Genomic DNA, 70,844 nt, shown 5'->3' on the forward strand with positions numbered 1-70,844 from the left:
AAAGAGCTCTGAGTGCCCCCACCCAGGGCTGGTGGGCGTGGCTGCCCCACCGCCATATGCAATCACCAACTCTGCGAGCTTCTGCCTGCCTCCTCCGTGCTCAGGCCCCACCTAAAGCCTGGCCCCAGACTCACCTGCCTGCAAGATAAACAAGCCAGCAACCAGCATCTACTTAGAGGCAGGAGGCGAGGGTGGAGTGTGGGGGTGTGATGGGGACCGGGGGGCACGGTCCCTGCTGTCAGAATGTTGAGCTGACACAGACGAAGGGAGGGGGCAAGAATGGAAGCTTCTTCCTTGGCAGGGATTGGGGGCAGCTGCTCCAGGTATCCCGGGGTGCAGAGGGGAGTGGTCCAGGGAGGCTCTGCTTCACGCACGACGTCCCCACGGAGCCTCTGAGTACACCCTTCCCAGCCTCCTCCTGGACCACTCGCCCCCCCAGCCCTGCCTGCCCAGCCCCTGCATCACCCTTGAGGCCTCACCCAAGACCAGTAGTTCTCCTGGGGAGCTTTTCAAAGTTCTCACTCCAGGTACCCATTCCCCTAGGTGGCTCTGATTCCCTCCCCCACCACCAGTACCCATAGTATTAAGAACTGAGCCACCCGTTCTTCCAAGAAGCCATCCAGGCAGTTGTTGATTCATTTGGCAAAGCCTGTACCAGGAGCCACTGTGGGCCGGCCCCAGGCTAGGCACTGAGGTACATAATTGCAACCATGAGAGCCTTCCCTCGCCTCCCCTGCCAACACACACCGTGTCTCCCACAGTCCCCTGGGTTCCCCCTCACCTGGGCCCATCCCCTAGTGTGAGAGTCATTTCTTTCCTAGCCTGTGTGCCCTGCCAGATCATCAAAGCCACGCCCCAGCCCAGGGCCTGGTGTGGAGAAATTCTGGGTGACTGGTGGGTGAAGGAGAAAATGTGGGGAGAAGGAATGGATGATGGATGGACAGAAGGCTGGACAGGTGGATAGATTCAGCCATGCATTTAGAGAGTGCCTATTGAGGGCCTACTGTGTACCAGGCACTGTTCTAGGCACTGGGGACACAGCAGCAAACAAAACACAAAAATCTCTGCCCTCTTAGAGCTGCAGGAGACAGATAATAAATTAAATAAGGAAATAAATATGAAATATATCCAGTGGTAAGAACTATGGAGCAAAACAAAGCAAGGGAGGCAGAGAGAAGGATGGAGGAGAGAGGGTTGGTTTAGATTTTCTTGGAGAAGGTGACACTTGACACAGACTGGATGTGACAAGGGAGGTAGACTTTGCGATGTCTGGAGGGAGAGCATTCCAGGTAGCAGGAACAGCACGTGCAAAGGCCCTGTGGTAGGTGGCTGCTTGGTGTGTTTAAGGAAAAAAGAGGATCCGGGCATGGCTGAATGAAGGGGTCGAGGTAAAGAGGAGCCCAGGGAGTTGAAGGAAGGATGGATGTACAGATGGACAGATGGGAACAAGGGTGGTGGATCTGGATCTGATGAAGTGTGGTAGAGCTCCAGCCCCCTGAGGGAGGGTTTGCCTCTTGGCCACAGCTCAGACTCATTTCTGGAGGCTAGCCCAGATCCCACTGCGGTTCCTTGTCCCCAGATCACCTCCCCAGTTCACCTGGGGAAATTTCCAACTGCTGATACGGCCTCTGCTCTGCCCATGGGCATGGGTGCCTGCTCCGCTCAGCAGGAAGCTGTGCCCCTACCCCCATGGCTGAGCACAGATGCGGGCACCAGGAGAGAAGTGGGGTGTCAGAGAGAAACAGGCCTTTAGGAAGAGGGCCAGACCCCTGAAACCCTGGAGTTTCCCCAGTGTCCTGAGAGCTGTGCCCATGGCCCCAGAGATGACACCCACCCCAGTAAGGACACCAAGGGAGTCCCACTGACTTCCTGTATACCCACTGGTGACTCCCCCACTCCTGACACCCACACTCCATCCCCCCACCCTATGCCACTCTGCCCCCAGGGCCCTGGCTAGTTATGTAATCACCAGGCTCTGTCAGGTGAGCAGGAGGGGCTGGGGCTGCAGCCCTGGGCTGGGCCCTCATTCGCTGGGTGCACTTGGGGAGGTTGCTTAACCTCTGTGCCTCAGGTCATCTATGAAATGAAACCACATGCCTTCGCCCTTCTTGTCTTCCAGAGGCCAAGAGAGGAAAAGGGATAGATGGGTCAGGAAAGTGCCCTGGGAAAGACACCTGTCAGAGCAGGTGTCTGAGGAGCATTTGTGGGGCTGGGGGCTTGGTCTCTAGGAGCCCCCATCCAGGACCTGTGGATTATCCCATCAACTCCTCGCTACACCCTATGAGGCAGGAGCCACTTTTTAATGTGAGTTTTACAGATAAAGGCGGGGTTGGGGTGGGGGGAGTGTTAAGTAACACATCTGAGGTCATAGCCAGGCAGTCTGATCCAGGACTGGGGCCCTTTATCTGACCCTGGGCGAGCCCAGCCTCCCTCTGCTCCCCCCACCCCCACTCACAGGGGAGCCTCAGGACATGCAGACCCTTTCCTTTAAGGGGGAAGTGTGGAGGGGTGTGAAGGGCCCCAGCTGTGACCTCCCATGCTCTAGCAGGACCTCAGGCTCAGTCTCCAAGCTCCCTCTGAGAGCTAGTGCTGCCCACAACGGAGAGAGTGAGCTCCCCGTCCCCAGGGGAAACCAAGGAGGTGCTCAGCTGGAGTGTTGCAGAGAAGACACCTGCCACAACTGTGAGGAGGACTCAGTGGTCTCTAAAATCATTTTGTAATCACAGGTTAATTCATGTGGGCCATTTTTTACTAATTCATGTGTTCATTCACTAAATTGATATTTGCAGAATAACTACTGGGTGCCAGGACCTTCTTCACATTTTTAAAAACAAACTGCCGGGCTTCCCTGGTGGTGCAGTGGTTGAGAGTCCGCCTGCTGATGCAGGGGACACGGGTTCCTGCCCCGGTCCAGAAGGATCCCACATGCCGCCGAGCGGCTGGGTCCGTGAGCCATGGCCGCTGAGCCAGCGCCTCCGGAGCCTGTGCTCCGCAACGGGAGAGGCCACAACAGGGAGAGGCCCGTGTACCGCAAACAAACAAACAAACAAAAACAAACTGCCAACAGGGCAGGCAGCAGCGCTGTGATTGGGCATCGGGCTCTAGAGCAGACTGCCTGGGTGAGGCATCCCAGTTCCACTTGCCTCCCTTAGCCTTGGTTTGCTTATCTGCAAAATGGGGGTGATAGCAGTATCAATCCATGAGGATTAAATGAGAAAATGCTGAGTGCTTCCAACAGTGGCTGGGACATGGTAAGTAAGGGCTAAGTCAATGTTTGCCATATCCAAATGCAGAGGGGAATTGAAGTTACTGACCTTATAAAGCCCCTTCTGGTCTTCACTGTGGCCTCTGTATTGAACGGAGTTGGCCTCTTCCTCCTTTTTGGCCACATCTGGAAGAAGGTGACCTCCCCGGCCAGATGTGGGTGTACAAGCCCACAGCCCTCACTGTGCTGGGATGGGCAGAGAGATAGCCAAGGGCATTACCTTGCTTCCCGTGAGGAGTTCATTCTCCACCATCTGCATCCTTGGTCACACACCTTCCAGGTTCTGTCTGTACCTGCTCATCCGTCTGCACACAGTCTGAGGATCAGGAGACCTGCTTCCAGTCCTGGGTCTGCCACTCACTGGCTCTGTGGCGCTGAACAGGTCAGGGCCCTTCTCTGAGCCTCAGTGTTCCCGTCTGTGTCATGGGAACAATAAGTGGACCCATGATGCAGTGTTTTCAAATGACTCACATGAGGAGACTTGGGGCAGGGAACCACTTTGCCAACCAAAAGACTCATTTCACCATCCCAGCAACTCTGACAAGTGTCTGTCCCCATTTTACAGATGAGACGAAGGGCAGAGAGAAAAATTTGCTCATAGCCCACGTGTTTCTGTGGCATCAGGCCACATCTTCGGCATTCCATGACCCTGCAGAAGCTGTCCTTGTGTAGTCTCAGGGGTCCTCTCTGGGTTGACCCTGTGTCAAGGTGACTGAGTTCTAGGGCAACTGAGTCACCTTTTCCTGGGGTCCCGCCACATCTCCTCGGAGTCAGCACTCCCTGTGTAGCAACCAAACACAGGAAATGGGTACAAACCCGACGTCAAGACTGCAGGGGCAGGAGCTGTGGGCCTAGAACAGCTCATGTCGGGCCTGTGTCTGGGAGAGGCTTGGAGGGCATCTCATCACAGCCCCAGCGCGGCCCTGACCTGCCCATGGGTCTCTTATAGGAATCGGGTGTCCCTCGTCTCTCCTGATCTCCCACCCCATCTCTGCCCAGACAAATCCCACCCACCCGCCCCTATAACCCAGTTCAAATGCCCCCTCTTCCAAGAAACCCTCTTGGACTTATCCCATCCTTCCCTACGGGAAGTCAGCCTCTGAACCTCTGTTGGGAAGGGGGACGTTTTACCTCTGCTCCTCTTGAGTTCTTGTGGCTGGACTAATCATAAAATGGACACAAGACATTAATAGGAGAAACAGAAACAAAATTTAATTTGTGTGCAGGGAGGTCTCAGAAATGGGACCAAGGGACTTCCCTGGCGGACCAGAGATTAAGACTCCATGCTTCCACTGCAGGGGGCGTGGGTTTGACCCCTGGTCGGGATACTAAGATCCCGCGTGCCACACGGCGTGGCCAAAAAAAAAAATAAAAATGGGACCCAAGAAATGGCCAAAGCTGGCAGCTTTTATACTTTTTAGACAGAGAAGCAATAAATTTGTGAGGAATTGACAGGATGAAGAAACTTAGGTTTGGGCACTTAATTCGTGAAGAATCTAAACAGAGTTTGGGCTTGGGGCAGTAAATTAGTAAAGAAGTAACAAGGTTTGTTTGTGCAGGCTTCTTGGCCCCAAATTCTCCCTCTCTGGCGATAAGGCTGTCCTTACTCCTCCAGATGCAGGAAGGGCACTTTTCACATGAGAGAATTGTTTCCTGCTTTTCAGGGGAACAGAGGAGAGTCAGAGCTTCCTTCTTGCATCGGCTGCTTCTCAAGCAACTTCAATTCAAAATAATCAATGTGCCATTGTGACGTATTGGGGGCAGCCTTCCCTGAGCCCCAACATCTCAAAAGTCCTGCAACACTTTATCTACAAGAATACTACCATCCAACTCTCCTGAGCACCTCCGTGCCAGGCCCCTTCCTTAAACTCTGCATGGACTGATTCATTTCATCCCCATAACGATCCTATGGAGGGGTGCTATTATTACAGACGAGGAGGCTGAGGCCCAAAGAGATTTAGTGACCTACCCCAGAACACATCGCCAGTAAGTGCCGAGCCAGCATTTGAACCCATATCTGTGTTGGACCATGATTTGTCTCTTTCAGGCAGCTTCTCAGTAAATGTATTTCATTCATTCATTCAACAAACATTTTCCAAGTGCCCACTAAGTGCCAGGCCTCACCCTGGGCTCTGTGGACATGAGACAGACACCACCCCTGCCCTCATGGAGTTTATAGCGTGATGGGGTGAGGAATTTTTAAAAAATCAATGATTAATGAATCAAGTAATTCAAGAAGTATGAAGAAAAATAATTACATAAAATGTAAGGGCACTGAAGAAAGCAAACCAAAAAACATAGGGGCAGAGATGGCATGCAACAGGGAACCTGCTTTAGCCAGGTAATCAGGGAAGGCTTCTTGGAGAAGGTGACATTTGTTACAAAGTCCTGATGGATGAGGAAGAGCCAGCCTTGGAAAGAGTGGGTCTGGGGCACAGTGTACCAGGCAGAAGGAACAGCATGTACAAAGGCTCAGAGTGGGAAATGAGCTCAGAGCGTTGGGGAAACAGGCAGCTGGTAAGCGTGGCTGGAGCACTGGGGCAAGAGAGATGAGGCCAAAGAGGAGGGCTGTGAAGACAGGGCGGGAGGTGCAATCTTGATCCCAGAGCAGTAGGAAGTCATGGGTGGACTTAAGCAGGGGGTGAGGGAATCGACTTACATTTCAAGGAGAGTAGCTGTAGGATTAGGCTCTGCCCTGCCCAGGTCAAGGCTATTGGTCAAGGCTGGGTCAAGGGTCCTAACAGAGGTAAGCAGGCACCAAGCAGGAACCCTGCAGAAGTCCCCCAGGGCAGAAAGTGGGGCAGCCTCCCGACCCATCCAGGAGGAAGACACTGACTCTGGTCCACCCACAGTAGCTGGTTCCCACAGAGCTGGAAGGCAGGCATCTGTCCATCCATCAGCAGTCTGTCTGTCCATTTACCCATCAGCCCTCTGCAGCCTTGGGTCCAGAGCTGGCCTCCTCTGCCCCTCACCAATAGCGAGCCCTGTGACCCCTGCAGTGGGAGCGTGGAAATCCATAACTGATATTTTCATTTACATCAACATTTAAGACAAAACTGAAATGACAAAGACATGTTGGAACTTCACTTGTTCATCAACGACATGAGCGATTTTTTGCTGGATCTGTTAATAGTCCTCGAATCCTGGAATTCTTGCTGACTCATAAAGGCTTTTGAATACACTGCTGAATGGGATAACAGTTTTCTGTTGTTTTGTGCTCTTCACGAGACAACAACCACAGCTGTGACACACTGGATTGAATGTGCCTTACTAACATTTTGCCCACTTCCTTGAGTCTATCTAGACAATCAACAAAATGATATATCAAGGCCTGATTTGTAGCATCTGCAGATTTCCGTGGTATAAATACTCCCACCATGGCCAGTTTCAAGATGCAAGCATTGAACGTGGAACCGGAGAAAAGATGTGCTGTGGCTCACTATTCTATAGCATTTCTACTGTACCAGTGTGATGGATGCCAAAAACCACAAGAACATAGATTGCTCACTTGCTGAGGCTGCCACGACTAAGTACCACAGACCGAGCAGCTTAAACAACAGAAATGTATTGTCTCACAGTTCTGGAAGCTGGAAGTCCAAGATCAAGGTGTCGACAGGGCTGGTTCCTTCTGATGGCTGTGAGAAGGGATCTGTTCTATGCCTTTCTCCTAGCTTCCAGTGGTTTACTGTCTATCTTTGGTGTTCCTTGGTTTGTGGAAGCATCACCCTGATCTCTGCCTTTATATGACATTCTCCCTGTGTGTGTCTGTGTCCAAATGTCTCCCTTTTATAAGAACACCAGTCATATTGGATTAGGGCCCACCCTAATGACCTCATATTAACTTGTTTCCCTCTGTAAAGACCCCCATCTCCAAATAAGATCACATTTTCAAGTACTGAAGGTTAGGATCCCAACCTATGAATTGGGGGAAGGACACAATTCCACAAACCCATAACAATAGATAATGGCAAAATGTGGCATAATAATTAGAAAGTAGTATATTTTGAATATTTATTACTATTTTGATTATAATTTTAAGTTTATACAATAAAATTCTTAACAACAGCTGTGTTTCACAACCAATAACCAGCTCTTGTGAGCCAGTACGAATAGACTCCAATACACCAGTGGCCCTCACCTCCCTTCAGCCCTGTCCCAACTCCCCAGCCGACCTCCCTGCAGGCTCAGATGAGGGACAGGTCAGGAAAGCTGGGTTTAAGTCCTGAACATATCCTCTGAGGAACCCTGAGAGCCTGGTCTCTTCTTACCAGGAAGGGGTCCTGAGGGAAGGGTGCTCCAGTGACAAGCTGTGGTCTCAGGGCCACCCAACACAACCACCCAAGAGCTGGAAACAGTCCAAGGGCCCACACCGGGAAATGGCTCCGAAAGCACAGCCCAGCTCTGCCCCTCCTAGGGCGACCAACGATTTCTATTTGCCCTGGCCTGTCCCTGCTTTAGCACTGAACGTTCTGGGCCCCAGGAAATGCCTCGGTCCCTGACAAACCAGGCATTTGGCCATCCCCACCTCATGGTCATATGGTCAGGGCCAGAAAAAAACAAAAGCTTATAAATACTAAATTCAGTGAAAATAAGCAGAAAACAAAGGTGGCATCTCTACCCATCCCAAGGACCTGTTTCTCTGCTCTGAGGCAGGGCTGGTACCCAGGGGCTAGTCAGAAATACTCTGAAGAGCCAGTGGTATCAAATTTGTGTCTCTGGATCCAGCTTCCAGATAGCAGAGATGTGGGGAAAGGAGAGGCAACCCTGAGGGGTGGGTAAGCCCAGGACGCTGGAGCCAGTTCAGTCCCAGCTCTACCACACACTTGCTGTGTGACCTTGGGAAGGTAACCTAACAGCCTTGTGCCTCAGTGTCTCCATCTATAAGCTGTTCCTACCACCTTGGTTTGTGCAGCTTCAGTGAGAGCAACCACAGATAGCACAGCACCCGGCATGCGGCAAGCATTTAGGCAGCGCTATCAGAAAGCAAAGCCAGTTGGAAGGATTGTGGGTATTTTTTTCCATTTTAGAATTATTTCCATTATGGCTGTTCTAAGGTTGTTTGCGCAATGCAATCAAAACAAAACGAAAACCATAGGTATCTATGTACATAGATGTATACGAATAGAGCCTGAAACCAAATGTTACACTGTGGAGGGGTGTGTGATGGGGGCTGCTCCCAGGATGCTGCGGCTGGCCCCAAAACGTGCCATTCCTGGAGGTATATCTTTAGAACAGCTGATAGGAGATGCAGCTGTTGCCTCTCTGAGGTTATGCTAACCCGTGTCAGAACTAAAATCCTCAGCAAGCTGAGGAAATGGGAGGAGGTGAGCACGCACAGCTCCTGTATCAGAGAAAGTGTCTGCTGTTTCTGGGGAAGCCCAGCACAGGCACGACTCAGGCCCACCTGCACAGCTGACACAGGTTCCGTTCCCCTCAACACTGACGGCGCCTTGCAGCGAGAGGCCTCAGCAACTTAGGGCTGCCGTGGCCCTGGAGGGAGGAAAGTCCGCCCCTGTACACGGAGGGGGCAGCCATGCCCTCCCAATCTGCTTTCTGCCTCGTCTCTGAGCTCCTGTCCTAACATTAGATTTGCCTTGTGCAGGGTGGGGCGGGGGGAGGGGTGCCTCACTGCCAGCAGCCAATGACCCTGCACCTGCTCGAATCTGCCTCGGACTCTATGAGGCAGGCTCTGTTATGATCTCATCTCAAAGTCAAAACAAAATGAAAAGCACAAGCCTCAGAGAAGAGCACAACGTTAACTTGCCCTGGAAAGTAGCAGAGCCGACATTTGAACCCAGGCCCGACAGGCTCCAGTGCCCACTGGCTTAACCACTGACCCATCCTCTCCCCCGGGCACGTGGACATCTGCCTGAACCTCAGGTGACCAGCATGGCAGAAGACACGCTGAAGCTGAGTTTGCAGGCTGGAGCTGGGGTCCCGACTCTGTCCAGGCTCACTGCGTGACTGGTCAAGTCTTCCTTTCTCTGTGCCTCAGTTTCATTGTCCGCGGAAGCTGATGGCTGTACCAGAGCAGGAGCTACAAACTGCAGTGCCCACCAGGTCCGGGCAGGCCAAGCTAGTGAGGGCAGGAGGGAGGTGGGAGTACGTGGGTGACAAGAGGGAGTGGGGGAGCCCGGGGTGATCTGGAGACTACGGGCCAACTTGGGGACAACTGCCCAGCTCCAGCCAAATGTCACTTGAGGGGGTTTGGGCCCAGTGTGGCCTGATCCTTCAGTCTTTGGAGAGAAACCGGAAGCTGATTTTTATATTTGAATCTAAATTGTTAAAAGTTGAGAATGAGTTCAAATGGATTTCAAGCCTTTGAGAGTCAAAGCCTACATAGGGCCAGACACCGCCCATGGGCCTCTCACTGACAACCTCCAGACCCCATGTCAGAGCCTTTGGGTATTCCCCAATATCCATATGCCCCTTTAGTGGAATAGAACCTCATATTTTTAACTGGGCTCATAGCTCCCCAGAATAAAGACATCATTTCCTGGTTTCCCTGGCAGTTAAATGTGGCCGCATGACCAAGTGCCCCCATCGGCCCGACAGGGAGATCACAAAGGCTAACATTGATATGGGCCACGTGCTGTTGTCCACACTTTACTGCATTAACTCCTTCATGCTCACAGCAGCCCCACAGTAGATACTATTTTATCCACTTTTTCCAGATGGGGAAACTGAAGCACAGACACCCAAGTTCACAAAACCAGAAAGAAACAAAGCCAGGATTCTCCTCAGACAAGCAGCTTTGCTATCTCAGTGGGTCCTTTCACCCCAGAAGACAGGTTTGGGCTTGGCAGCAGCAGGGATGGGGTTCAAGACAAGAGCACATGTCCTTGGGCCCCCAGCACAGAGTCTGGCCTGGCTGGGGAGGCCCCTCGCCAATGAGGGGGGCAGGAGAGTACAGTGGACAAGAGCCCAGACTCTGGAGCCCCCAAGAAAAGAGGTCACTCCTGGGTAAGCCTCCTGTGCCTCAGTGTCCTCATCTCTAAAATGGGTACATCAGGAGCTCGTGCCTGGCAGGAATAGAGGTGCGTGCAAAGCACTGAGCCCAGGGTCCAGCAGAGTCCGAGGGCAGGGAGGGTCCAGGACTGTTCTAGCCCAGCCGAGCCACCAGGGAACCAGGGAGAGCTGGGGGCTTGAGGGGCCTGCAGGGGGTGTCTCAACCCACTGGTGCCAGCGCAGGCACCAGGCAGGGATCAGAAAATGTATGTTCCAAGCTCTCCCCTTCAGCAGCCCTGTCCTGACCCCCAAATCTGCAGGGTTCCTCATGGGTCTCAAGGAACTCCTGATGGGACGTGAGGGCCAGACTGGTGGAGGGCAAGCCTGGGAGGCTGGGGACCAGCCAGGACCCCACCCCACCCCGTTTGAGAGGTCCCTCTGTGCCAGCCCTGCCCTGCCCCCACTTGCCATCTGTCCTGGTTCTCCCAGCTGCTGGGTTTGCTCACGTGATGCCCCATCTGCTGTGAGTCAGAGGAGGGGTTCACTGGGACGCCTGGAGGATGGGATTAGGGGTGCTGAGTGCTGCAGTTCAGGAGGAGGAGGAGGCTCTGGGATTTGGGTCTGTGGGGCCACATTTCTCCTACCCCCCTACCTGCACCCCCAACATCCCCACTGCCCCCTCCATGCCCTGCCTCAGAGCCCTGCCATGGAGAGAAGCCCATCTGCATCCCTGAAAGGGGCGCCGTTCCCACCACCTGCACGCAGCTCTTGCCGAGGATGAAGTGAGTTGGGGCCCGGCTCAGCTAGAGCACGGTCCGTGTGGCCCCCTTCATGGCTGTCCCTGCCCTCCCTCTCCCGTCTTTGTCATGCCAGGCCCCGCTGGGAAGACCACCCCCACTACACACAGACCCGGCCACAGACCCGGCCCCTCTGCCCCAGCCCTGCATTTCCTTATTGGAAATATAGCTAAATTCAACCTGCTTCTCTCCAGGCTGAAGAGGAGTCCTTCAAGACTGGACTCCTATGTCCTCAACCCACAGTAGCTGTGTGACCTCTGGCGAATCACTGCCCTCTCTGGGCTCTTCTCCATCTAGACCCAAGGCCTCCTGCCATAGTTTCTGAGTTAATTGGTTTTGGATGATGCCCAGCTTTGGTCATTTTTTTCAAGCCTCTCCTACCAGGTGACTTCAGTGTTAGGGAAGAGGAAGAGTTGTATTTTCTTCCGGAGGGTCTTGGGTATCAGGCTCCCATTTCTCCCCCAGCCTCAGTCACTGGCTCAGCCTTTCCCCTGGAGGTATAGGGTACTTGGGGGCAAATGATCCAGAAGGCAGAGGCCCAGAGAGTCAACGTGTGTGCCCGTCAGCGGTGGAAAATGAAACCTTTGCTGGCCAGACACCCAGAGGCTGCACCTGCTGTTTCACAAACACGCCTCCGAGCAGCAGGAGGCCTGAGGTCAGCCCCCGTCGGGCATGCAGCCAGGGCCGCCACGCCGCAGCCATGCTGAGCCTCTGCCAGAGTGAGAGGCCGGGAATGTACCACAGTCACCCATGGGGTGGGCCACAGGATGTCACAGAAACAGCCCAGCCCTGGAGACATGCAGACCAGGCTCCTGTCCCCCCTCCATCACTGACTCACAGTGACCTTGGGCAAGTCCCTTTCGACTTTGAGCCTCAGTGGGCCTAGTCTTAGCAACAATACAGTAACTAAAGTGCCCAGCCCAGGGTCCAGCCTAGAGTTACAGCGGCAAACTGCACCACAACAGGAAGAGGAAAAATAAACAAAAAAGATACGCTGAATTTTCTCTTTTCCAGTGCTTGTCGAAGTCCATAAATTATGCCCAAGGTTAATAAATCAAGAAATAGCAGTATAAGCATGTTATTTATTGCCCTGGAGGTAACCACCACATAAATTAAAGTAAGTGGTAGACTCTGAGGCGGGGGTTTGCAGGAAACTGGGCCTTTTGATAAGTCCTATTTACCAGTTCGTGTTTTTAAATATCTATCTCTTTTTTTTTTTTTTTTTTTGCGGTACGCGGGCCTCTCACTGTTGTGGCCTCTCCCGTTGCGGAGCACAGGCTCCGGACGTGCAGGCTCAGCGGCCATGGCTCACGGGCCCAGCCGCTCCGCGGCATGTGGGATCTTCCCGGACCAGGGCACGAACCCGTGTCCCCTGCATCGGCAGGCGGACTCTCAACCACTGCGCCACCAGGGAAGCCCAAATATCTATCTCTTAAAAGTATTTATTAAAAAGTGACTCAGCCCTTGCAGTGTTGTTTTGGGAGGTCACCACTCTTTTTTTTTTTGGCTGCGTTGGGTCTTCGTTGCTGTGCGCAGGGGCTACTCTTCGTTGCGGTGCGCGGGCTTATTGCGGTGGCTTCTCTTGTTGCAGAGCATGGGCTCTAGGAGCGCAGACTTCAGTAGTTGTGGCTCGTGGGCTCTAGAGCGCGGGCTCAGTAGTTTTGGCACACGCGTTTAGTTGCTCCGCAGCATGTGGGATCTTTCTGGGCCAGGGCTCGAACCCCTCTCCCCTGCACTGGCAGGCGGATTCTTAACCACTGTGCCACCAGGGAAGCCCCGGGAGGTCACCACTCTTAACAGAAGTATTTGGGGCCTACAACGCCAAAATAAGTCAAAATAAGCCTTATTTTGACTCCACTCAAGTTGTGGAGTCAGGCTGCTAGGGTTCAAATCCCTGCTCTGCAACTGACAAGCTATGCCACCTTGGGCAAGTTATTAAACCACTCTGTGCCTCAGTTTCCTCATCTACTGAATAGGAATAATAATAATTCCAGGCTGCTAGCATATATAATTGTGAGACATTATCATTATATATTTATAACTCGTATAAGCAATTGTTTTACAAAAATAGGGTTATTATGCTATACATAGTGTTTTATAACTTGCTTTCTTTTCTCTTGCTAAGATATAATGGATATCATTCCAGGCCAGTACATAGAGTTCTAGTTCATTCTTTCTAATTGACGCAAGAATTCCATTGCACACAATGTAAAATTTATTTTTCCATATAACCCCCTACTGAAGGAAACTTAGGCAGTTTCCAATTTTTAGTATAATATGCTTCACAGCAATGAATATATATTTTGGGCACACGTGGGGCTATTTCTGAAGAATAGATTCCTACGAGGGGAATTGCTGGGTCAGAGTTTGTGCAGTTAAAACTTTTATAGATACTGCTAAATTGCCCTCCCTAAAAGTAGTACCAGGTTAGATTCCCACCAATACTGTGTGAAAATGCCCATTTTCCCATACTCATACCACTGTTTTTTATGCCAATCTGGAGAGGGCTGATGCCATTATTTTAATGTGCCTATCCATAATTGTGAAGGAGTCTGAACATCTTTTCATAACTTTACTTCCCATTTTTATTTCTTCTTGTGTGAAACAACTGTATCTATCCTTTACCCATTTTTAATTGGGCTTTTTGTCACTGATTTATTTTCTTACGGATCTATAGGACCTCTTTTCATATTAAAAGTCTTAATTCTTTAATACACATGAGGCAATATTTTCCAGTAGTCTACTGTATGCTTTTTAGCTAAATTCTCTTTGGTCATAGAAAGTTTTACATTATTATATAGTCAAACATAATGTTCCTTTATGAATTTTGGTCCTCATGTCTTAGTGTTTACTGGTTGGACCTTATTAAAAATATTCTTCTATATTTTACTTTAATATTTTTATAGTTTTTGTATAACATTTAATCCATCCATCTTTAATCCATTCGGAATGTTTACATGTGTGTATAACGTGTGAGGTAAGGATCTAATTTTATTTCCTTCTAAATGGAGAGCCAGTTGTCTCAACATTTACTGATTGATCCATCCTCTCCCGGCTGACTTGCGATGTCCCTTTGCCAAATGTAACTCTCTGACATTTTAAGCACCCTTGTTGTGACCGGCATGTGGCAGAACTCTGTAACTGCTGACTTTGGGAGCAAATGAAACGACAGCTAAATGAGACCAGCATACACTATCATGCAGCAAAGCACGAATCTCAGAGTTTAAAACTGGCAGTGAATATGAAGTGGCTCCCAGTATAAATGAATATCTGTGGCTTTGGTTTTTGTTTTCAAATTGGTTTTATCTCCCTGCAATAAAATTTCCACATTTTAAGTGTACAAATCAATGACTTGACAAATGTGCACGCTTGTGTAGCAAACACCCCAATCAAGATATAGAGCATTTTCATCTTTCGAGAAACTTCCTTCATGCCCTTTGGAGTCAACCTCCCCTCCACTCCCACCCCAGGCAACCATGATACTAAACTGTGTGCGTGTAGTACATTGATAACATTTTCAGAGAAATAAGTAAAGCGGCTGCAGCATGAGCCTGTTGGCTGAGGAGGAAGGCCAACTTCCCCTCCAGGAAAGGACTACTCTCTTGAGGCTGACAAACACCTCCTTGGACCTGTTTGATTAAGAAGGGGGTGTAGGAGGGTAACCCAGGCTAGGTATCCCCAACTCAGGCAGGCAAGTTTGTCTTCACAGTTTTTTCCAAGTCTAGAAATCAAGTCTGCCAAATATTTACTTAATATTTTCTTTTAGATCTATGGATCTTTTAAAATTTAATTCAAAATGATTGCTTTTAAAAGAAAACACAATATCCTGTGTTAGATGACCAGGGTCACACGCCATAATTAATGAAAAGCTACTCATTAGACTAAAGTTAAAAATTAATTGCCCTGTGTCATCTAAACTCCCATTCATATTGCCTCTTATGGAAAGAGCTACAGACACAGAAGAGGTAAGTGAGTTGCAGAGGAAGAATCCAGAACTTGAGGATGGAGGCGGGTGGCTTGAGGGGCAGAGAGTGGCTGGAGGGGACAAGCCAGCCTCAGTGTGTCTCAGGACCTAAGGGCTTCCTTTTGCACTAAAGCAGTGGAATTGCTTTAGGAACAGAACTCAGTCCACATCCCCCGTCCCTGCAAGCCTGTGACAGTTTCTTAGCTCACAGGTTCTGAGACCTTCCATCCATAAAAGGAAACATGTATTTGAGGGGTCAAAGAGAAAATACCTTTGGAGTCAGAGAGACTGGGATCTATTTGTAGTTAGTTATGTGTCCTTGGGGAAGAGAATAACCTTTCTGAGCTTCAATTTCCCCATCTGTAAAATGGCCATAATAGTAGTACCTCACTGGAAGGACTGAATCTGCAGGGGTTTGCAAAGCACGCCGCTGGGCAGAGCTGGCTCTCTGTAAATGAGAAGCAGTTGTTTTATTTCCCCTAGGATCTGGGAGGATGCAAACCACCGATAGCATCAGCCGTTGCCTGAGTGATGAAGTGGTTAATGAAATCAGTCCCTCCTGAAAGAAGCGGCTCTGGCAGTCCCCAGTTTTGTTAATGAATTGCTCATTAAAGTTCTACCTGTTCTGGGCTTCCCTGGTGGCGCAGTGGTTAAGAATCCGCCTGCCAATACAGTGGACACCAGTTCGAGCCCTGGTCCGGGAAGATCCCACATGCCACGGAGCAACTAAGCCTGTGTGCCACAACTACTGAGCCTGCGCTCTAGAGCCCGCGAGCCGCAACTAGTGAAGCCTGCGCACCTGGAGCCCGTGCTCCGCAATGACGTGTAGCCCCGGCTCGCAGCAACCGGAGAAAGCCTGCACACAGCAATGAAGACCCAGCGCAGCCAAAAATAAATAAATAAATTTATTTTTTTTAAAAAGTTCTTCTTGCTTTGCTGATGGGCACAATTAACCACCTGCAGGTTGGTGGCCCTAACTAAATGACAACTAATTTGGGGGTTGGCCTGGAGGCAGGATATGGGTGTGTGGTCAAGGAGTGGGGCTGCGACACCTGCTCTGGAACCACCACAGCCAAGGCCTCTTCCGAGGTCTGGCTCCCTCTGGGCATGGAGGTCTGGGGCCGGGGCCTGGGAGCTGCCTCTAGCCCCTGAGGCCTGGCAGGAGGGGGCCTTGGTGAGTGGGAATTCCTTGTTGCACTGACAGCTGTGTCAGGCCCTGGGTGACAGTGTCAGGTAGTCCTCCCGGCCCTGCCACGTTGGTTCTGCTGCTCTCCCCACGCACAGGTGAGGGGCCCTGCGGCTCAGAGAGGTCAGACGATAGGTGGTCAGGGCAGTAGTGCCCCTGCTCAGGCTCAGTGCTGCCTTTCCCCTGTGCTGGGGCAGGTGGAGACCCTAGTGTCCACACTAGGAGGGACAGTCACACCTTTGCCTGATGCGCAGGTCATGGGGGGCCCTTGAGACTTATCTACGCTGTCTCTGGTCCCATTTCATTGACAGGGGACTGAGGCCCAGAGTGGGCGGTGACTGGCTTGAAACATACAGTCAGAAGCTGGAGCCTAGGTGTCCTGCCTCAGCTCAGGGAAGAGAAGTCTGAGTAGGGCTCAGCATGCCTGCCTGGGGCCCCCCAGCCAGAGGGCTGCTGCGAATTCTCACCCCACGCTGTTATCCACCCCTCCCCCTGTGAGAAGCCACTTACCCAAGACTGTGGCTGGGTTACACCTTCCTAAGCGCTGCTACTGGTGGTAGAGGCAGCTGGTTTGAGGCTGCGAGTTATCAAGCTTCTGGGTTCCCGGCAGGCAGCTTCAACTCATCATCCAGCGCACACCCTCCCAACTCTTTTGGGTCCTCGAGTCACCTTGGCAACTGCAACCCCCAAATCTCCCAGTACAAACCTTGGAGCTTGGTCCGAACACCCTCACCAATGGGGAAACCAAGGCACAGAGAGGGAACAGACCAGGCCACAATCACACAGTGGTGGCAGAGCTGGGGCTAGAACCCTGGAGCGCCCCTTTGCAGATTAGGGAGCCGGTGGCCTTCTGGGCGGCTTTGGTGGAGTCCATGCCCTCTCTGGGTCTCAGTTTCTCATATCTAAAATGAAGGGTTTCATGAGATTAAAAGAGTAAATGCAATAGTAATATTCTCTCTGTTATTTCAGTTGACCTAGAGAGGTATGTGAGACACTTTTTATCATCCCATTTTTAAAAAGATTTTATAGTGCCTATTATGTTACAGGCACTCTCTCAAGGGCATGACAGTTATTAACTAGTTTATTCTCCTATCAACGCTATAAGCTAGTTACTATTATGACTGTCCCATATTGCAGATCTGTCAACTCAGGCTGGGAGAGATCAGGTGTAGCTTCCTGGGGTTGCATAACTTGTATGTGAGGAAGCTGGGATTTCTGCCTAGTCGTTGCTGCAGTCAGCCCACAGCACTGTGCCCATTTTACCAGCCATCCACGGAGGAGGAGGCAAGAGGTCCTTACAGCAGCAGTTTGGGGACAGGTGGACACAGGTGAGGTCACTGGGAGATGTGCTATGAGCTGGAGAGTCGGGCTCCACTTTCCTGCCTCCCCAAGGAAGGGAAGACATCTGATCTTTCCTTGAGTTCTGCCGGTCGTATCTAACTCACTTCTGCTCACACCATCTCAGAGGACACAGCATCCTGGCAATGGTACACCAAAGTGGTGACAAGTTGTAGGCTGGATATATGTAGAGACTGGCATTATAAAGAGAAGACTTTCTGGTGGCACAGTGGTCAAGAATCCGCCTGCCAGTGCATGGGACATGGGTTTGAGCCCTGGTCTGGGAAGATCCCACAGGCCGTGGAGCAACTAAGCCCGTGCGCCACAACTACTGAGCCTGTGCTCTAGAGCCCGTGAGCCACAACTTCTGAGCCCGTGCACCACAAATACTGAGCCCACGTGCCGTGACTACTGAAGCCCGCGCACTCCAGGGCCTGCATGCTGCAACTACTGAAGCCCACGCACCTAGAGCCATGCTCTGCAAAAAAAGAAGTCCCCTCAATGAGAAGCCCACACACCGCAACAAAGAGTATCCTCCACTCGCCAAAACTAGAGAAAGCCTGCATGCAGCAATGAAGACCCAATGCAGCCAAAAATTTTTTTTTAAAAATTTTTTTTAAATAAAGAGAAGACTTTCCTTTATGCAAATGTCCCCTCAGACCCAGTGCATCTAAAACTGATATTAAGATTTTTGTTTTCAGTGATGGCAGATTTCCTTTACCCTCTGAACATGGTTTAAAATGCTGAGTAAAATATTTTTTTAAATTGCAGAGCTAAAAAGATCATGGGGAAGCAGCAGGCTAAAACTGAGGAGAAAATATAACCCCAGAGAGGTAAGCAAAGTAACAGAACCACCAAAGCCACTTCCGTATGAAGGGTATTGACAGATGCTACCCACTTGGGCTTACATCTGGGGGCTTTCAGGGTAAGCAGGACAGAAGTCAAGGCCAAAGGCCAGTCAAGGGAGGTGAGTCTTAAAGCAGACGCTTCCCATGTAGGTTGGGAACCCCTCCTCGGGAAAAGGGTAAACCAGAACTAAATCATGCCCCTCCCATTGGCCCCAGAAAGCAATTTGGAATTGAGAAGAGCAGAAGCAAAGGGGCAGGGGAAGAAGCCCATTCTGAGAACTATAGCCATAGACTGACATGCACGCACCTTGCCACTCCAGGTACAATAGCTAGGGGCAGACAGGGAACCTCAAGCTGTGAACTTGGTCGGAAATTTTTCCACCTTAAGTGTCCCAACTGCCTATCAGAAACAAATAAAAGAAGGGGGAGGGGATTGGGGGAGGGATGGAATGGGAGGTTGGGGTTAGCAGATGTAAGCTGTTATATATAGAATGGATAAACAACAAGGTCCTACTGTAGAGTACAGAGAACTATATTCAATATCCTATGATAAACCATAATGGAAAAGAATTTAAAAAAAAGAAGGTATACATATGTATAACTGAATCACTTTGCTATACAGCAGAAATTAACTCAACATTGTAAATCAACTATACTTCAATTTAAAAAATTTTATTAATATAAAAAAAAGAAACAGATTGCAGTGTTGAGCGTAGCACTCATGCACATGGCCTGCCGAGCTGAGGTGTTGGGCACAGCCGTTTCACACCAGGAACTCTGGTCTGAAGAGCTGGATGCACTTCGAATGAAACTAGACAAGCACAAAGGGAAAGAAAAAAGTACTTTATGTACATTCTGTCAATGAATCCTCTCAACATCTCTGCAAGAACCAAGATGGCAGAGTAGAAGGACGTGCTGTCACTCCCTCTTGTGAGAACACCAGAATCACAACTAGCTGCTGGACAATCATCGACAGGAAGACACTGGAACTCACCAAAAAGATATCCCACATCCAAAGAGAAAGGAGAAGCCACAATGAGACAGTAAGAGGGGCACAATCACAGTAAAATCAAATCCCATAACTGCTGGGTGAGTGACTCACAGACCAGAGAACACTTATACCACAGAAGTCCACCCACTGGAGTGAAGGTTCTGAGCCCACGTCAGGCTTGCGAACCTGGGGGGTCCAGCAACGGGAGGAGGAATTCCTAGAGAATCAGACTTTGAAGGCTAGCGGGATTTGATTGCAGGAATTGGACAGGACTGGGGGAAACAGAGGCTCCACTCTTGGAGGGCACACACAAAGTAGTGTGTGCAACGGGACCCAGGGGAAGGAACAGTGAACCCAGGGGAGAATGAACCAGACCTACCTGCTAGTGTTGGAGGGTCTCCTGCAGAGGCGGGGGGGTGGCTGTGGCTCACCACGGGGACAAGAACACTGGCAGCAGAAGTTCTGGGAAGTACTCCTTGGCGTGAGCCCTCCCAGAGTCTGTCATTAGCCCCACCAAAGAGCCCAGGTAGGCTCCAGTGTTGGGTTGCCTCAGGCCAAACAACCAACAGGGAGGGAACCCAGCCCCACCCATCAACAGTCAAGAGGATTAAAGTTTTACTGAGCTCTGCCCACCAGAGCAACAGTCAGCTCTACCCACCACCAGTCCCTCCCATCAGGAAGCTTGCACAAGCCTCTTAGATAGCCTCATCCACCGGAGGGTAGACAGTAGAAACAAGAAGAACTACAATCCTGCAGCGTGTGGAACAAAAACCACATTCACAAAAAGATAGACAAGATGAAAAGGCAGAGGGCTATGTACCAGATGAAGGAAAAAGATAAAACTCCAGAAAAACAACTAAATGAAGTGGAGATAGGCAACCTTCCAGAAAAAGAATTCAGGATAATGATAGTGAAGATGATTCAGGACCTCGGAAAAAGAATGGAGGCAAAGATCAAGAAGATGCAAGAAATGTTTAACAAACACCTAGAAGAATTAAAGAACAAACAAACAGAGATGAACAATACAATAACTGAAATGAAAACCACACTAGAAGGAATCAATAACATAATAATTGAGGCAGAAGAACGGATAAGTGACCTGGAAGACAGAATGGTAGAACTCACTGCTGCAGAACAGAATAAAGAAAAAAGAATGAAAAGAAATGAAGACAGTCTAAGAGACCTCTGGGACAACATTAAACGCAACAACATTGACATTATAAGGGTCCCAGAAGGAGAAGAGAGAGAGAAAGGGCCCGAGAAAATATTTGAAGAGATTATAGTTGAAAACTTCCCTAACATGGAAAAGGAAATAGCCACCCAAGTCCAGGAAGTGCAGCGAGTCCCATACAGGATAAACCCAAGGAGAAACATGCTGAGACACACAGTAATCAAATTGGCAAAAATTAAAGACAAAGAAAAATTATTGAAAGCAGCAAGGGAAAAACGACAAATAACATACAAGGGAACTCCCATAAGGTTAACAGCTGATTTCTCAGAAGAAACTCTACAAGCCAGAAGGGAGTGGCATGATAAAGTGATGAAAGGGAAGAACATACAACCAAGATTACTCTACCCGGCAAGGATCTCATTCAGATTCGATGGAGAAATCAAAAGCTTTACAGATGAGAAAAAGCTAAGAGAATTCAGCACCACCAAACCAGCTCTACAACAAATGCTAAAGGAACTTCTCTAAGTGAGAAACACAAGAGAAGAAAAGGACCTACAAAAACAAACCCAAGGGCTTCCCTGGTGGCGCAGTGGTTGAGAGTCTGCCTGCCGATGCAGGGGACACGGGTTCGTGCCCCGGTCCGGGAAGATCCCACATGCTGCAGAGCGGCTGGGCCCGTGAGCCATGGCCGCTGAGCCTGCGCATCCAGAGCCTGTGCTCCGCAATGGGAGAGGCCACAACAGTGAGAGGCCCACGAACCGCCAAAAAAAAAAAAGAAAACCAAAACAATTAAGAAAATGGTCATAGGAACATATATATCGATAATTACCTTAAATGTGAATGGATTAAATGCTCCAACCAAAAGACACAGGCTTGCTGAATGGATACAAAAACAAAACCCATATATATGCTGTCTACAAGAAACCCACTTCAGACCTAGGGACACATACAGACTGAAAGTGAGGGGATGGAAAAAGATACTCCATGCAAATGGAAATCAAAAGAAAGTTGGAGTAGCAAAACTCATATCAGATAAAATAGACTTTAAAATAAAGAATGTTACAAGAGACAAGGAAGGACACTACAAAATGATCAAGGGATCAATCCAAGAAGAAGATATAACAATTATAAATATATATGCACCCAACATAGGAGCACCTCAATACATAAGGTAACTGCTAACAGCTATGAAAGAGGAAATTGACAGTAACAGTGGGGGACTTTAACACCTCACTTACACCAATGGACAGATCATCCAAAATGAAAATAAACAAGGAAACAGAAGCTTTAAATGACACAATAGACCAGATAGATTTAATTGATATTTATAGGACATTCCATCCAAAAACAGAAGATTACACTTTCTTCTCAAGTGCACACAGAACATTCTCCAGGATAGATCACATCTTGGGTCACAGATCAAGCCTCAATAAATTTAAGAAAATTGAAATCATATCAATCATCTTTTCTGACCACAACGCTATGAGATTAGAAATCAATTACAGGGAAAAAAACGTAAAAAACACAAACACATGGAGGCTAAACAATACATTACTAAATAACCAAGAGATCACTGAAGAAATCAGAGAGGAAATAAAAAAATACATAGAGAAAAATGACAATGAAAACACGACGATCCGAAACCTATGGGATGCAGCAAAAGCAGTTCTAAGAGGGAAGTTTATAGCTATACAAGCCTACCTCAAGGAAAATGAAAAATCTCAAATAAACAATCTAACCTTACACCTAAAGGAACTAGAGAAAGAAGAACTAACAAAACCCAAAGCTAGCAGAAGGAAAGAAATCATAAATATCAGAGCAGAAATAAATGAAATAGAAACAAAGAAAACAATGGCAAAGATCAATAAAACTAAAAGCTGGTTCTTTGAGAAGATAAACAAAATTGATAAACCATTAGCCAAACTCATCAAGAAAAAGAGGGAGAGGACTCAAATCAATAAAATTAGAAATGAAAAAGGAGAAGTTACAACAGACACCACAGAAATACAAAGCATCCTAAGAGACTACTACAAGCAACTCTATGCCAATAAAATGGACAACCTGGAAGAAATGGACAAATTCTTAGAAAGGTATAACCTTCCAAGACTGAACCAGAAAGAAATAGAAAATATGAACAGACCAATCACAAGCACTGAAATTGAAACTGTGATTAAAAATCTTCCAACAAACAAAAGTCCAGGACCAGATAGCTTCACAGGTGAATTCTATCAAACATTTAGAGAAGAGCTAACACCCATCCTTCTCAAACTCTTCCAAAAAATTGCAGAGGAAGGAACACTCCCAAACTCATCTATGAGGTCAACATCACCCTGATACCAAAAGCAGAAAAAGATACGACAAAAAAAGAAAATTACAGACCAATATCACTGATGAATATAGATGCAAAAATCCTCAACAAAATACTAGCAAACAGAATCCAACAACACATTAAAAGGATCATACACCATGCTCAAGTGGGATTTATCCCAGGGATGCAAGGTTTCTTCAATATACGCAAATCAATCAACGTGATACACCATATTAACAAATTGAAGAATAAAAACCATATGATCACCTCAATAGATGCAGAAAAAGCTTTTGACAAAATTCAACACTGATTTATGATAAAAACTCTCCAGAAAGTGAGCATAGAGAGAACCTACATCAACATAATAAAGGCCATATACGACAAACCCACAGCAAACATCCTTCTCTCAGTGGTGAAAAACTGAAAGCATTTTCACTAAGATCAGGAACAAGACAAGGATGTCCACTCTCACCACTATTATTCAACATAGTTTTGGAAGTCCTAGCCATGGCAATCAGAGAAGAAAAAGAAATAAAAGGAATACAAATTGGAAAACATGAAGTAAAACTGTCAGTGTTTGCAGATGACATGATACTATACATAGAGAATCCTAAAGATGCCACCAGAAAACTACGAGAGCTAATCAATGAATTTGGTAAAGTTGCAGGATACAAAATTAATGCACAGAAATCTCTTGCATTCCTATACACTAATGATGAAATATCTGAAAGAGAAATTAAGGAAACACTCCCATTTACCATTGCAACAAAAGGAATAAAATACCTAGGAATAAACCTACCTAGGGAGACAAAAGACCTGTATGCAGAAAACTGTAAGACACTGATGAAAGAAATTAAAGATGATACCAACAGATGGAGAGATATACCACGTTCTTGGATTGGAAGAATCAATATTGTGAAAATGACTATACTACCCAAAGTGATCTACAGATTCAATGCAATCCCTATCAAATTACCACTGGCATTTTTTACAGAACTAGAACAAAAAATCTTAAAATTTGTATGGAGACACAAAAGACCCCGAATAGCCAAAGCAGTCTCAAGGGAAAAAAAACGGAGCTGGAGGAATGAGACTCCCTGACTTCAGACTATACTACAAAGCTACAGTAATCAAGACAATATGGTACTGGCACAAAAACAGAAACATAGATCAATGCAACAAGATACAAAGCCCAGAGATAAACCCACACACCTATGGTCAACTAATCTATGACAAAGGAGGCAAGGATATACAATGGAGAAAAGACAGTCTCTTCAATAAGTGGTGCTGGGAAAACTGGACAGCTACATGTAAAAGAATGAAATTAGGACACTCCCTAACACCATACACAAAAATAAACTCAAAATGGATTCAAGACCTAAATGTAAGACCAGACACTATAAAACTCTTAGAGGAAAACATAGGAAGAAAACTCTTTGACATAAATCACAGCAAGATCTTTTTTATCCACCTCCTAGAGTAATGGAAATAAAAACAAAAATAAACAAATGGGACCTAATGAAACTTCAAACCTTTTGCACAGCAAAGGAAACCATAAACAAGACGAAAAGACAACCCTCAGAATGGGAGAAAATATTTGCAAACGAATCAACGGACAAAGGATTAATCTCTAATATATATAAACAGCTCATGCAGCTCAATATTAAAGAAACAAGCAACCCAATCCAAAAATGGGCAGAAGACCTAAATAGACATTTCTCCAAAGAAGACATACAGATGGCCAAGAAACACATGAAAAGCTGCTCAACATCATTAATTATTAGAGACATGCAAATCAAAACTACAATGAGGTATCACCTCACACCGGTTAGAATGGGCATCATCAGAAAATCTACAAACAACAAATACTGGAGAGGGTGTGGAGAAAAGGGAACCCTCTTGCACTGTTGGTGGGAATGTAAATTGATACAGCCACTATGGAGAACAGTATGGAGGTTCCCTAAAAGACTAAAAATAGAATTACCATATGATCCAGCAATCTCACCACTGGGCATATACCCAGAGAAAACCATAATTCAAAAAGACACATGCACCCCAATGTTCATTGCAGCACTATTTACAATAGCCAGGTCATGGAAGCAACCTAAATGCCCATCGACAGGCGAATGGATAAAGAATTTGTGGTACATATATACAATGGAATATTACTCAGCCATAAAAAGGAACGAATTTGAGTCATTTGTTGAGACGTGGATGGATCTAGAGACTGTCATACAGAGTGAAATAAGTCAGAAAGAGAAAAACAGATATCGTATATTACCACATGTATGTGGAACCTAGAAAAATGGTACAGATGAACCGGTTTGCAGGGCAGAGGTTGAGACACAGGTGTAGAGAACAAACGTATGGACACCAAGGGGGGAAAGCCGTGGTGGGGTGGAGATGGTGGTGTGCTGAATTGGGCAATTGGGATTGACATATATACACTGATGTGTATAAAATGGATGACTAATGATAACCTGCTGTATAAAATAATAAATAAAATAAAAATTTAAAATTAAAAAAAAATAAGTAAAGTGCTCATAGAAATGTAAAAAGCCTCAAAATGACAGTGAAGAGAATCACTTATAATTATGTCCTTCTGGGCAAACAATGATGTAGTGAATGTTCTTCTAATGATTTTTTTCTGTGCATCTATAGATATAAAATATGTATTTTACAAAAAAAAACAAAACAAAAAAACAAATACAAGGCTGGAGGGGACCACATTCATTCCTTGGGGGAAGCCCCACAAATAATTTTTCAAAGCCAATGGCCATAACCAGGTGAAAGATGACAAAGTACATAAAGACAAGAGAGAATGTAAGTCAAAACCAGTAGAAGTAGATCCATGGTTACCGCAGATTTTGTAATGATCAGATAAAGAGGATAAAATAACTATCCTTACTATATTCTATGAAAAATGAACGGGGCTTCCCTGGTGGCGCAGTGGTTGAGGTACGCCTGCTGATGCAGGGGACACGGGTTCGTGCCCCGGTCTGGGAAGATCCCACATGCCGCGGAGCGGCTGGGCCCGTGAGCCATGGCCGCTGAGCCTGCGTGTCTGGAGCCTGTGCTCTGCAACGGGAGAGGCCACAACAGTGAGAGGCCCACGTACCGCAAAAAAAAAAGAAAAAAAAAAGAACAACCTGAAGATATCTTCAGGGAACAGTAAACTATGGAAAGTGACGCTGCATGTTTTTTAAAGAACAAGAGGAAACTTTTAGAAACTTGAAGATAGATCATAAGAAATTATCTAGAATGTATTCCATAAAGACAAGGAAATGGAGAATACTGATAAGAAGATAGGAAACATGGAGGATATAGTGAGAGAAAAATCTAACACATATTTAATCAGAATCCCAAGGAAAGAGGAAGAAATATTTAGAGGTAGTGGCTGAGTATTTTCCAGAATTGATGCAAGATACAAGTGGCCCATCCACAGATACAAGTGGCCCAGAAAATCTCAAACAGAACAAATACAAAGAAATTGATATTTAACAGAAATAGAAAAACAATGAGAAAATATCAAAACCAGCCAGAGAGAAAAGACCATTTACTTTCAAAGGAATGGCAATTAGACTTACAAATCATTCTCAACAGCAATGACAGAAATCATAGAAAAATAGTATGAAATCCTCAATGTGATGAAGCAAAATAACTGCCAACCTAGAATCTATACTCAGCTAAAATATCTTTTAAGAATGAAGGCAAAATAAAGACATTTTCTTTCAAACAAAAACTGAGAGAGGTCATCATCAGCAAAACCTCACTAAAGAAAATTTTAAAACATGTACTTGAGGCAGAAGGAAAATTATCTAGATGGAGGGTTGAGGATACAAAAAAGAATAGGGACTAGAGAAAGTGGTAAAAAAAATATGGACAAATGTATAAAATAATGACTGTATAGAACAGTAATCATAAAGTCTAGTGGAATTTAAAATGAAAATATCAGACAATCTAACATAAATTGGGAGTGGGAAGTAAACAGAATCAAAATATTCTAATATCAATGTGGTATTCAGGGGAAGGGCAAAGGTTTGACAAATTTTAGGCTTTAATAAATTAAGTGTGCATGTTACAATTTCTAGGGTAAACACTAAAACAAGGGTCAGGACACTGGCCCATGGGTCAGACCCAGCTTGCAACCTGTTTTTGTATGGCCTGCAAACTAAGAATGGTTTCTACATATGAAAAGGGTTATAATAATCCAAACAAAGAAGAATGTGTGACAGACTGTCTGTGGCAGGCAAAGCCTAAAATATTTACCATCTGGCTTTTTATAGAAAAACGTTGCCAGCTCCTGCACCAAAGGAATAGAAACAGAGTATATCATTTCAAACTTATTAAGGAAGTAAATGATATGAGTTAAATGATAAAACATACACAGACAACTCTTTAAAGGCCAGAAAGAAAAGAAAAAAATAGGATGAATAAGATAAGTAGCACAAAATAAGATGGTAGATTTAATTCCAAATATTTACAGTAGGTGTACCTTACATTTACATTTACCTGTACATATACATTAATTATAAATGCTCCAGTTAAAAAGCAAAATTTTCAGACTGGATGGGGGGAAATTTATTTTGTTTAAGAATGAACAGGGACTTCCCTGGAGGTCCAGTGGTTAAGACTTCTCCTTCCTGTGCAGGGGGTGTGGGTTCAATCCCTGGTTGGGGAGCTAAGATCCCACATGCCTCGTGGCCAAAAACCCAAAACACTAAAAAAAGAAAAAAAGAAGCAACATTGTAACAAATTCAGTAAAGACTTTAAAAATGGTCCACATCAAAAAAATCTTAAAAAAAAAAAAAAGACTCTGCACTCCCAATGCAGGGGGCCTGGGTTCCATCCCTGGTCAGGGAGCTAGATCCCACATGCTGCAACTAAAGACCCCGCATGCCACAGCTAAAGATCCCACATGCTGCAATGACGATCCCACATGCAGCAACTAAGACCCGGCACAGCCAAATAAATAAATAAATATTTTTTAAAAATAAAATAAAAAATGAACAAACACCTCTAAAACATAAGACTAGAGAAAAGTTTAAGGTAATAAAATAAAAATACTAGTTTTAAAAAAATTGTTATAAGTATATTCATAAAAAGATAAAGTAGGGGTTCCCTGGTGGCACAGTGGTTATGAATCCACCTACTAATGCAGGGGACATGGGTTCGTAGCCCTGGTCCAGGAAGATCCCACATGCCGTGAAGCAACTAAGCCCATGCACCACAACTACCGAGCCTGTGCTCTAGAGCCCACGAGCCACAACAACTGAAGCCCACACCTAGAGCCCATGCTCCTCAACAAGAGAAGCCACTGCAATGAGAAGCCCGCACACTGCAACGAAGAGTAGCCCCTGTTTGTCACAACTAGAGAAAGCCCACACGGAGCAACGAAGACCCAATGCAGCCAAAAATTAATTAATTAATTTTAAGAAAAAAGACAAAGTAGACGTTAAGGCAAAATGCATTACTAGAGGGAAAGATAATAATAAAACTTAATTTCACTAGGAGGACGTAACAATATTAAATTTCTATGTACCTAATAACATAAGCTCAAAATATATACAGCAAAACTTGATAGAACTACACAGGAAAATAGACAAATCAACAGCCATAATAAATTTTCAGACAACTTTTTCAATTTGATAGGGAAGGGAGATGAAGATTTGATGAACTCAGTCAACAAATTAGACTTGAACATACATAGAACACTGCACACAACAAATGTAAAAAACCCATTTCAAGCCCATCCAGAACATTTATAAATATAGCTCATATTCTGGGCCATAAAGCAAATCTCAATAAATGTCAAGGGATTTAAATCATTCAGGTAATGTTTCTCTGACCACAATGTAATTAAGCTTGAAATCAATATAAAAGGAAATCCCCACCTATTCAGAAAATTTAAAGACACACTTTTTATAACAAAGAAGGAACCACAATTAAAAACTTAAATTATTTCTAAAACTGAACAGTAATGAAAATATATATTCAAAATCGTAGGAAATTTTTCTAAAGTAATACTTATAAGGAAATATGTAGCATATACTAGAAATGAATAAAGGCTTAAAATTAGTTAGGTAAGCATCTACCTCAAGTAGTTAGAAAAAGAGTAGTAAATTAAAAGTATATAGCAGAAAAATAATAAAGATAAAAGCACAAGTTAATAAAGTAGTAAGCAAACTTACAATTAAGAAAATCAACAAAAATCAAAATTGACTATGTGAAATACTAACAAAATTGACCAACCTCTGGCAAACTATGAAGGCAAAAGAAAAAGGCACAAATAACCTATGTCAGGTTGGAAAAGAGAAACATTATGTTATAACAGTAATCATATAAAACAGAATATTGTGAACAATTTTATGCCAATAAATCTAAAAATTAATATAATTAAATATTATAAAATTCCTAGAAAAACATTGCTTACTTAAGCTGCAGTAAGCATTCTAAATGGAAATAAAAATCCTGAACAGGGGCTTCCCTGTTGGCGCAGTGGTTGAGAGTCCGCCTGCCGATGTAGGGAACACGGGTTCGTGCCCCGGTCCGGGAAGATCCCACATGCCGCGAAGCGGCGGGGCCTGTGAGCCATGGCCTCTGGGCCTGCGTGTCCGGAGCCTGTGCTCCGCAACAGGAGAGGCCACAACAGTGAGAGACCCCTGTACCGCAAAAAAAAAAAAATCCTGAACAGTCCTGTACACTAAGTAACTTCTATCTGTAGTCAAAAATCTTCCCACAATGAAAACCCATCACCAGAGAGCGTCACTGGAAAATACTACAGAAAATTCTGGAAAGAAATAATAATTCTAAATTGGCCCAAACTCTTAATGAAGACTCAAACTCATTTTATGAGGCTAGCATAATCTTGACATCAAAACCCAACAAGGTATATGAGAAAGAAAAGTTACAGGTTACTCTCTCTCAAGAACACAGAGGCAAAAATTCTAAACAAGATATTACAAACTATACCCAGAAACATATAAAAGGATAATGCTATGATCAACTTAGTTTTAACCAATGCAATGTAGATTTAACGTTAGAAGAAAAATTAATGTAGTTCAAACATTAATAGATCAAAGGTGAAAATTCTAATGATCATTGTATGCAAAAGAGATGTTTGACAAAATTCAATATCCATTCATGGTTTAAAAAAGAAAAAAAACCTTAGTAAACTAGAAATATAAGGAACTTCCTAAATCTGATAAAGGGTATACACTTTTTTAAAAAACCCTACAGCAAATATTATACTTTAAGGTGAAACTGTCAAAAACTTTCCCTTTGAAATTGGTAGCAAGATAAGAAAGCCTGCTGTTACTATACCAGTTCTGTATTGTTCTGTAAGACCTAGCCTATGCAGTAAGAAAAGGAAGAGAAATAAAACAGACAAGGATTGGATAGAAAAAAACAAGCTTCATTATTCATAGATGCTATAATGAGTACATTTTTAAAAATTGACAAACTATTAGAATTAATAAGAGAGTTTAGCAAGGTTGCCAGATACAAAAAAACAATGTTAAGACATCATTATGGGGAATTCCCTGGCGGTCCAGTGGTTAGGACTCTCTGCTTTCACTGCCAAAGGCGCGGGTTCAATCCCTAGTCGGGGACCTAAGATCCAGTAAGCCGCAGGGTGCAGCCAGAAAACAAACAAACAAACAGAAAGCTAGAAAAAAAACCTCTGCCTTAAAAAACCAAAAATAACCCCACATCACTATGCAATACTATATAGTAACCACTATTAGAAAATAAACTTTTTAAAAGGTCACTGTAACAGGCTCTATTCACTATATGATGGCCCCAAATGACCCCAGCTTCCTGGTAGTCACGCCTTTATGTAATCCCCTCCCCTTGTGTGGGCCGCACTTAGTAACTTACTTCTAATGACTAGAATATGGGGCTTCCCTGGTGATGCAGTGGATAAGAATCCGCCTGCCAATGCAGGAGACACGGGTTCGAGCCCTGATCCTGGAAGATCCCACATGCTGCGGAACAACTAAGCCCGTGTGCCACAACTACTGAGCCTGCGCTCTAGGGCCCACGAGCCACAACTACTGAAGCCCGTGTGCCTAGAGCCCGTGCTCCACAACAAGAGAAGCCACCGCAATGAGAAGCCTGCACGCTACAACGAACAGTAGCCCCTGCTCGTCACAACCAGAGAAAAGCCCGCGTGCAGCAACGTAGACCCAAAAGCAGCCAAAAATAAAAAATAAATAAAAATAAAATTTAAAAAAGAATAGAATATGGCAGAAATCATGAGATGTCACTTCTGATGTTAGGTTATTAAAAGACTGTGGCTTACATTCTTGGGTGTTCTCTCTCTCTCTCTCTCAAATCACTTCTTCCCAGGAAAGCCAGTTGCCATGACATGAGGCAGACCTACAAATCAAGCTGAGGTAGGAGATAGATAGGCCCCAGGCTGAGCAGCTGCAGCTGGTCTCCTGCTGACTCTTTGAGATGGGATACCAGTAGGAGCATTGGGCCCTGATTGGGTGCATTCTTGTGGATTTCCCTGCCCAACACATGCACAGAGAAGACCCTCAGTCTACGGGAAGGACAAAAGGAGAGAGGATACCCAGCTGGAATCCATCTTGGCTGAGAGATTCACACCCACACCAGGACCAAATATGGAGATGACTGGCCAGGAAAAAAAAAAAAAAGGAAAACTGCCCCTATATAAGCAATCTAAGCTGGGTGAAACTCAATCTGACTCGCCTGTGGGCTCTTTTACACATATTTTGTTTTTTCCACAACTACTTTGCTTCTTCCACATGTACTTTGCTTCTAATAAATGCTTTTATCTTTTTAACAGCCTTGGTCTCTTTGCTGAATTCTTTCTTCAAAGAAGACAACAACCGAGGTCCTTCTTCCAGCTTCTCACTGTGGGAATCAAAGCCTTCAGATAAAGCCACAGCCCTAGCCATCAGCTTGACTGCAGCCTCATAAAAGACCTTAAGCCAGAGCCACCAGCTAGGTTCCTACTCACAAAAACTGGAGATAATAAATGTTTGGGGTTTTGATGCTGAGTTTGGGGATAATTTGTTACATGTCAATAAATAACTAATATAACCACCATCTACAACACTTCAAAATATATCAAGTGCCTAGAAGTAAATCTAACCAGAAATGTACAAAATTCGGATAAAATTCTAAAACTTAATTGGGACATCAGAAATAAACTGACACACTCACCAATGGTCCCACACATACGTGGCTGCCTGATTTACGACAGAGGTGGCATTTCTGAGAATTGAGGAGAGACTTGACTTTTAATTAATGGTGCTCGGATGGTTGGGTATCCATATGGGAAAAAAAAAAATTCAATCCTACTACATACCAGTCACGAAAACCAATTGCAGGTAAATTAAAGACCTAATGGTGAAAAGCTACAAAACTTCTGAGCAATGATATAGAAATATGTCTTCCTGACTTTGAATAAGGGAAGAATTTCTTAGACACAAAAGCACCAGCCATCAGGTAAATGTTTAATCAACTAGAACATATTAAACTGAAGAATTTCTATTCATCAAAAGACTACAGGAGAGGGAATTCCATGGCAGTCCAGTGGCTAGGACTTCATGCGCTCACTACCAAGGGCCCTGGTTTGATCCCTGGTTGGGGAAATAAGATCGCACAAGCCACGTGGTGAGGCCAAAAAATTTTTTACTTAAAAAAAAAAAAGACTACAGGGGGAAAAAGTGAATAGAAAAATCACAGAGTGGGAAAATATAATTGCAATAGTGTAACAGACAAGGGAGTCGTATCCAGAATATGTAAATATCCCCCAGAAATCAATAAGAACAAGAGGAGAAGGGAGCCTGAGACAAGGGCTTGGGCGTCTAGAAGATGATGCCCGAGGGAGGAGTGAGGGGTGGGGAGAGTGAGACAGGGCAGGCAGATATCCAAATACCAGGGCATTATCAAGGTCACTGCTGTAGGCAGTGGGACCTCCAGGACCTCTGAGGAGCTCCAGAGCTGTCTCCATGAAGGTCAGGAGGTGGGGAGCCCATTCATCAGCTATCACGCCCCCATTCCAGTCTTTTCCACAGTGTTGGAGAAGACCCTGGGTAGAATGTGGAAAGACTGGCTCTCTGGTGGGAGGTTTGTACCCCGCACAGCGGCCGAAATCAGAGTGACGCTGGCACCAGAGGCATACGCTGCAAACAACCCTATAGAAAATAGACAAAAGATTTAAATAGACACTTTAAAAGGGGGGAGGGTCCAACCAGACAATAAATATATGAAGAGATGCTCTAATTCATTAAATTGCCTTGGAAATGCAGCTTACAGTAACGATGAGATACCATTACACACCCAGCAGATTGCCAAAAAATAGCAATGCCTTGTGCAGCACCAGAGAGCCATGGGAACACTCATCCAAGCAGAGTGGGACTGTAAATTTGTTCACCCACTTCAGAAAACTGGCATCTTCTAGTAAAGTTGAAGATACATATGACCTGTAGCTCAGAAATCCCATTCCCAGATATACAGCTTGGAGAAACACGTGTATAAATATGCACCTCTACGTACATATGAGAATGTTCATCGGAGCATTGGTTACAATAGCCCTAACCTGCAAACATCCCAAACGTCCATCCACAGGAGAATGGGTTCATAGCTTGTAGTGTGGTCACGTACTGGAATGGCATACAGCAATGAGCTTGAATAAACTGTATCTACACACAAAGACACAGATGAATCCTACCCACTTAATGGTAAGTTGAAGGAACATGGGTTTTTTTTACATAAACTTCTAAAACAGGGAAAACCAAAATTATGTTATTCAGAGATGCAGATATAGGGGGTAAAACTATCAGTACAAGTGAGGAAGCGATGCCTGTAAATGTCAGGATGTTTCCATGCTCCGTGCAGGAAGGTGTGGGATGGAGAAAAGAGGCTGGAGGTTTCAGGGGGTGGGGGTTACATGGGGATTTGCTTTATAATTTTTGTTAAATTGTGTATAGATGCTGTGTATTCTCTATAGTTCACATTTTATTAATGTTTAACAATAAAGGATTACATCAGTAAAACTGAGGCACACACACATACCACCTGTTCTCCCTTCGTGGGTTCCCCACCCCAGTTACAGACAGACCACCCACCACCCAGGACCCCAGGTATCAGCCTTGATGACTCCACCCACCACCTGGTGGCCAGCCAAGCAATTCCATCCTGTGGGTCCCCCCTCCCAACGCCCCACAGAGCCTCGACCCCCCTCCCTCCATTCCTGCTGTCAGCACAACCGTGGGAGGGGTGACCCACCAGTGTCTCACGTCCACCCGGGAAAAACCAGAGTTGGCTACTCCTCCCTGGACATTTTTCCAACCTGTTTCCACTCACTGCCAGAGTGACTCTTTGGAAACACCACCTGCATGGGGAACTCACCTGGTCAAAGACCTTCAATATCTCCCCACTGCCCAAGCTCCAAGATGGGGCCCCTTCTTATCCCTCTGGTTTCTCTCTTGCCCCTCCCACTGCCACCCTGCCCACCAAGACCATGTGTCTGCACTCTCTCTTCCTTTTACCACCCTCAGCTTCCCCCTCCCACTTGCCTTCCCCTGTCCCACTCTACTCAACACGGAGGCCTCAGTTAGAAGTCCCCTCTCATAAGAAACCTTCCTGCCAGGCTGGGTTACACCGCTCACGCTGCCCTAACAGCTCGCCTAAGGAAGCAGCCAAGCCCACAGGCTCCAGGATCTAGGGTCTGGGTCTGTTTGTGTTCCTGCGGCATGGGTCCCTGTGGTGAAGGACTGAAGCCAGGACCTGCCTGCCTGAGACCAGAGGGTCCTGTTTCTGCAGAGGAAGGTCTGGGGTGCCTCTGACAGGCAGCTTCTCAGCAAAGCATCCCCTGGGCCAGGAAGCCTGGGGAGGGGCCGGGAGCCAGCCGACGAAGAGACCCCATGGGCTCCAATACGAGTACATCAGCAGTCACTACAATGGGCTAAAGCTGAACCAGAGGCCCTTCACCCATTTGCCTTCCAGGAGCAACATAAGCCTCTCAGATTTTTGTTTAACTCAAAGACTTCCACAATGTCGATCCCCATGCAGAGGATGGGAGAGCCTTGGAGTCTAATGTGCTATAAAAATTAATAATGAAATGTGACATTTTTGCACCCCCAATTTTGTCCACACACATCATCTTATGTTATCATTGCCTGGTACATCCCTGGTCCCACCAGATGGTGAGCCTGGAGGAGATGCGGGAGAGGGGTGGTGGGAGCAGCAAATGGGCCTCCTCCCTTCATGGGGAACCTCAGGCTGAACAAGCCTGGCTCCACATGGGGTCTTTGTGCATGTGGGATAGACAGAGGGTAGATGGACAGATGTTGGATGTTGGATGGATGGAAGGATGGATGGATGGATGACTGGATAAAAGGACAGATGAATGGATAATAGAGGAATAATGAATGGATGGACAGACAGAAGGATGAATGGATGAAACAGATGAGTGAATGAACAAAGAGATAAATGGATGGGTAGATAAAAGACCAGCAGACATTCCCACAGAGGGATGGAAAAACTTACCAGTTTTCTTGTTTAACAGAGGTGGGAAAGCCAAGTCAGGGCCTCAGATGCACTCTTGCTGGAAATGCCCCACCTTGCAGTTGGCAGGAATGTGGGAGTCCTCGCTGCCCTCTGCAGGTTGCCCATGGGCTCTGGGACCAGGGAAGAAGGCAGAAGTGGCCAACCGTGACCCCTGGTGGTCACCATAGGAATGACAACCCCAGCACCTGACTTGCGGCCCTGGCGGTGCCCAGCCAGCCGAGGAGCCCACCTTCACCCTGACCCCAGCTGCTGACCTTCTGGTCCTTAGGCTGAGGCTCCCACGTAAATGTTCTTAGGCACAGCTCACATCACCAGTGGTGTGAGAGGCGCTGGACCCGGCGTTCACACTCTGAAGGGCCTACTCCTGACCAAGTCCTGTTAGAAATCACCTAGAGAGAGCTGCTGAGGGCATCCGTGAACAGGTGACTAGTAACAGCCCACATTTAAGCACTGCTCATCACGCTGGGCAGTGGGCCAGGCCACTCACACCTTTCTCCCCCTGATCCCTCACAGCAGCCCTGGAAATAGCAACTAGGACGGCCCCCATTTTATAGGTGAGAAAACTAAGTCTCAGAGAGGCCTCAAGAGGATTGCCAAGGTCTGAGGTGAGTGAGTGGCAGAGCCAGGATTCGAACCCAGACTGTCTCTGATTCCCTCCCATACTGGCTCCCTGCCTCCCTGCCAAACCCTGCTAGGACAATAATCATGGCTGACTTCCTGTGCATCCCGGGTGGGTCCCCAAGGGTACACACACACACACACACACACACACACACACACACACACAGCCCCTACTCCTGGCTGGGTCCCCAAGGGCACACAGACACACACACACACACACACACACACACACACACAGGCCCTGCCACTAGAGGACTCATCACCCAGTGGGGTTGTTCCCATCCCTCCACTGTTCTGATAAGGAAGCAGAGGCTGATTTGAATCCCACCTCCGGCACCGAGTAGCTGTGTGACCTTGGGCAAGTCACTTAACCTTTCTGTGCTTCAGTTGACTCATGGGTGTAACAAGCATGATAATAATCAAACTTACCTCACAGAGTTGTTGTGAAAATTAAGTGAGCTAATATATGTAGGGAGCATTGGGTACATAGTAAGGGTTCCCTCTTACCATTATTAGGGAGAAAATGGGGCTCAGAGAAGGAAAAGCCTGAAAACTCACAGGTGTAGCAATTCCACACTTACTTTCATTGTTTTTCAACAACAGGATGGAGACAAGGCCAGGCAGCAAGATGGGGAAGGTGGCAGTGGCCGTGGGCGCTGTGGCGATGCTGGTAGCGGAGCCTGGGGAGGACGCCTTTCCGAAGCTTTTCCGCTTCTGCCGGCAGAGCCGCCCCAGCACCGCAGACCTGGGAGGGGTCACTGACTTCTTGGCAGCCCAAGCAGCCCAAGGCATGGGGCCTGGTGCCCCCAGGGTAGTCAAATCTCAGCTAAATGTGTCCCCAGCCAGTGACCACGATGCATACAGAGCAGGACTTCAGCTGGCCAGCAAGTGGCGAGCCTACGGACTGCAAGCCTATCCCGGATTTATTTTTATCCCAAACCCTTCCTCCCAGGTCACCAGCGGCATTAGGTGAAGCAGTTCCTTAAGTCATATTCCCGGAAACCCAATGTATGTAACCTGGACACACATGTGACTAAGAAGAGACCCAAGATTTGTGGGAACAGAGCAAAGAGCTTCTAAGGTATAAAGAAGTGAATAAATGGAGACCCTGAAGTTTATTAGAGAAACTGCACTGGGTGACCCTAGGCTACCATTGTAACTGGGACAATAAGAAATACTCTGCAGATCACTACACACCTTCCCCTGCTGACCTGACTTTCCTCTCAGAGTAAATGGACACTGCCTGTGGATTTCAGGGTTTCCGAGCTGAAGCTGGTATCCTGAATTACTACCGATTAGACTCCACGCTGGGAATCCATGTAGATAAATCTGAACTAGAGCACTCCAAACCCCTGCTGTCGTTCAGCTTTGGACAGTCTGCCATCTTTCCCCTGGGTGGCCTCAAAAGAGATGAAGCCCCCATCCCCATGTTTATGCACAGCGGTGACATCATGGTAATGTCAGGTCTCAGCCGCCTGTTGAACCATGCAGTCCCGAGGGTCCTTCCCAGTCCAGAAGGGGAGAGCCTGCCTTGCTGCCTAGAGACACCTCTCCCAGCTGAGCTCCCCAGAGACTCAGTGGTGGAGCCCTGTTCTGTGGAGGACTGGCAGGTGTGTGCCAGCTACTTGAAAGCTGCTCGTGCTGACATGACTGTCGGACAGGTGCTGGCCATAGGTCAAGACTGCCCTTTGGAACCCATGGAGGAGAATAAAAGAGACGCCCCCACAGAACCTTCCTGTCATCTGGATGATGAGAATAGCCAAGAAAAACGAGCTAGGTTAAACCCTGACTGCTGAGACTTAAAAGAGAGCCCATTCTTTGACTTGGGCAGGTCTCACAGTAAATGACCATGCTGTTTTGTATTGCCATAGGCTTTAGCACCAAGACAAGCCAAAAACAGACCAGGAAAAATTCATCATGGATCACACTGCTGCCTCGCAACGCGCCCTGGAGAGAAAACTGATCAACCACTTTGTTCAGAGAAGTGTTTGACATGGTCCAGTCCTGGTTAGGTTTGGGCACCAACGTATGTGAGAAGTCCAAGGAGGTATGAGTTCCCACCGCAGCCTTCTCAGCCTCGCCATTACCTGTGAGAGATGTAGAAGTGAGTTTCCATGTCTATGGAGTCTTCCTTTTTTTTTTTTTTTGGCTGCACTGCGCAACTTGTGGGATCTTATTTCCCCTACCAGGGATCGAACCAGGGCCTTTGGCAGTGAGAGCTTGGGGTACTAACCACTGGACCGCCAGGGAATTCCCTCCACATCTATGGAGTCTTTAAATACCTCAGGGGACTTCCCTGGTGGTTCAGTGCTTAGGACTCCATGCTTCCACTGCAGGGGGCACCGGTTCAGTCCCTGGTCAGGGAACTAAGATCCTGCAAGCCACGCGGCACAGCCAAAAATAAAATACATACCTGAGGTTTTATTGATGGGAAACATAATACCCCTCCCACCACGCCATCTAGTGATTTGTGGTAAAATTGTGGGTCCATGAACCAACCGTTAGTCTTGTCTTCTTAATTCTTCCAATCAACATCAAATTCTTTGATCTTCTCTGGCCTTCACAGAAGAATCTTTTTTTTTTTTTAAATAAATTTATTTATTTATTTATTTTTGGCTGTGTTGGGTCTTCGTTTCTGTGCGAGGGCTTTCTCTAGTTGTGGCAAGCGGGGGCCAGTCTTCATCGCGGTGCGCGGGCCTCTGACTGTCGCGGCCTCTCTTGTTGAGGAGCACAGGCTCCAGACGCGCAGGCTCAGTAGTTGTGGCTCACGGGCTTAGTTGCTCCGTGGCATGTGGGATCTTCCCAGACCAGGGCTCGAACCCATGTCCCCAGCATTAGCAGGCAGATTCTCAACCACTGCGCCACCAGGGAAGCCCCCACAGAAGAATCTTATACACATTAAGACAATGGAACTGGAAATCACATCCCCTGGAGTACGAAGTAATCACAGTTCTCTCTCTCTTGCCTAAAAGGTAAATATATATAAACTCAAGGAAAGGGGAACAGTAGTTACTCCAGATGTCTTTTTGGTCTGTAAACTCTTCCAGTTGGCTTTTAAATGCAATTTTAATTGTTGGACTAAAAATGTCCCATGGGTATTCTGTAACTGTTTAATGCACAAATAAACTTAATTTCAAATTTAAAAAAAAAAGTTGGAATCACATCACTCTTCTCAGAAACCAGCTCCCCTTTGCCTTCCAATAAAATCCAAATTCTGGAGCCTCCACTACCCTTCCCCCTCCTCCCCTCTCCCTCCCCAGAGGTGTCTTGAACTTTGTGGCTGTCACTCACTCACTCTGTCTGTAGAGCTTAGTAGAGTATACATGCTTAGATATCATTTGCTTGTGCTGGGTTTAAAACTAAAGAGTATCAAACCATGTATAGTCTCTGGGATTTGAGTTTTTCAACTCAGCACCACGTGTCTTAGATTCACCACGTTGTTGCAGCATTTCTACGATTGCCAGCAGTGCTCTTATGAACACTTTCAGATGTGTACCTAGATACACCTGCAGGGCTTCCTCTCAGATAGGATCCTGGGAGTGGAATGGCTGGGACACAGGTGTGCCACTGTTATCTTTACAGAGGAATGCCAAACTGTTTTTCCACGAGGCTTGAATCACTTTACAGTCCTGACAGCAATTTTGAGAGTTCCTGCTGATCCATATCCCAGCCAACATTTAACAGTGTCAGATGTCACACTTTTTACCAGCCAACTGGGTAAGAAATAACGTCTCATTGTGGTCTTCCTTTCCATGTCCCTGATCGCTAGTGAACTTAAGATCCCATCATGTTTTCTGGCCATTTCGTCTTTTGTGGAATGCCAGGTCATGGTTTTTGCTCATTTTTCTCTTAAGTTGTTTATCTTTTCTTACTGATCCATAGGGGATCTTGATACCAGCTCTGTGCTTACATCTTTTCCCAGATATGGCTCGTCTTTTCACTTATTTTCAGGTGTCTTTTGGGAAACAGAAATTATTTTTAATTTTTAAAAAATTTTATTGGAGTATAGTTGATTTAAAATGTTGTGTTAGTTTCTGATGTATAGGAAAGTGAATCAGTTATACATATACATGTACCCACTATTTTTTAGATTTTTTTTTCCCATATAGGTCATTACAGAGTATTGAGAAGAGTTTGCTCTGCTGTACAGTCGGTCCTTAGTAGTTACCTATTTTATATATAGTAGTGTGCGTATGTCAATCCCAATCTCCCCATTTATCCCTCCCCCCCTTTCCCCCTCGGTAACCATATGTTTGTTTTCTACATCTGTGACTCTATCTCAAACAGAAATTATCTTTAATGTGGTCAGTTGCATCTTTTCATCATGGTTAACACCTTTTTGGTGTTTTCTTTAAGAGTTGTTTCCCCACCCTGAAGTCAGAAAGATATTAACCTATATTTTCTTCACGCAGTATTAAAGTTGTGCTTGTGACATGTAAGTCCTTGATCCATCTAGAGCTGATTCTTTCTTTTTTTTCTTTTTTGGCTGCCCCACGTGGCATACGGGATCTTAGCTCCCCGACCAGGAATCAAACCTGCGCCCCCTGCAGTGGAAGCACAGAGTCTTAACCGCTGCACCGCCAGGGAAGTCCCTAGAGCTGATTCTTGAGTACACTGTAAGGCAGAGATTCAAGTGGACTTTTTCCCCACATATATAACCAATTTTACCTGCTCTACTAAATCACATGGTCCCTCCCGCTCTGGTCTGCCAGCTTCCACTGTCATAAATCAGAGTCCCACACATGCCTCCTCTGTTTCCAGGCTCTCTTTTCCATTCCTTCGGTCAATTTGTTTATCCCAGTGATAAATTTTCAAATATGTGGGGATATTTTAAATTATATTTTTGTTATTACTAACTCCACTGCACTGAGGTCAAAGAATGTGCTCTAATAGCAATTCTTTGAAATTTTTTTGGAGGTTGCTTTCTAATCTAGTATACTATGAAGTTCTGAAAATAGTCCATAAGTGCTTAAGGAGAATCTGATCATGGGAGACAAAATGCAATTAATGTCCATTATATCAAGTCTGTTGCTTATGTTGTTCAAATCTTCCACGTCTTGGCTAATTTGTTCAGCTTTGCCATCAATAACGAAGAGAAGCGTTTGAAACAGCCCATGCTGCTGGTGGATCTGTCTCCCTAGTCCACCAATTTTTAAAGATTTGTCGAAGTAAATTTGCTGATGATCATTCAATTTTGAAATGACACAGACGTTCATAAGAGAGAGAAGTAACTATTGTCATGGGGGAAGGGCAAAGGCTATGGAGGCGAGAGAAGGCCCCATCCTAGATTTTACAGGTCAGGGGCAGCTTCCTGGTCCAGACACAGGGAGATCAGGAGAGGCTGCAAAGCTGAGATCATAAGGGTGTGTTGCCATCTTTCTGCAAATGAAAGACCTGAGGGACAGTGCTCCAGGCAGCTTGTGCCAAGGCCTGGAGGTGAGAAAGGACCTGTTCGGGGAACTTGAAGTATTAATAGTTCAGGGTGGCAGAAGCAAGGAGGATGAGGAAGGAATGGTGGGAGACGGGTGGGAGAAGTGAGCACAGGTCAGACCCCCGGGGTCTTCGAGCTCCGGAGGGGAATTTGACTACAAGGAGGGTTTCAGCAGAGAGGGACATGGTCAGGTTACAGGACGAAAAAATTCCCTCTGGCTTCTGAGTCAAGCTCAGACTGGGAGTGGGGAGGCAGGGAGGCCTGTGAAGAGGCTCTGTGGCAGATGGAGGCTGGTCTGCACCATGGTTGATGGGAGGGGCACCACAAGGCAGAGCCCTTTAGCATCCTGGTGGCAACCTTGGCTGGCAATGGGAGCCCTGGAGGAGGAGGCTCGAGTTGAGTGCAGGGCTCATTCAGTGGGCAGAGGGGTCCCCAGTCAGCACAGGGCGGATCGATTTGAAGGGTAAAGAGTGGACACCTCGGACTCCAGAGCCAATGCTCCTTTCTAAGAGTGTTGCCAGACTTAGCAAAAGAAATAAAGAAAAGAAAAAAATAAATAGATGGAGATCTACAGGATAAAATTTGAATTTCAGATAAACAGTGAACATTTTTTTGTATCTGTCCCTCAAATTGGGCATCCTGTATTTTATCGGGCAACCCTCATTCAACCCTCCTCCCCCCATACACACATTGTCTTTCTGAAAAAAAAACAGCAACAAAGCAACATAGAAACTGCTAGTCTGTGGCCTTTCTCGCTTCGACTTGTCATCCTTCACCCCGGGCCTCCTTGGAGAGTCTGGCCCTGAGCAGTGAGCCCTAGGGGCCTCCAGCTCCATCTTCCCACTAAGTCTGGAAGCCCCTGACAGATGGGCCCGGTGCCCAGTCTGGGCAAGGCCAGGACCCCACTGGGAGTGTGAGGAGGGTACCGAGGCCCATTAACGGCTCCCTCAGCCCTGCCCCCCATCTGGTTAGGGCGTTTCCGGGAAGTGGTCCCTGCCCAGCGCCTGAACCCCCAACCAGGCTCAGGGCCACAGAGCTGGGGCCGTTTCCTAGAGTTACCAGAACCATTCTGTGTCACTGTGGCCACATCCTCCCTTGGGCAGCCCTGGGCTTGGTAGGATCTAAAAGGCCAGGTCTGGGCTGGGATGGGTCCTAGGCAAGGCCCTGCTTCAGTGGGCTGTGGACCGCTCCCCGGAGCTGCCCAAGAGAGAGGCCAGACGTGCCCATGATCCTTGGCACCCGCATTGGGACAGGGGCCCACCCCAAGGCCTGGGGAGCCTAGTACAAGCTAGGGCTGGCCAAACTAGGGGAGCTCGAATGGGGGCTCACATCACCCTGAGAGAGGCAGGGGGACACTCTGCTGGAGTAGGAGTGGGAGAGAGACCTCCTCTGTGGGAAAACTGGAGAGATTTCATGGGAGGCATGATAACTGAGCCCCTGAGAATTTAGATAGATCAGAGGATTTGGGAACCGAGGGGTAGGGGGACAGGTGGCAATGGCCTGGAGCCTGTACCGTGTGAGAAATGTCCCTAAAATAACGAAAGGCCAGCAAGGCTGGACCAAAGGCAGCTCTGGGGAAAGGGGGAGAGGAGGTAGCGCAGCCAAAGGACAGCAGGATATGCTGAGCGAGGAGCTGGGCCTGTGAGGCCGAGCAGACCTGGACCTTAGAGGGTCGGCCTCTGAGACTCAGTTGACACTGTAATAATAATAACAAAATACGAATGATAACAATAACCCTTTACTGAGCACTTACCCTCTGCTACGCCTCTTTATATGGGTTATTTTATTTACCCTTCAAAATAGGTACTACTATTGCCCCATTTTACAGATGGGAAAACTCAGGCACAGAGAGGTGGAGTGGCTTGTCCACAGTCACACAGCTGACAAGTGACAGAGCGGGCACTTGAGTCCAGGCAGTATGCGGAGCCTGCGCCACTCACCAATTAGTGAAGGGCTATTCATAGCAAGAAATGAACAGAGGGCAGAGGATCCCCCTGGGAGAAAAGGGATCCGGCTCCAACTCCCTCCCAGTGACGTTCAAAGTCATTGCAATCTATCTGATGGCCTGGAGCGGGGCTCTGAGAGCCTATCCCAGCCCAGCGCTCTAGTGCCACATATGCCCAGAGCATGAGACCCCAAGAGCCAGAGCGGGTGGCTGCGTTGGGAAAGAGAGAAATGGCTGTGTAGGCAGTGCTAGCACTCCTCCTGCTGGTCGCCCAGCAGATGCAGTCCTGGAGGCAGAGCCTCTCCATCTGGTGTGTCATATCCACAGACAGGCAACCACAGCATCACCAGACATGGTTTTGGACCCAGTGGCTTCTGACATTGGTCAACAGGGCCCCCTGGTGTGAAGCCTGGGAAAGGGCGCTCGCTTCATGAGTGGTCTCCCACTTGGCCTGACAGGACAGGTCAAGGGCAATGGTGATTTTCTACAACTGCGACAGCTAACAAAACAAACAGGAAGGAAACTGAAATGGGAAGCCTGACAAAAGACTTGTATAATTTATACCAATTTATAAATACTTTAGGTGCCCACCAACTCCAAGAGAACAGACAAACAAGCTTGGGATTTAGAACCCACACCCTCACGCCTACCAGGTGAAATTCAATCCTGCCCAGTCATCAAATAGCCGGATCACTGGAGCTCAGATGGAGGGGAAAGAGGTGCTCCCCTCCCACCTCCAGGAAGCCCTGTGGCCCCAGCTGCTGGTCTTAACGGCCTATGGGGGTCTGGGGAACACTGGAAGAGGAGCCTCTGGAAAGGACTGGACTTCCTGATCTTTGGGAAGGGTGGACTTGGAGTTAGAGTCATCATAATTTGGGGGTTAAAGGAAAAGAGGCCTCAGTTACAGGCTGGTGAGGTCTCACACACTGGGTGGGTCTCTAAGCGCTGGGCTGGGGACCCCTGGCCAAGGCTGACCCTCTCCCGGAGGAAGGAAGCAGGGCTCAGCAGGTGTTTCAAGGGCAGGCCCAGGCTGGGGTGGGGATCCCCACCCCACTATGACCTCGTTCTCCCTGGTGCCATTGAATCTGCATAAAGCTCTGGGATTAGGCAGGACCAGAGCCATCTGCCACCATGTCACAGATGTGGAAACCAAGGGTCAGTGAGAAATGACAGGCCCAAGGTCAGACAGTGAAACTCAGAGAAAGGCATTGAAACGTGGCCTCCTGACTCCCAGGCCAGTGCTCTGGCCATAGGCCTGGCCAGCTGGGCCCAGGCACCGGGGCAAGTTTGCTGCCCCCACGTGGGGCTGGACCTGCCCCAGAGCAGAATGCCTGGGGACGGAGAGCAACACGCTGCCCTCTGGGCCTGGGCAAGGCATGGAGGTGGAAAAGGCCCCCTGGAGGTGACAGTGGCCTCTGGTGTCCAGCAGCTGGCCTGCCATCTTCTCGAGTGGAAGCCAGGGCCTCTGGCTGCAGGCAGCCAGAGAAGCTGGGGGCTCCAGGCCAGGAGGTCCAGACAGTCCAGACTAGTGCACCATCTGGGAGGAGCTGAATGCCTCCATCTCTGCCTCTGAGCGGCGCCTCTGGGAGCAGAACCACAGGAAGAGGAAGAAACCTGCACGCAAAAGACTGGCTAGTAGAAGCATCGCAGGAACAGCGTGGGGCCTCCTCCAAGATCCAGGCACCTCCTTGGCTGGGGTAAGTGGGGCCTCCCTGAGGCCCAGCAGTAATTCTCAGAAGCCCTTCCTGTTGGAGGCCAGAAGGGACCGGGCGTAGGAGCTGGAGGACCAGCCACCGCTAGCCCATAGGCTGCCTTTGTGCAAATTACAAGGTGGCGCCCCTTTCTATGGGCGGGCGTAGCCCCAAACCAGCTTGTCAGGGCCCAGATTTCAGCCCCTGACTCACCCCCTCAACCTGGAGCCCTTCAGTAGTAAACATGTAGCAGCTGTACACTACCCCCCTGGGGTTTCCTCCACGTCAACCACAGGCCCTACCGTAGAGCGAATTGAAGGTGGTGAAGAGGAAGAGCTGGGGCAGCAGGAAGACACCAAAGGAGAAGAAGGCCAAGATCCAGGTGGTGCCCAGCAGCACGGTGAGGCCCAGCACAGTGACGGTATCCCAGCAGGCCCGGGGGCCCAGCGCCTTCTCCTGCGCCCGCAGTCTGTGCAGGACCCGTAGCGCCCAGGCCAGCACCACCAGGTTGAAAAGGGATGTGAGGCCACCAGAGCCCATGACCAGGACACCGTGCACCCAGGCGTTCCGCACCCAGCATCTGCAGGGGAGGGGCGAAGCGCTGGGGTTGGTGTGGCTCCCAAGACTGGTGGCAGGGAAGCCACGGTCTCCTGGGCCTCTGGACTGCCTCTTGAACCCGGTCCGGTCTTCCGGCTCAGACCCGTCATTTCTTGCCTGACTGCACACGTGGTGAAGTCCTGGGCTCAGCTTTCCAGCCAGGCCACCAGGTAGGACCCACCTGCCACCTCAGCCCCATGCCTGAAGCCTCTGCATGCCTCCTTTACCCTCTCTTACCCACCTGAAAACTCTTTCTCTCCTCCCTTGAACATCTAACCCTTCCCCCTTCCACGCCCAGCCCAACTGTCAACTTATAAGGTATTGATTACATCATTGGTCCATGGTCCTCTTTGCCGGAAACTCCTCCTTCCACCCACCACACGATTATCAACATCTCACCCCCATCTTCGTGCAGCGGTGCCAGGAGCCCCTCCCCACCTGGACCGGCCCCGGCCCTTCCCTGAGCTGCTGCAACTCACAGCTTGGCCGAGGGGCGCTCTCCATGTGTGGACTGAGAGCCGGGGGAGCGGCAGGAAGACTCCGCCGAGGGCAGAGGGAAGGCCAGAGAGGTCCCTGACGGTGGCCCCAGCCCTGGCCCTAGACCCTCCGTGAGGTCTTCACGGCCTCAGCTTCCCCCAAACACCTTCAAGGCAGGTGCTGCCTTTTACCCCATCAGGTCACGTGATTTCCGTGAATCAGCCATGCGATCCTCATGGTGACCCTATGAGGCTTAGAAACGCACACCTGCCTAAGGTGGGACTTGAAGCCCCGTGGTCTAAGCACAGAGCCTGTGCCCCTAACTGTCACGATCACCTGCTCGGGCTCCTTTCACTGCAGTCACAGAGTCCTTGAACATGATTTTGGGGGTTCATCCAAGCAGATGAGTGTGGTGGTGGATCATTCCTTTTCACTGCCAGATGATTTGTCTGACAGGGGTGGCTCTATCGCATTTACTAGTCCGGTGTCCTGTCAGTGGGCACTGGAGTTATTTTCAAGGTTTTTAAAAATCGCTGTTAAAGAAGATGTGCTATGTACATACACACACACATAAACACAATGGAATATTATTCAGTCATAAAAAGAAGGAAATCTTGCCATTTGCGACAGCATGGATGGACCTTGAGATCATTATGCGAAGCGAAATAAGTCAGACAAAGAAAGACAAATACCGTATTATCTCACTTACTTGTGGAATCTAAAACAAACAAACAAAAAAACAAGTTCATAGATACAGAAAAGAGACTGGTGGTTGCCAGAGGCCAGGGAGGGGGGGACAGGGTGCAAAACGGGTGAAGGGGGTCAAAAGTTGCAAACTTCCAGTTGTAAGATAAATAAGTCCTGGGGATGTCATGTACAGCATGGTGACTACAGTTAACAATACTGTATTGCAAAATTGAAAGTTGCAAAGAGAGTAGATCTTCAAAGTTCTCATCACAAGAAAAATCAATTCCGTATGTCTGGTGACAGATGTTAACTAGACTTATTGTCGTGGTCATTTGGCAATATATACAACCAAATCGTTATGTTGCACACCTGAGATTAATGAAGTGTTATATGTCAATTATACTTCAATTTAAAAAATAAAACAAAAAATGTAAAAGAATTTTTAAAAAAGACATATATATGTAGTAAGGGTTTTTTAAATGCAGGAGAATAAAAGTCACAAAGTCCAGGGTGAGAGGGGAGAGGGAGAGGTGAGGAAGACCGGGAAGGAGATGGTTCTTCGGGCGGGAGCTCGCTAACATCCCTGCATTAACGTGCTTCCTGTTCTGTGGAAGCATCACTGCAGTTCTTTTGCCATGTCACGTGTTATACAATAAAAACACACGTTTAAAGAGTCCTAAGTCACACTTGCTCTGAGAAAACACCCCCACCCTCACAGAGAGGAATTAACCCCATCTCAGCCTCACTCCGTGCCCAGAGCCCTCACTTCCCAGAGACTGGGATGGGCAGCGGTTGGGGGCCGGGCTCTAGAGCCAAGTCCCAGCTCTGCCCTCAACTGGCTGGGTCTCCTTGGCCAGGGTTCTTTAGCCGCCTGTGCCTCAGTTTCCCCAACTGTAAACAAGGGCTGACAATGGGGCCTGCTCCTTGCTGTGAGGATTCAGAACCAGCCCTCAGCCACCCTGAGCTGGTGTCAGCCAGGAGAGGGAAAAAGGCCAGACGGCCAACTGCTGGTGATGGGTCTGCCGGGGGTTGTTAAGCTACTCCCTCTACGTTGACTGTTAGAAACATTTCATCACAAGAAAGAGGTTAATGTCCAAGGGCACGGGAAGGGGCGACAGAGTCTGTCCCCCAAACCGCCTTGGGCCCCCTCCCCACATACACTCTGAACACGGTGCCTGTGGTGTCCCAATCCCCACAATACTCTCTTCTCTGACTAGGAGGGTTGGAGGGCTGGCAGTGCCATGCCAGGCACAGGTCAGGGGGGGCCACAGCCAAGCGCCTGAGCGAAGCACGGAGGTGAGGAGAGAGAAGAGCCAGGCACAGGCTGAGCTCCACCGCAGGGCCTGAGAGCCAGAGGGGCGCTGGCCGCCAGCGGCCGGGAGGGGCAAAGGCCCCCCTGCCCCGGCCTGGCCTTGGAGGCCCATGTGCTTCCTAGAACTAGCATAGAGAGTGAACCCGTCCTGCAGGAGACCTTAGGGATCCAGCAGAAGGGGCGTGGCAAAGACCCCTGGAAACCACGCCCCGTGTAAGCAGTAGTCCCCTCCCTGCCCTGCAGTCAGTGCCCCGCCTACAAGGCACCCTGTCTAGAGCCCCAGGACTAGAGCCAGGGAGGCTGCCGCAGCCCTGAGCGCACTCACATGGACGTGCTCTGGAAGCCCGTGCTGTTCCCCTGGCTGTCGGAGAGTGGGATCCTGTAAGGTCCGTAAACTGAGCTCTTGACGGCAAGAAGGAGCAGTACCAGGAAGGCCGGGACCCCTGAGGGGTGGGACAGAGGCTCAGTATCTGTCAGGAGACCCCAGAGATGGGCTGGTCATGGGTTCCTGGGGCTGCTAAAACAGGATTCCACTGGGCAAGCAGAGGGTGGGGCGAGGGGAGGGAAAGAGATCGCTCTGAGTCCCCAGCCGCTGTCACGTGGTCCAGCCTCAGAGCAATTAGCCTGGTGGTCTTAGAGAAGGCTGATATGAATGAGGGCTCTAGGGTGGAACAGTAGCGGCAGTAGTAGTGGTCACACTGGGAGGTGATGGCTGGAAGGTAATGGGAGAGAGGGTTTGGGAACCGGTGAGGAAAGAGATAATGAAGACGGGCTAGGATGGTGATAGAGACGCTGATGATGGTGGTACCAGAGATGGTGGTGAACACAAGGCTGAGGATGGTGGAGGTGACGGTGGTGTTGGAAGTGGTGGTGATATAGATGCTTTGGAGGTGGAAGTGGTGATAAGAATAGTCATGTAGGAAGCGGCGGTGGGTGCTGGCAGGGATGGTGACCAGTGGTCATGGCAGTGGAGGAGAAAGAGGACAGGAGGGGACAGACGCCCAGTCTGGCTGGAAGCCTCAGGAAGCAAGCGAGAGGGAGACCGTGCTTACCCCAGCCCAGGGCACAGAGCTTGAGCACGTATCGGCGGATGTAGATGTTGTAGACGCGCCCAAGTAGGAGGTAGAGGTTGAAGCCTTCAATGGCCATCCAGGTGAAGCAGCTGAGCAGCCCGTAGTGCAGGGTGGCAGCCAGTGCCACGCATGCTGACTCAGGCACGGGGGGCACGGCCAGCACTGGGCTCAGCAGGAAGGCGACATTGAGGAGTAGCACCGAGGCGTGCAGGTTCACGTGGATGCACGTAACGGAATCACTCGGCTTCCTGCGGGTGGGGGCGTGGCCCTCCGTGACCGGACGTCACCAGGCAGCGCCACCCCCTGGGCTCATAGACGCGTAATGACCGGGACACAGGTCGAGAGGGGCAGGGACCCAACAACAGCCACACGCAAGGAGGCTGGTCTCCTGCTTCCCAGCCTCTGCACTCTGGAAAAGCCCACCTGACTCTGGGGGCAAGAAGGAGGGGTGCTGAGCAGCAGTGGGTGGGCTGGCCCAGCACGAGGGTAGGGGAATACCTGGCAAGGAGGTGCAGCAGGACAGTGAGCAGCGAGGCCACGATGGAGATGCTGCAGCCCACCAGGGAGATGTATGTGAGGGGCGCCAGCAGCTCTGCAGGGACCGGGGCCTGGGAGAGTTGCTGTGGGAGGGAAGGGGGGCCAGAAGCATGGAAATGCCCTCCACTGCCTAAATCAAAGACACCTGCCAAGACCTCAGCTTCAAGCCCCCCTACCCTACAATCCTAGCCATGGTCCTGACTTGAAAACAGCCACAGCAGACACAGTGGCTTTTCTGCCTCCCAACTCCCATCTCCCCTTCCTCCCCTCCCTCACTCCCGCACGTGGGTGGACCCTCCACTTCTCCTACTATGTGTAGTCAGGTGCACCAGGCCTGGCCTATCAGAGCCTTCCCTCCTCCTGCCCACAGTGATTGGTTAAGGGATGGGCATGGGACACACTCTAGGCCTGTGGGACTCAATCCTATGGCTTTGGCTGGCAGAATTCGGTGAGAGAGCTCTCGTTCTACTGACCTGAACCTAGTAGGACATAAAACAGGAAATGCCAGCAGCCATATTATAAGCCCATGGGGAGATCCTGTCTGAGAACTAAGCTAACACAAAGCAAGAACAATTGAGAGACTGAGATAGAGTCCTATCTTGGTGACATTGAGCCCCTAGATCAAGACATGCCTGAAGCCTAACCCAGCCTTTTCGGGAACATGAACCCATAAGGTGTTTTGGGTTTTTTTTTTCCTTAAGCCCATTTGAGTTGGATTTTCTGCCCCCTGCACCAGCTTTTGCCTTTCTCCTCTGTCCTGGATATGGGGCCCTCTGCAGCTCTGACCACCCTCACCCAGGCTAGATGCACACATACCATGAGAACAGCAAAGTAGGTGAGGTGGTTGCAGCGGCAGAGCACCTGGGAAGGTGAGGGCTGCTCTGTGCTACAGCCCTCAGTGCTCCAGGCCCCCCAGTGGTGCTTGCTGGCTCCCTCCTTCCAGAAGACACAGGTCACCGTGTAGTCTTCCTAAGGGGAGATGCTGGAATTGGGTGCATCCAAGGGGTGGAGGGGAGGGCCATGGATCAGGGAGGGTCTGGAAATTGTGGGGGCCAAAGGTGACTCAGCTGCACCCTTGTCAACATTTTACCAGGCACTGGCTGGGCTTTGGCATCAGACAGACCAGATTCCAGCCCCACCTCCCCAACGGACTCTGAGAGTGACCTGGGAAAGTCACAGAGTTTCTCTGAGCCTCAGTTTATTCATCTGCAAAATGCGGTCATTTATACTCAAGTCACAAGGATGGTGGAATAATCAAAGGCAATGAGAAATCTTGAGTGCCCAGCTCTGGCCAATACAGTAGGTGCTCTATAATCAATGTCCGCTTTCCCCTCCTCCCCATGGGGAGCAATGACAGTCCAGACCCATCCCAGCGGGGGAGAGAGAGAGTCATCTACAGACAACCCTGACGCCAAGCCCTGTGCGTGGAAAGGTGAGGGAAATGAAACAGGCACTCCATGGAAGACCATGGAGGAAAAGGCAGAGGAGGCCTGAGAAGGGAAGGGACAACCGGGGCCCTGAGGCCTTAGAGGACACAGCAGATTTCAACAGAAGTGGAGCAAGGATGTAACAGGGGCAAAAGCCCAGAAGAATGAAAGGAAAGGACAGTGGAGAAATTGGGAGTGCAGAGCGGTCCTGATGAGGCTGACAGAAGATATGGCCAGACTCTGGGGCTTTTCGGGAATGCCATCAGGGCTTGTGCCCACCCAGCAACCCTTCTTCCTTCTTTCGGCATCAATATCTGTAGTTTCCTTGAGGACCCATCCCTCTCCCAATGACAGGTCAAATGAATCCAGCCCAGTCCCTGGGCCATGTGACCCAGGTCTGGCCAATCTACATGTTCCATCCCCCTGGGCACAGTGATGGGTCAGGGATGGATGACACACGACCCAGCTGGACCTTTAGAATCCGTTATGGGATCCTGGTTTGCACTGGCAAGAAAGGGCCTGCTGAGAAGAGGGGAAGGAGGTCCAGCACTTCAGCTGCCATCTTGCCACAGAGTGGAAAGCCAAGGCGGAAACCATTGTTGAGAGATGGAGACTGAGTCATTATGGCATCATATCTGTGCCTGAAGCTAGAACAGCCCTGGACATTTCATGTACACGAGCCAATAAGCTGGCTTGAGTTGGTTTTCTATCATGTGCAATTCAAAGAATCCTGATGAATGCAGTGTGTAAAAGCTTCTCTCTCATTTCTTTGGCAGGAATTTTCAAAGTATGATAGATTTAAAGCAGCTTGTTTCTAAGATAGTTCCACAAGTCTGGGTTTGATCAAACCAGTGTTCGACAGGACAGCCACAAGGGGGTAGGGGTGGGGTGGATGTGGGGGTGGCCCCAACAATACCAGGCTTTGGTTGTGCCAGAAGCTGATGTTCACCGGCTCACGGAGGTTGCTCACTTGTCCATGGCTCAGCTGGGCCCCCAGAACATAGTTATTGAGCACAGATGAATTGATGTCTTTCTGGAAGGGCAACAGAAGAAGCACTGACTGGAGGGGACATGAGGAGACCCTGGATGAGGTCCAAGAGCCCCCATTCTCCAGCCCCTCCTCCCTGGATGAGAACAAGCAGCATGGCTTTCACTTGTACAGCTGCGCCAGCCTCACAGCCTTTGCGTATGCTGCCGCCTCCACCTGGAACCCTGTCTTCTCACTACCACCACCATCACCTCCCATTTGTTAAATGAATTCCAGCCTCATACCCTCCATGTCACCCTACCCTAACTCACTTTCAAAGCCAAGGTTAAAAGGCACCTCCTCCAGAAGCCCTCCGGGACTGCTCATTGGGAACCATCCTGACCCCACCCTGACTCATCCATCCCTTTGAATCTCTATGGTTATAATCAACCTCAAGCTAAAATTAAGTCTCTAAGGTCCTGGTCTAACTGTTGAGATAGAGAGCTCTCTGAGGACAAAGATCTTGTGACCTACTTGTCTATCTCCCATCTAGGGAGAGGCACACAAACAGTAGATTTCTTAGGTCTCGTTTGCACATTATAATCATGCCTCCCTTCCATTTTGCTAAAACAGAGGCCCAGAGAGGGGCACTGATTGACTGAAGTTGCACAGTAGGCTGGTCCCTGCCCAGAGGCCAGGAGGTGGCATGCATGCCTGCAGTGACCCCCCCAAGAAGGAGCCCACATCCATCCTGCTTGGCCTACCAGCAGGCCCTGACCTGGAAAAAGCGGGTGTCGGAGAAGTAGATGCAAATGAGAGTCAGCTCCCTGGGGCGCACCCTGCAGGCATCATGAGTCAGCTCAGCTGGGAACTGCATGGCGAGTGGGACCTGGGCCTGTGGAGAGCCAGAGCTAGGCTACACCTGGTGTCCGAAGCCTCCAGACCCACCACAACACCTTCACTGCTCCCCACTCCCCAGGAAGCCCTCCCAGGCTTGCCCCAAGCCTCTCCTACCTTGGAGCCTCCACCCACAGAACCCTCTCCTGCCAGGCTGCACCTCCACCCAAACTTCCCCCGATCTCAGGCCTTCCCTTCAGGCTGTTCTGGTCTTGAATTTGGGTTATTTATTCCACTCAGCTGGGGCCCTGAAGATGGAGCATCAGCACCCAGGTATTCAGCAGGAATCATACCAGGGCCCTCAAAGGTGTCCCGTTCCCCTGGCCTCTCCCACGACTGCCTCACCCCAGGAACCTGCAAAAGCAGGAAGAGGACACTGCCCCTGAGGGGCCACAAGCACCCCCTTTCCATCATTCACGTGAAGAACGTCAGCCCCATTTTACAGAGGCGGCAACTCACAGCTATTAAGGCAGAGCCCTGATTGGTGGGAAGGTGGGCGATGGACCCTGGGGAAAGTCCAGACCTTAAACCCCCGGAGGATTTCTGGGGTAGAGGCTCTGGCCACCCCCAATCCCTGGCCACCTCTGACCTGGGGGACCTGCTGCAGAGCAGCACTTCTCAGTGAGAGGCCAGTGAAGTTGCAGCCCAGCTTGAAGGCTAGTGTCTGGATGGTATGCGTCCGCAAAGTGAGGTTATGGCCCCCAAAGCTGGCATTGAGTAGCCTTGACTCTAGGCCATGGATGAGCCTGAAAGTGAGAGAGATGGCCAGAGCCCGGGGTAAGGATGGAGGTGAGTGGGACTCTCCACAGCCTCCCCCATCCCACACCCCTGTCACTCCCACCTCTAGACCTCTGCATACAGTGTTCCTGGCACACTCTCACCTCCCCACCCCACCCATCTCCTTCCATTAACTCTTGTTTGGGTTCCAGTTTGTTGACACCTCCTCCAGGAAGCCTTCCCTGGCAGCTCCCCACTGACTGAAGTGCTCCACAGCCCTATGATTCCCTGGTCAGTCATCAGCATTGGCCTCTCACCCTGAGCTACTAGGCTTTTGGGTCACAGACCCTGGAGAGCCCAGCCCAAGTCTTGGACCCCCTTCCCAGAAAAATGCATGGAGACCCATGATTCTGCACCTGGTTTCATGGCATCCATGGTTAAGGGCCCCCAACCAGACAGTAAACTCAATGAGAACAGGGATGTGTCTATCCCACATCTCCAGAGCTTGGTGCCGGGCACACAGTAGCTACTCAATAAATGAGTGTTGAATAAATGAATTAACAGTCTACACTGGACCAACCCTGGGCCATGGATTCAAGGTGCAAGCTGGGGGTGGAGGCACAGCTGACTCTGGGAGGGAGAGGAGGGACACCCAACTCACTCAGCAAAAGAAGTGAGGCTCCGGCTCCTGGCTGCCATCTCCATTCTCTTCATCCAGCGCAGGATTTCTTGGGATGCCTCTGTGAGGAGAGAGTCAGACATCCGCCTCAGTCTCTGTCTGCAGCTGCCCCGCCTCCCGCCCCATGGCCTCTGGGCCTTCCGCCCCAGCCTCCTGCTGCCCCAGGAGGCCTAAGTGCCCTTTTTCAATCTCCTTTGGTTTGAGGCCTCCCCGCTTCACATCACAGCCAGGGGTCCAGGCTAGGATGGCTCTTGCAGCTCAGCGGAGCCCTCTTACCCTCTGTTCTGCTCTGGGACATCAAGAGGCACAGGCAGAGGAAAAGGGCCCTGCAGCGATCCATGTCCTGTACCGAGTCTCCTCCAAGAACTGGCTCCCACACTGGAAAAGGTGCATGTCTTTGTCACCTCGGTAAAAGAGCCACCTCTAACTCTAGGCATCTGGCATACCCCAAGAATAGGACGTGCAGCATCTTATTTGATCCTCACTACTCCTGCATTTCACAGATGAGGAAACCGTGGCTCAGAGAGCAAGGCGTCTTGCTTTGCGTGAGGCTGCCTGAAGCCACGTCTCTGTTACTCCAGAGTCCTTGACCATTTGCAGCTCTGCCTGAGACACATCCTCCTCCCCAAACATGGTATCTCTGGGGGCCTCCCCAGGGCTCTGATCTTACCCCGGGGAACATTGGGAGTTGCTTGTCATTAATCCTGTCCAGCCCTGTCGTTCACCCACCATGTGACTTCGGGCAAAAATCTGTCCCTCTCTGATTAAACTGCCAGGAGCAGCAGCTGGGGGAATCCGAAAGTTGGAGCAGAGAAAAAGACGAGAACTAAGAGTTTCAGGAGAAGGCTGGTTTTGATGACAATCGTGGGAGGTCAGAGGCCACCAAGAATCACAGCAGCTGGATGACATCAGGAAAACCACTGCCTTTGTCCACAAAGAATTCCCCCAAAGCACATTTTAAAGTATAATGGGATTTGAACATATTGTTAAGTACTGTATTCAACACTTACTTTGCAACCTTCTCTTCATTTTCACTTATTTTTGTGACTGCCAGAATCTATGGCAGCTGTTAGCTATGAATTAAGATGTCAGGTTCAAATTTGTGAAAATAAATCCAATGTTTTGGTTTAAAAAAAAAAAAAGAATCTGTCCCTCTCTGCCCTCATTTCCCTCGGTTTTAAAATTAACTAATAGGGACTTCCCTGGTGGCACAGTGATTAAGAATCCGCCCACCGATGCAGGGGACGTGGGTTTGATCCCTGGTCCAGGAAGATCCCACATACCGCAGAGCAACTAGGCCTGTGCGCCACAACTACTGAGCCTGCGCTCTAGAGCCCAGGAGCCACAACTACTGAGCCTGCATGTCACAACTATTGAGCCCAGGTGCCACAACTACTGAAGCTCGCGCAACTAGAGCCCGTGCTCCACAACGAGAAGCCACCGCAATGAGAAGCCCACGCACCGCAAGGAAGAGTAGCCCCCGCTCACCGTAACTAGAGAAAGCCCGTGTGCGGCAATGAAGACCCAATGCAGCCAAAAATAAATAAATAAATTTTTTTTTAACGTTAAAATGAACTAATAAACTTCTGCTTAAACATAGCAAATTTATGCCTACCCCCGAAACTCCACTAAAATGAGAGTGAATGAATAAAACAGACACAAAGCCACAAAAGACAGAATAATGGGAAAGAAGACAACAGCAGATGAGAGATATCAGTGAAACTTTGGAGGCCGCAAAGCAGGTGGCCACCTGCTTAAAAAAACAAAAGTTAGCAGACCATAAGATGTTGAACCCAAGCGCTTGCAGTCAGGAGAGGTGAATACAGCGGGTGGGGGGATCGGGGAGGGGACATGGGGAAGCCAGCTAGGTCAAGCCTTACAACTGTGGGAGCACTTGAGCGCTGGAGGCATCGGGAACCTCTGAAGGTGGGATGAAGGGTGAGGCTAAAAATGGGGGCCTGCTGGTTGTGAGTTTTTAAAATGACCAGCTGGGTCCCCAGATCTCCTCTGCCACCTGGAGCATCCAGGAACCTTCCTCACCACCCTTGCATCCTCAACCCGACCCTCCAACACAAAGTACATTCCCTGCAGACAGTGCACCAGAGAGAATCTGCAAGGTGCCATTCTGGTACAGGAAAATTAAGCCATATCCCCTCCCCACCTCCTCCTCCAATCAGCTTCCAGAAGACTGCCAGCAGCCAGGCAATGATGCTTCAAGGCAGGAGAAAATTCTTCTCCGAAGAACTGACCATTCTAAGAAAAGTATCCTGTAGCTACTGACATTTTGGTGCTCCTTGATAAAACAGCCAGGACCAAGCTTATGGTGAAGCTTCACCAGTCACCAAGCCCTACCAGGCACTTAAGTTTTTTTGTTTTTTTTTTTAACGCACACACATAGTTTATTTATTTTCAATTAATTTAATTAATTTATTATTTCGGCTGCATTGGGTCTTCATTGGTGCGCACTGGCTTTCTCTAGTTGTGGTGAGCGGGGGCTTCTCTTTGCAGTGGCTTCTCTTGTTGCAGAACTTCATAGCAGCCTTATTCGCAATAGCCCCAAATTGGAAACAATTCCAATGTGCCTTCAATGGGTGAATGGTTACACAACCTCAGGTACATCTGTACCATGAACTACAGCTCAGCAATTAGAAAAATATACTGTTACTCACAACTTGGATGGGTCTCAAGGGAAAGCCAATCTCGAAATGTTGCATACAGTATGATTTGATTTATATGACATTCTTGAAATAACAAAATTATAGAGACAGAGAACAGATTAGTGGTTGCCAACAGTTAGGGATGAGGGGTGTTTCTGTAAAGGAGCAGCACTAGGGAGCCTTGTGGCGATGGGACAGTTTTGTATCTTCATTGTGATGGTGGTGACAAGAATCTACACGTCATAAAATTGCATAGAACTAAACACACACACACACACACACACACACACAAATCAGTGCATAAAAACTGATGAAATTGAATAAAAGCTGTGAATTGTACCAAAGTCAATTTCCTGGTTTTGATATTGTACCTTAGGTGTGAAAGATGTTACCATTGAAGAAGACTGGATGAAACGCACACAAAACCTTTTTTGCAACTTCCTGTGAATTTTTCATTTTTTCAAAATTAAAAGTTAAAAAAATGCAGTACGATGGATTGCCATTTCACTATTAAGAATTACGATGTAAATAGCCACATAGAAGAGGAGCACAGCATATCATTGAGCGGAAAGAACAGGTTAAAAATAACACATATAATATAACACATATAAATAAATAAATAAATAAAAGAGAATAAAGACTTTGGAGTCATAGAGTTCTGGGTTCTTATTTATTTGGCTATTAGGTTATTTATTTGGCTGTGTTACCTTGGGCAATTCACTTACCCTCTCAGAACCTCAGCAACTGAGGGAAAAGATTTGGGGGGACAAAGGAAACCACTGAATGAAACCATTTGGAATGTTTCAGGTGAGAAAACTGAGAACCCGAGAGTGTAGAAAAGACCCCCTCACAGTACGAATGGGGAAACTGAGGCCCAGACAGTGATGTGGATTTGACCTCCAGGGTCTGGACCCTAAGATGGGGTCCCCAGGCCCTTGGCCATGCTTCTGCCAGCCATACACAGAGGGAAGAGGAGCTTAACCCCACCCTGCAGCTGGGGAAATTAAGGCCAAAGCAGAAGTGACATCCCCCCCACCAAGCACCCAAAGAGAAGCTGTGGTTTCCACCCCCTTTCCCAGGAGCAACCACAATCTTCACTTCTGCTTGCAACCTCCAACATCCCCCGCCTCATCTTTTCAGAGAGACCACCACTCACCATTACCTCACACCCTCAGCCATCTCCTTCTTTTTGCGATTTGCTATTTGGGGTCCTCTAGAAAACAGAAATCCCTTACCTGACTCTCAAGAAGGTTCCATTGACCGTGGCAAAACTGAATACCACACAAGGGTTTTCCCGGGGTTCTTCAGCAGGCCAGTGGGCAGCCAAAACGCAAACCCAGACTCCAAGTCAAGTGCTCTCTCCCACAATGCACTGCAGCCTCCTAAAGATGGCCTGGTGGCTGAGTTGCTGTATGGATGAGGCGACAAGTGGAGAGCAGAACAGAGCCTTCAGAAGATGTAAATTTGATAACTAGTTCCAGTATTCAGCACTTGAGGTCTGACCTTAGGCAAGGAACTTGACCTTTCTGTGCTTCAGGTTTTCTCATCTGTAAAATGAGGCCAAGGTCATCTATTTCCCAGGGAGAGAGACTCAAACAACCATTTCCATGATCCACACTCCAGGGAATCTAAGGCTCTGACCCAAGGTTGCCAGCCAGGACTACACTCGGCGGGAGAGCTCGGAAGCCCTGCCTTCCTATCCAGAGCTGGCTGTGCCCACCCTCTCCCCAACAGCACCAGGCTCCACTGAGCCACTGCATTCCTGGATAGGGCCCCACCTGCCCCTCCCAACAACTGCTCTTGCCAACCAAAGGCTGAAGTCCCTACTTCCGGCCTCCCCCTGGCCTGGGTGAAAAGTGAACCTGTGGTCTCTGCAGGAAAGTCCTGACAGGTGCCATTATCAGCCCCATTTCACAGGCAGGGAAAAGGAGGCTCCACCAGCACCCAACAGGGGGTCTGTGACCCAGCCAGGTCCAGAGCCTTTGCCTGAGAACACACTGTCCCCAGGCTCCCTTCCAGGTCACTCAGAGGAACCGCATCTGCTCTGATTTGCCCAACATAAACTCTGTGCCAGGCCCTCACCTCTGTCACCTGAGGTGCAGGTTACTGGACTAGCCCCATTTTACAGATGAGGAAACTCAGGTGCAGAAAAGCAAAGTTCAATAACTTGCACCAGGCCACATGGGGTAGGGGGGGGGGGGGGATAAATATTTGAGCCCAGCACCCAACCACTCCTTAATTTAAATGCCTTTTTTCAAAAACATAGATCTGTACATTCCTGAGATTTGGGGTTGTCATCAGGGGCCCAGGAACTGGTGAAGGGAATGAAGGTGAGTCCCCACCTTGCGGCTCCACGGATGTCACCAGTCCAGCAACCACCCAGGCAGGGGCGTGCCCAGTGCCTGCTAGGGAACCCAAGGGTCAGGACAGAATCTGGAGGGAGTGGGGCATGGAAAGACCCAGACCGAGGGGCTGACCTGTGCAGCTGCTGTTGTCTCACCGCCGTCTCGCCGCCTTCTGCACGAAGAAGGGGAAGTTGGGGACCTCTGTGCTGCGGGCAGGCGACCTCCCTGCCCCTGCACTCTCTCTGCTCTCTTCACCCAATAGCTGCACTGCACGCTCCCACTTCCCTTCTTCCTTCACTGGAAGAAGGCTATTTGTTACTTCTGAGCCGATAGCCACTCCCAGCTCACCCCTTGATCTCACCCCCTCAGGGCCTGCCTGCAGCACTTCCTTCGGGCAGCTGCACATTTGCAGAGATGCTGGGCGTCCGTGGGGAGAGGGAGGAGGGCTGGCCAATGTGGCATCCAGCGGGGTCCAAGACCCACTCAGCTCTGTGCCCTTGGGCAAGAGACGTCGCCTTTCTTGGCCTCAGTTTCCCCTTGTGTAGGAAAGGGAGAATGATCCCTGCCTGACCTAATGATCAATGAGATGGATGATGGCAAGGACCTCAGGCAAGGGCTGGGTCACGCTGCCTGGGTTCAAATCCCAGGCCCACCATTTCCTGGCTGGGTAACTTTGGGCACGTGACGGAAATTCTCTGAACCTCAGTTTCCCCTCTGTAAAATGGAGACAATGACAGTACCACTTCATGGGGTGGTGTGGGGCTTCTCAAGGGTAATGCTGCAGAGTCACCGGAAGTGCTCCGTGAAGCCCTCAGGTTTCACAGATGGGGTGCCTAAGGCCTTGGGAGGACAAGAGTTACCCAGTGCAGAGCCCTTTGGAGAAAGGGCTCACTGGGAGCAGAGCTCAGAAAACATGGCCAGAACTGTGAGGCTGGAAGGCCGGCCAGCTTCTCCTTGAGCCAGGGGTCTGGACCAGCCTGTCCTACATCAGTCACCTCGTCCACAGAACCCTAAGCAACAGGGGGAAGTGTCTGTGTGTGTTGGTGGGGAGACAGGGTGCTCTCTCTTGCCAGGGCCCCAGCCAGACTCCCTGGGAAAATTCTGACTCAAGAATGTGCTTTTCTACCCCCAGGGCTGTGGTGGGGATGCAGCAACAGAGAGAAAGAAGCAGGTCCCAACATGGTCTCCCTCTTCTCTGCCCCAACACTGGAGGCCTTGCTGTATCTGCTCAAGCACAGCCCACAGGTAGCCCAGGTGGCCTCTGTGCGGGGAAGGAGGGGAGCTGCTCCTTGCAGGGCAGGGAGATTTAGGGGAGGCGCAGGCCCACCCCAGCTGCAGTGCAAAGACTTTGCAGGGACACCCGTGTGTCTGTGCCCTGACCCCTCGGCCACACTCCTGCTGGGTGACTTGGACAAACTCTTGCCCTCCTCCACACTTTGGTTTTCTGTGGCCATGATGAAGCCCTTGACCTCTAGGCCCTTCCTTCCTTTCCAAGGTCTCCTGGCCACCTCTAGGGTTACAACACCAGCAGCTGCTCTCAGGGCCCAGGAGGAAGCCCTGCTCACCCCAAAAGCCCCTCTATTTTCCATCCTGGATCTGTGCTAGCCTTACTATGCACCGCCTCAATTGGGGGTGCCAGTTACATAACCCTGCCCTCCAGATCCTGGAACTCACTGCCAAGACACTCCCCAGCTCAAAAGCCAGCAGTGGCTCCCATTGTCTTCATGGTCTAGCCCCATCCAACTTCTACTTCCAGCCAGTTCGGGATGTGCTTGCCATGTTCATCCCCATCTCCCTGCTCTGTTCCTGCTCTGACACACACATACCTGGGTGGCACGCTAGCTCCTCTCCATCCCTTAGGGCCCAGTCCTGCCTACTCTGGGAAGCCTTTCCTGACTCCAATTCCCCTATAAAACATTCCAGATGCTTCCGCTTTAGGAGGTGTGTCAGGTCCTTGTTCAGTCCCCCTGGCAGGGAGGAAGGCAAGCCACTTCCCACTCCCCAGCCTGGGAGAGCCACACCCCAGCCCTAGTGAAGTGTCCCTCCACATGGGGGCTGCTCCCCCGGTGATCTGTGAGAGGGCAGTAAGTGGCACCCCGGACAGGCCTTTAGATAAACTACTGAGTCACACCATGAAAAAGTCATTTACTTTTCAGTCTTTCTCAATCCCAGTGGCAACCAGAAGCACCCATTTAGAACTAAATTGTCTCTAACCTCTTTCTACCACTGCCTTCTGTCCTTTTGATTTTCATTCTTCAACCTTCTATTGGACATAGAAAACAAGACACCTGATTTTTAGTGATTTTTTATTGTGGCAAAATATGCAAGAAATTTACCATTTTAGCCATTTTTAAGTATACGGTTCAGTGGCATTAAGTACATTCATATTGCAACCATGGCCACCTTTCATCTTCAGAGCTTTTCCACCTCCAGAAACTGAAACGCTGCACCCATTAAACGCTAACTCCCCATTCCCCACTCCCTACAGCCCCTAGTAACCACCACTCTACTTTCTGTCTCTGTTTGGCCCTAGGAACCTCATTTAAACGGAATCATACAATATTTGTCCTTTTGTGACTGGCTTGTTTCACTTAACACGATGTCCTTATGGTCAATCCATGCTGTAGCATATGTCAGAATTTCCTTTCTTCTTAAGGCTGAATAATATTCCTTTGAATGTATAGAGCACATTTTGTTTATCCATTCATCCACCAACAGACACTAGGGTTGCTTCTACCTTCTGGGTATTATGAATAATGCTCCCATGAACATGGGTGTACAAATTGTATCCCTTTTTAACAGAGAGAAAGTTTCTAGCTAGACTGATGATGTTGTTTATTTTTATGACTTTCTTCTAGTTACAGCACCTGACAACAGATTTCCTATTTAGCCTAAAATACACATCTGTCCTGAAAAAAGTGAAATGATTGAAAGAAAAACACTAAGTAAATAATAGCACAAGTGCTATATGTTGATGGCAAAAAGTGGCGGCAGAGACACAGGCCAGAGAACTGCGGAAGTGTGGGAAATACTAACACAAGCCTCAATCAAAACCCTCCTGTGCTAAATTGGGGAAAGAAACCCCTCAGGGGCCACTGGGAGGCTGACACCAGATTAGCGCTGCATCCAGAAGACTGCCAGGAGGCGTGGTTTTAGCAAAAGGAATGAGAATGGGAAAACTGAAAGTCAGATCTGGGCTCTGAGACCTCCCAGCCGTGTGACCTGAGTCTGTCACCGGGCTTCTGATCTGAGGATCACCTTTCTCACTGTGAGATGGTGGTAACAACACCCAGCTCATAGGAGGGCTATAAGACTGAGTTAATTCATGTGAACTCCCAACCCTATGGTCAACACACAGCTAGGGTCTATGAGCGGGCAGCTCTCCTCACCTCACCCCCTGCAAGAGACACCCCAGGACAGTATATTTGTTTCTTTTCTTGAGAGAGAGCCCTATTGTGATGTTGTTATAATTGGGGCTTAGGTTCATCATCAACTCAGCCTCCTCCACCTTCAGTATCTGTATCCCCACCTCCAGAAAACTCTGGTAAAGAACTCTAGACTCTTGGTCATGGCTGTCCTTACTGGCTGTGAAACTTTGGGTAAGCCTGAGCCAAGAGCCTCAATGAGCATTTCCCCAAGTTTAAAATGGGGATGTTCCAGTCCTCTGAGTACTCAATATCTGAATCTCTCAGGTCCAAAGTACACACAGTAAGCAAAGGCCAGCCACTGCAACATTTACAGGTTCCCTCTCAACCACCACATATCCCCACCCCAATCAGTCCCTAGCTGACTGTCAGATGCTATTAACATTTAACCACGCAAATACAAAGCAAATGGTTATGAGTGAAACTGCAAATCTTGCAAAAAGCGTGAGATTTCATGAAGTTGATGGAAGTGATGCCGTGGGAATGGAGCAGCAGCTGACCACAGAGGAAGAGAACTTCTGTAAGAGAAGTGACCAAGAACTTCCAGAGAGAACTGTTTGACTATCAAAGGATTCCAGGTGAGCCTTGGGAGTGAAACCCCAAATACTTCTGCAAAAACTGATCCTCTTGCTGCAAAGAGCCGATACTTTGTTCATTCTAATGCATGCATGATTGCAACCATAATCTAAACACAGGCATACCTTGGAGATATTTCAGGTTTGGTTCCAAGTCACCACAGTAAATCAAATATTGCAGTAAGTCGAGTCACACGAATTTTTTGGTTTCCCAGTGCATGTAAAAGTTATGTTTACACTATACTGTAGTCTAGTAAGTGTTCAATAGCATTATGTCTAAAAAAACCTTTTTAACTTAAAAATCTTTATTGCTAAAAAATGCTAACCATCATCTGAGCTTTCAGCAAGTCATAACCTTTTTGCTGGTGGAAGGTCTGAAATATTTTGAGGGTTATCAAACGGTGACACAGAGACTCGAATTAAGCACATGCCGTTGGTGCCAACAGACTCGCTCTAGACAGGGTTGCCACAAACCTTCAATTTGTTAAAACAAAACATCTTGTGAAGGGCAATAAAAAGAGATGTGTCTCTACTGTTAATTACCGGTTCAAACTAATTTATCTTCTTCATTTTTAGTTTCTTTTCCCATGTAAAGTCCCAATACAGCAATATACCTCTCTGAACTTCCGGTCCTCTTTTTAGACGGATTCACCTCAGTGGCCTTCCAGCGGACAGGATGTGGTAAGAACAGGGCCGCCAGGCGCCCGCCTCCCCATCTCGCCAAAACCGAAGACACTCACTCCCAAGGGAGGAAGTCCCAAAGTGGCAGGGCGCACGCAAGGGCCCCAGAAGGTAATTGCCCGGGACCACCCCGTCAGCTGCGGCCCTACCCTTCGCAGGAAGTATCCTGGCACATCAGAGAAAACCTCCGCCCGGCGGGCCAAGTGCCCCATCACACTTCTCAACACGCGCGAGGTTACTCTGGCCAACCCTTCTGTTGTACAAAGGGAAAACTGAGGCCCGATGAGGGGCAGGGACTTGCTGCTCCACATCCACTCGGTGGCAGAGCTGGCACTGGGAAGAATGCAGGTAACAAAAGTGAACACTTGGTAAACACGCTCCACGTGCTGAGCCCGGGACAGCCGGTGCCCACTTCAGCTGCTGGGCGCCTAGTATGTCACTGGCGCAAGGAGAAACCTGAGGCGGGAAAGCCGAGCCCCGCGGGCGCCCCCAGACCATGCCTTCCCTCCCCCCTACTCTCGGCCCCCATGCTGGGGTGGGGCCTATGTCGGGGTCCGGCACGCTCTGTGCTGATCCCGCCGGCTCGGCCCGCGCCCCTCGCCCCAAAGTTAGGTTTGGGTCCCCCACCCCACCAACTAGGACGGCCAGGGTCAGAGCCAGTCCGCAACCCGCCGGGGCCCCACCGCCCCCGCCCCGCCGACTCCTCTCCCTCCCCTCCCCCCGGGAGGGAGGAGGAGACTCCGCGGCCCTCCCTCGGCCCTCCCGGCGGCGGCCGCAGCAAGCCCCGTGCCCGCTCCGCCCATCCGCGGCGGGTCGGACGTCCGGAGCCCGCGGGTCCCCGGCCGAGGTGAGCGGGGCCGCCAATGCAGGAGACCGAAAGCCACGGCGTCCCGGGAACTCCCTCCAGGCCGCGAACTTTCCGCGGGAGGGAAGGGGTTAAGTTGGGGGCGTGTTGGAGTAGAGGAGAGCAGCTGGGGCTCTCGCATCCGCAGCAACCACCAGACTCGGAGCAGAACTTCCTAGCCCCCTCCCCGGGTTCCCCCACCTCCTGGGGCCCGGGCCTCGGGAGTGAAGGGGCTGCGGGAGTTGGGGGTAAGGCAGGGCCGCCCTCGGAACGCACTGGGCCGGGGCCGGACGGGAGGGGGTCGCCAGCGGGCGGGGGCGGAATTTGGAACTCTCCCTGGGGACCCAACGTGGTCACCATGGCGAGTGCGGGATGGACGGGCGGCGCGGGCCAATCGGAGCGCGGCGCCACTGCCCCAGGCCTGCGGTGGCTGCCAATAAGGGACCGCGTGGTGGCGTGGGCGGGACCGCGTCTCGAGGGGCCGGGAGACCCTCCTCCCTTAGCCCGCCGCTCGGGTGAGCTGGGAGGCTGGGGAGGGGGCAAGGAAGAGAGGTCTAAGGCGGCTCGCGGTCGTGGGAGGGCAGAAGGGGAATTTCTGGAAGGAGTTGGGGCAGGTAGAACGACGGCTCAGTGCTAGGAGAAGGGAGTGGGCCTCGGTTGACCCACCGTTCTGATTGTACGAACGACTGGTGTCCGGCAAGCCCGTTCCCCATCCGGGGCTTCAGTTTTTCTGTCTTAAGTGTCGGTTATGTAGGGCTGTTGTGGAGCTTGGATTAGTTCGTATTGGCGCAGATTTTTCCCACTTGTTGGACAAAGCTTTTAGGTATCTTGTTAGTGCCTCTCCCCATCCTACAAGTAAGGAAACAGCCTCAGAGAGGGCACGGACTTGCAGATAGCACACAGCATAACAGAGGCAGAGATGAGACTCGTGAATAGTTAAAGTGAATAGTTAAAGGAGTTGCTCAGAGGCCCGGGGCAGGGGTCCGCCCCCATGAAAGGCTCCCATCCTCTGCCAGCTATGTTTGGCCACTTGGCCTGATGACTGAGGACCCCATTGTGTAGGTGGTCCCAGGGGCATCTTGCCCCTCAGGTGATCACGACCCAAGAGGGGAGGCATCCCGTCCCAGCATTCTAGCACCCCACCCCCAGCCCTACTTTGCTGCTGGTCCTCTATGTGGATGTGGACCAGTAGCTGTACCTCTGGGTCTCAGTTGGCCCATTTATAAGGAAGGGAGTTCTGATTGGTGATTTAGGATATCTGTGGCTCCTCGATATGAGATGGGGGTACCTGGGAACAGGCCAGGGGTGGCCACCCCCTCGGGCTCCGGTTCAACCTGCAGGCTCCTTCCCTCCTTCTCAGTCCTCTCCTGGAGGTCCAGTGACCGGAGCGTGGGCAGCAGGTCAGAGGGACAGGCGCCCACACTTTGTGGGCTGACCAGCCTTGGACCCTGCACTTATCCAATCAGGCCGTCCTCTGTGGTTTCCTGCCGGGCTCTGCTCCCTGCCCACAGCCAGGCCTGTGGCCACACGCCAGCCCTAGAGCCCCACCTGAAAGGTTCTGGGAAAACATAGAGGGTTTCTGAGCTAGAGGGAAGAGTAGGGCCACCAGGCGCACCAGCCCCAATCCCCTAAACTGAGCCCCATCTAGGCCTCAGCATTGCTTACTCTTCTCACTAGATATGAGTCATCTAAACATGCTAAGGACGAAACACAAAGTTGTCCCCCTGTGAGTCAGGCTTCCTCGGATAAGATGCCTGATCCTTGACCTGGCCATGAGATGACCTCTCACTGTGACCTTGGCCTCAGACAGACTCTGACACCTACCTGGCTCAGAGCCTGGCCACAAAGTGACTCCTGATCCTTAGGAAGGCTCAACCCTCCCAGGTTATAGGCAGCCCTTAACTGTTCATTTTCCATCCATCAACCTGGGAGGCATTTATGCAGCCTCTGGGCCCTGTGCTGACAGCCAGCGAGACCAAGATGCCCTTGTGGACTTCACAGTGTGGCAATTGCTGAAGAACAGGGAGGTGCCAGTGCTTTGGGAGCACTAACATACTCTGTGTACAAGGTCAGGGAAGGCTACCCCGAGGAGAGGTATCCCAAAGTAGGTCTTAAAGGATGCGTAGGAGTTTGCTGCTGGAGAAAGAAAGGAGAAACGAACATTCCAAACAGGTCCATGAGCAGCAGGAACCACTGGTCACTTTGTGTAGACAGGGCTGGTGAGGGCCTAGCCTGAGGCAAATATCGGATCAAAACATTATGGTTTCTGTCCTATGAGTGGCCAGCCGCTGCCTGGAGCAGTGGGGATGGCTGCAGGGATGGGGTTCAGGGGCTCTGAGTCCCACGTGGCCCCGCTGCCCAGCTCAGGGGATGTGAAGTCATGGTTCAGCCTTCTGCTCTCCACCCCACCAGTCAACTTGGAGTAAATCTTGTATGCAGGGCCTGTCTTAGTGGCTCTGGGTGGCGCAAATGTCCTACCTGGGTTGGGGGAAGCCTGGACTGCAAGAAGAGAGAGGGCAGCTGGCCAGGTCTGGCTGCGGAAGGTTATGGGGCTCTGCTCCTGAGCAGACAGTGAGGCTGGGGAGGCCAAGGTGTTTCCTGGAGGTGGTAGAACTGAGCTTGAAGCGTGGGTGGGGTTTTAGACGCTGAGGGGGGCATCCCAAGTGGGGGAACAGCCTGGGCAGAAACCCTGAGGATTCAAGCAGGAATAGACCCGTCTGGCTGGTGGGAGGCAAGAGAGGGGAGGGTGGGTGGGAAAGGCTCTCTGGGCCTGTGGAGGCTGGTCCCTCCTCCACCTAATCCTTGGGAGGTGGTGACACCCTGCAGAAATCAGGAGGCCACCCCACACATATCTGCACAACCCTGGGAAAGAAGGAGCTGAGCCTGGTGGGGTAGGGCAGCTGGAGCCTGTCTCTACAACTGCAAGCTGAACCTCTGTGTGGCATCGACTCTCGGTGAGTGTGTATGTTACCAGGGCTTGGGGTGTGTGTGTGTGTGTGTGTCCGTCCATGTCCCCAAGGCTGTGTTATGTGAGTGGGGTGGGGGTAGGGGTGAGGGGAGGCGTTGCTGGGCAGAGTCTGGCTGCCCTTGAATGTGTGTGCAGGGCTCCTGGTGTGCTGGGGGGTAGGCTTCTCCAGAAAACCGACCTTGGGCTCCCACCCCCGTGCCTTTACATGTGCGCGCACACACACCCTTCAGGGGACCCTGGGCCTGCAGGAGGGAAGGCGGGAGGGCTGTTCAGAGCCCCTCTGTCCCCACTGCTCCCCACCACCAGCCCCCGGGAGGGGCCGGGCCAGGCTCCTGGGGAGGGGAACAGGAGCTGAGTCTGGAGCCCACCCCTGCCTTTAGTGTGGGCGCCTGGAAGCCATTAGGGGCCGGGGTGGCGCCTGCCCTGCCCCTGCGCGACAGGCTTGGGATTCCTGGAAGGACTGGGCCACCCCTCCCTGCCAAGCCCCGTGCCAGGCCTGGCAGCTCCCAGAGTGTCAGAGAGAATGTGGCAGTGGCCCCCCCCCTCTCAGTTTAGGGGCTGCAGGACGGGCCCAGCAGACAGGGGCCCGGCCCTGAGCACCCCCTCCTCACCACCCCCCGTCCCCCATTCCCAGCACAGCTCTGGTGGGGCTGCCTGGGCTGCCTGCCGGGCTGGCACTCGGGTTTCCTGCCTCCTTCCCCTCCCCCGTAGGCTCTCACATTGTTTTTCTTTTCCAAGAGCTTCTCCATGTGGAGCTGGGCCAGGAAAATGGGGCGAGGAGGACTGTGCGTGTCCATGTATGTGTTCGTGTGTATATGCTTGTCGTAGGGATGAATATGTATCTTTGCATGTCTCTGTGTATCCATCTTTGTGGGCATGTATATGTCTTCAGGTGTGTCTGTAACTCTGTATCTACAAGGGAGCGTCTCTCTGTGCATACATATAGTTGTGTGTGCATATGGGGCCATTTCTGAGTGTGTGTGTGTCTGCCCGTGTCTCTGTATCTATATTTACATGTATGGGATTGCTTGTGTGTCTGCAGATGTGTGTCTGGGTGTGCACATGTCTGGGAATGCACATGGAATCTAGGCCAGCCACCTCATTGCACAGTTGGAGAGACTGAGTCACAGTGGGCACTCAGCCTTCCAGGGATCCCGTGGGGAGTCAGGGGTGTACAGGGACCTGGAACCTAGGTCTGTACGGCTGTGTCTGTGTACATAACTTTGTGCAGTTGTTACTGGGTTTGATACATGCATGTTTGTGTGTCTGGAACTATGGGTGGTGACAAGGCATCACCAGTTACTCATATGTCCCAAACTTGGATGATTAAAATGCAAATTCCCAGCCCCACACCTACTGAACATGATTCTCTGGGGGGTGAGGCCCAGGAACTGCATTTTAAGCAAGTGTCCGGGTGAATCTGAAAGACTCCTTGATCTAGAAGCGCTGGCCTCCCTCACCTCTCACCCCAGTTCTACAGGCGGAGAAACTGAGGCCCAGTACATGGGGCAGTGGTTTACATGAGGTTGGTGACAGAGCTGGGCCCAGAGCTGGTGCCTGGTGAAGGCAGACAGTAAACAAACAGCAAATGCACTAGAGAAATGTAGTAGGATCACTGATCAACGCTGAGGAACTGTGACACTGATGGTCATGAATTGAAACTGACACTGGTCCACACAGTGGTGTAAAACCTGCGATGCCCGGTTATACGGGTGAGGGCAGGAGCAGGCAGAGTGGTGGAGGCGACCAGGGTTGGCGTTGCCTGAGAGACAAGAACAGGTGAGACAGCTGGGGCACTCAGGGCGTTTGTGAGGACGAGGTTGCGACCATGGCACGTAGCAAGGAGAGAAGGGACAGGGTGGGCAGTGGGGACAGTGAACAGGCGGGGCGATCGGTAGGGTGTAGCTCCTTTGGAGATTAAAGAATTTTTGGTGTTGGATCCCTAGAGGGAGTGAGCTTGGAACTGACTCTTGAGAGAGGTCACAGCTATTGGTAATGACAAAGGTTGTGGCCACTGGCATGATCAGGTTTGTGTTTTGTTTTAATATAAATTTATTTATTTATTTTTGGCTGCGTTGGGTCTTCGTTGCTGCACAGGCTTCTCATTGCAGTGGCTTCTCTTGTCGCGGAGCACGGGCTCTAGGCGCGCAGGCTTCAGTAGTTGCGGCACGTGGGCTCAGTAGTTGTGGCTCACGGGCTCTAGAGCAGAGGCTCAGTAGTCGTGGCACATGGGCTTAGTTGCTCCGCGGCATGTGGGATCTTCCCGGACCAGGGCTCGAACCCGCGTCCCCTGCATTGGCAGCGGATTCTTAACCAGTGCGCCACCAGAGAAGTCCCAGGTTTGTGTTTTTAAAAACTCACTCTGGCTGCTGCTCTTGAGAATGGATTTGAAGGAGGCAAAAGGGGGCAGGGGGATGGGGCAGGGAGGGCGGTGGCTGCAGTCTCCCAGGTGGGAGATGATGACAGGTTAGTGGCTGAGGAGGAAGAAGGTGGATAGATCCACGTGATGTGTGGCAGACAGACTGACATGACTTGGAGGTGGGGGGAAAGCAGATTCCAGGATGTTCCCACAGCGTGAAGGAGTAAGGAAATGCTCTTCTCCCAGAGGGGACATCCAGAAGGAGGATCCAGTAGTGGGGAGAGTGGAGACGGTGAATCCCATCCGACCAAGCTGAGTCTGAGTTGTCTGAGGGACATGCTGATGGTTTGGGCGATTCTGGAGGGCAGCCTGGGGTGGAGAGAGAGATTCAGGGTTATTGAGGACATGGCGAGATGGCTCAGGCAGGGGCAGCTACAGAGGAGAAGGGGGCAAGGACTGGATGACACCAGCACTCCAGGGAAGGTGATGGGGAACAGCTGGAGAAGAGGAGGAAAACCCGGAGAACACCCTGGGAGAGAGCGATGCAAGAAGGGAGGGATGGAAGGTGCC

The 70,844-nt window shown here is 49.5% G+C and overlaps 2 protein-coding genes and 1 pseudogene across 10 annotated transcripts in view; 2 read left to right on the forward strand and 1 right to left on the reverse strand.

Moving 5' to 3' along the window:
• The first annotated feature begins 35,622 nt into the window (after positions 1-35,622).
• On the forward strand, positions 35,623-39,769 carry LOC114908023 (annotated as a pseudogene).
• A 189-nt stretch (positions 39,770-39,958) lies between these two features.
• Positions 39,959-59,684, reverse strand: ADGRG5 (adhesion G protein-coupled receptor G5). Of its 4 annotated transcripts, none has more exons than XM_029244225.1 (13): positions 59,555-59,684; positions 58,313-58,485; positions 54,697-54,798; positions 54,403-54,481; positions 53,614-53,770; positions 52,906-53,022; positions 52,077-52,193; positions 50,550-50,702; positions 49,695-49,816; positions 49,176-49,444; positions 48,449-48,566; positions 45,353-45,630; positions 39,959-44,973 (listed from the first exon to the last, which is right to left on the reverse strand). In XM_029244225.1, the coding sequence occupies exons 3-13, from the start codon at positions 54,758-54,760 to the stop codon at positions 44,885-44,887; spliced, it is 1,563 nt and encodes a 520-aa protein (XP_029100058.1). In that variant the 5' UTR covers positions 54,761-54,798; positions 58,313-58,485; positions 59,555-59,684; the 3' UTR covers positions 39,959-44,884. The 4 variants fall into 4 exon arrangements, with proteins under 4 accessions (XP_029100058.1, XP_029100047.1, XP_029100051.1 ...); XM_029244214.1 differs by having other exon boundaries at positions 39,959-45,104; XM_029244218.1 differs by having other exon boundaries at positions 39,959-45,104; positions 58,313-58,624; positions 59,555-59,582.
• Positions 59,685-64,293: 4,609 nt separating this feature from the next.
• The window catches only part of CCDC102A (coiled-coil domain containing 102A), a 23,265-nt gene continuing 16,714 nt past the window's right edge, over positions 64,294-70,844 (forward strand). Inside the window, exons 1-2 of one of the 6 annotated variants that reach the window (XM_029210321.1) lie at positions 64,960-65,195; positions 67,774-67,901. Coding sequence is in view for 1 of the 6 variants with exons in the window: in XM_029210305.1 (XP_029066138.1) it covers positions 64,386-64,451 (66 nt within the window). In the remaining 5 variants the exon portion in view is untranslated. The other 5 variants (XM_029210329.1, XM_029210305.1, XM_029210313.1 and 2 more) reach the window with 5 other exon arrangements.

This window comes from Monodon monoceros, unplaced genomic scaffold (genome assembly GCF_005190385.1).
Source record: "Monodon monoceros isolate NGI ecotype Baffin Bay Population unplaced genomic scaffold, NGI_Narwhal_1 Super_Scaffold_10, whole genome shotgun sequence".
In the NCBI taxonomy this organism is placed as follows: Eukaryota; Metazoa; Chordata; class Mammalia; order Artiodactyla; family Monodontidae; genus Monodon; species Monodon monoceros.

Excerpts from the sequence above, each read along its gene's own strand:
- ADGRG5 (XM_029244214.1), bottom strand. The coding sequence starts at position 54,760 with ATGGATCGCTGCAGGGCCCTTTTCCTCTGCCTGTGCCTCTTGATGTCC. Across the intron at positions 49,817-50,549 it reads CCTACTTTGCTGTTCTCATG|CAACTCTCCCAGGCCCCGGT; the intron begins GTATGTGTGCAT and ends TCCCTCCCACAG. Across the intron at positions 45,631-48,448 it reads GGCTTCCAGAGCACGTCCAT|ATGCTGGGTGCGGAACGCCT; the intron begins GTGAGTGCGCTC and ends CCTCCCCTGCAG.